The following is a 70,688-nucleotide window of genomic DNA, read 5'->3' as shown; positions in this document are numbered from 1 at the left end:
CGCCTTTGTCTCCCGGGAGGCTTTGTTTTACGCACCGCACCAGGTACTCATCCGAGGATGAGATGACCGAGGAGGAGGAGGAGGGGGGGGGGAAGTCCATAACCGGTTCGGACATTCGCCACCGTTATTGTTCATGAACGGGAATCGAACTCGTCTCGTCGGGTTTTCCTAGCCGCACGCAACACACAGCACGCGCGCGCACGCGGGGGGGGAGGGTTGGAGCCGCATGCCCCCTCCCCTCCCCGTGCGTTTTTGGGGGCTCGCGCAGCTGATTTCGCATGCGCGCATCCCCTCTGATGGTGGAGGCTCTCACACGTGTGTCGCCCGCGACCAATGGGAGCGCGCGGCGCCTTCAAAACACGCGGCCCGGTGTTGGCGGGGAGGAGCGCCGCCGCCGCCGATGCAGTCGCGCCCGGCCGCTATTGGGTCGCGCGCGCGCCCGCAACAGTAGCAGCAACAGCAGCCGCACGAGCAGCAGCAGCGGCGGTAGCAGCAAGAGGAGCAGCCGCAGCAGCAGCCGCGCCGCGCTGGGCAGCTCGGCTGTCATGATGTCCGCGTCAAAGGGGAGCCAGGGCCGCTACTTCGTGGACTCCCTGGTGAGGCACGACGGCGACGAGCTGATGGCGCCGCTTCACGACGCCCCCTTCCAGCTGCCCAAGCCCGCGGCGGGGCTCAGCGCGGAGTACCCCGCGTGCAGCTTCCAGCCCAAGCCCCCCGCCATGTACCAGGCGTCGTGGCCGCACCATCACGTGCACACGCAGCTCAACGTGTACGCGTCGCCGACGGCGGTAGCGCCCGAGAGCGCGTACGCGCGCTCGTGGCTCGAGTCGCTCGCCGGCGTCGGGGTCGGGGTGGGTGGCTCGCACGCGGCCTTCCCCCTGGCGGGCAGGCAGTGCGACGTGGCCCCGATGGGCGCCGAGGGGCCCGGCCTGGGCAGGTTTGACGCGGAGCCCATCCTGTACCGCGGCTTCGCTCCCGAGGCGCCGCTCGACGGAAGGGGCGTCGGAGGCGACCCGTGCACCGACACGAAGCTGGGACCCCTCGACTCGAGTGCGGAAGAGAAACGTCAATTGGAAGCAAGTGAGTTGTGGCGCATCGCTACCTTTTGTTCGCTTCGGTGTGCGCTCTTTGTCTCGCGTCGCCGTGATTGTGTTTGGGGGGGGGGTGGTGGTGGGTGTTTTTTTTTGGTGTTTGCGCCCGAACGGAGTTGCGGAGAGGACGGAGCTCCGCGCGCGGCCCTTTCCCTCGCTTTTGCCGCAATACCCCCCCACCACCACCACCCCGTCGCCTTGAATTTTATGGCTCCGTTCGCATTTTTCGCGTTCACCCACCAAGCGGCGGCTCTTTAAAACGCCAAATTCGCGCTCGCCGCCGCACTGCCACGACCATCAAGCAGCAGCGGTAGCAGCAGCAGCGCGCGTCTCGTGTGCCACTTGGGAGTGCTGATGATGATGCTGCTGCCGATGCCGCTGCTGCTGCGTCTGACGAGTGCAGGAGGCCCGTAGCTTTGATCCCCGTCGCGGCGTGTCCGGGCAGGGGGGGGGCAGCCTTGTGTAGAATCCCACCATCACCCCCCCCCCCCCCCCATTAATTTTATGCTAATCGCCTTCTTGGGCATAAACCTTTGAGCCAATTTCTGCGTGCTCTTGCCCTGTGGGTGTAATGTAATCACTAATTAGTTTAAGCAGCGGCTGCAGGGCACATGTTCCGGAAAGAGAGTGGGGAGAGGGATGGGGAGAGAGAGAGAGAGGTAGAAGGAGACGAACACAACTGTGGGCTGTAGACGTAGAAATGGAAATGTATCGAGGGGTCATTGGCCGGGTGAGAGAATCACACACGGGGGGATACCGGGACGAGGATACAAACGGGAATAACTGACACAGAAATAAACAACGACGGGAGAGAGAGAGAGAGATCGAGGGAAGGGCCTTTCTCTTCAAATTGTGAGACGGAGAAAGGGAAGCGGAGTGACGGTGAGACGTCAGAGACGGCGAGGGAGGGGGGGCGGGGTAGAATACAGAGAGCGAGGACACACCGGGAGAGAGATTAGAGGGCGGCTCACGGCCCGAGTCGTGAAGGGACGCCCGTGTGTGCGCGCGCGCGTGTGCCGGACCCGCCCTTGGCTCATCGCGCCGCTCGTCGTCTTCCCCGCTGCGCTCTCCCCGTGGGCCCGCTCAATATGAGAGGCGAAGCTCTCCGATAAGGGCGGTGGGGGGGGTAAGGGGTGGAGGGGGGGGCGGGGGGGGACCCACGAATCGCGAGCTCTGACCCGGCGCCGCGTGAACGCGCTCCGCGTGTCGCGTGCGCGCGTGGTTGCACATTCTACATGCGTGCGGTGTATCCCTCTCCCGACTGTCTACCCCGCCCCCTCTTTACCATATTCAACCCTGTCCCCCCCCCCGCCCGCCCGCCCGGGCCCGCCGGCCTACTCGACTGCCCGCCCGCCCTCCCTCCTGCTCGTCCGCGCCTTGCCGGCCTTCCCCTTCCGTTCCCGACCTCGGCCGGCACGCGGTATCCGCCGTCGCGCACTCGACCCTGCGAGGGACATCATCCCCACCACCACCCCCCCCCCCACTCGCACCCCCCCCCCCCCCACGGCAGGCGACCCCTCGGTGAACTGGCTGCACGCGCGCGCGGGCCGCAAGAAGCGCTGCCCCTACTCCAAGCAGCAGACGCTGGAGCTGGAGAAGGAGTTCCTCTTCAACATGTACCTGACGCGGGACCGCCGCTACGAGGTGGCACGCGGTCTCAACCTCACCGAGAGGCAAGTCAAAATCTGGTTCCAGAACCGGCGCATGAAGCTGAAAAAGATGAAGAAAGAGAAGAGCGCGGATCAGGGCTGACGTCTCGTTCTCTGACCCCCCCACCACCACCCCAGCTCTCTTAACCCCCCCCCCCACAACTCTCCTCCCTCCACCGCTGGCCCTGCTACCGCACTCTCGCATTACGAGGGGGGCTGGGTTGGGGGTAACCCCGGCACAAGACCACAAAAATGACAATATCCACCCCCAACAAGCACACCCCTCCCTCCCTCCCCCCGGTATTGTTCTCGCCGCTGACTGCAGCGAGGAAGTGCGGGGGGGGGGGTGTCTTGCGGGGGCGCCGAGCGCACGGAACAACGCGGTTCCTTGTTTGGTCGGGGCAGGAAGAGGCACCATCGCCTCGCTCTGTGTTAAAAAACTGAAATATGAGAGAAAAAAAAACCGGCAACAACAACAAATCCGCTACAAATTGGCTGCGAGCACAGCAATTTATTTCGTGACGTTTTCGTAGAGTTGGCTGCGGACTTGGCTACGTGTGTGTGTGTGTGCGCGCTCGGGTCTGTACGTGTGTACGTATAGTCAGCAATATTGCATGTAGAATTATATACACACACACGCGCATCCTAGACGTCCGGCGAATCGCGACTACTACTATTGTTATTAATTTCTGTGTAAAACTTGAAACGCGAGCACATTTTCCATTTGGACAGGTATTTTATTAACAGGAGGGGGGGGGGGGGTAGGGGGGTTGGGGTGACCACCTCTCCGTTGTTACACGGGGAGCGAGGGTCCGTGACGACCTGGCCGGGCCGAGTGATTGCCACCACCGCCACCACCGCCATCACCACCACCGCCAGCGCGCTTTTAGACAATTCCGCAATAATTTCCATCTGCAAATTTTCGTTGTTGTAGTTGTCTAAAAAGCAACAATTGCCGCATCAGGGATTTCGGAAACGGCGCTCCTCGTGCTCCTTAATCACATTGCAACAACAACAACAACAACCACTACCACCACAATCGGCACAACAACAACAAAGAGCTGCGTCTCCGCGTTGTTAACGGCGCTGGCGGCAGAGGGGTGCGGGCGGGGGGTCCGGCTTCGTGCAATCGGCCATCGGTCCCGTCGCTCGCGGGCGCGCCCGACGATGTCGTCGTCGTCTCGCTACACCTGTGCGTGATGGCAAGTAACTACCTAAACAACGACGACGTCGACGACGTTACCCTACCTACTACTCGAACCTTGCGTAGGACGCTCAGAGAGCGCGGTGTATCGGCGCAAGTGTTAGTAGGTGATGCTTACTCGGGGGAGGAGGGAAGGTGTGATGGTGGTGGGGGGTGGGGGAGGTTGAAATGGTGGCAAGCAACGTGTGATTGTCTGTTGCACCGCCGTTGTACCTAACCCCGTGCTGCCACGCACGCGCGCGCGTGTACACAGCGAGGTGTGGGTTTAATGTATTTGTCGGTGTTTATTGCGAGCCGCTTGGCTTCGCTCGCTCTCTCTCTCTGGCCGTCTCGAGGAGGTGAGAGAGAAGGTGAGTGGGGGGGGGGAGTGCGCGACACATCATGACGCGACCCTGGTGGAGTGGTGGGAGGTTGGGAGGCGGTGGGGGGAAACCACGACGGTGATTCTGTGCCGTCGCGAGCACGGAAGCCCGAGACGGCGGCAGCAGCAGCAGCAGCAGCCCCGTACATTGCGACCCGATCCGAGCGGGCGGTCGCGTTCTCCATGTGCGTGCGTGCGCCATGCCGTGCGTGCGTGCGCAGCGTGCAAGGCTTTTTGCATGCTGGATTGGTTCCAGATAAAACAACGTTTTTTTTCCTCTCTCTCTCGCTCAAGACCCACGCCAATTTCATTATATCATAGGAGCGAGGACAGACTATAAATATGTACAGACCGTAAATCCTCAAGAGATATTCGCTCCAGTTAAAAGTCGGCAAATTCGTAATCGAGCGCATATGTAGGCGGTGTACAAAAAGGTGCATAGCTGAGACGGTGGGAGTGCGTACGCGCGCGGGTGGTAGGTGCACGTGTACGTGTGTGGTACGTGGGTGGTAGGTGTGCACTGGTACGTGTGTGGTACACGCATGCAAACCCGCGAGCAACTCCAATCCGGGTCCTGGCTACGGCGCGGGCAGCCCTGGGACTGCCAACGTGAGTTCACGTTTGATGTAAAAAAAGAATTATATTATCTTTGATTCCCCCTTTTAAAGAAAAGCCACGTAAATCTTGAGTAGTCGGCAGTCCAAGTATGTAGCGCAACAGAGTGTCTAATTTATATATTTTATGATATTAGAATTCTCATAAATATAGTATTTTGTTTTGTTTAAACACGAAAAATATTCCGAAAGTGCTGTCTGTGCACGAGAACGACTCGAATTTCAAAGTCAACAAGTTTTTGAACCTGAACGGAGAATCGTTTTCATTATTCGTACGCCGGCTAAATGGGGTGAGGTGGCGGCGTTTGATTCGCTTATTCTTGATCGAGTTTTTGTTTTTATTTTTCCACGGCGCGAGTCGCCGTCTCTCCTGTGTGTGTGCCCCCTTTGCCCAGCCTTTGGGGTCGCCCCCCTCTCTCTCCGCTCCACTTTACATGCACCTGTGGGCACTCCGTCGCTCGTTTAATTAATAAGTTCATCAACGCAGTCTCTCGCAGAGGCCCCCGAACGCTCGACACGAGCGCGCGCCAATGCAACTCGAGTTCAACAACAACAACATTTTTTTTAATAACCTCAAACGCAAACAACATTTTGGAGAAAAAAAATGTAAACATTCCCTCCCCGTGAAGGGACATCTCATTACATTGCATAGTGTTCGTTATATACAAATATAGTTTGTCGTTTGTTTTCACCTGTCGTTGGTATTCGGCTTCGTGTCGTGCGAACGTATTTTCTTCTTTTTCATCATCATTATTATTGTTTTGTTGTTTCAAGTCCTTTTGCGTGGACGCGATTCCTTGCAAAGGGTTTATGTTTGCTGTTTGAACATCGTAACACCTCTTTTTATTGCCAGAAAGGGTAAAACCTATTCTTATACTTAAAATCTGGCAAGAAAGGACCCATGTTGTCTTTTCTCTCGCAAGCTCTTTAACTTTTGTGTGTGTGTTGTAAATAGACGAAAACTATCCTCCGTATCTTCTGCACAACCTCGTACGGCTGCATCACCTCCGCGTTAATTTATTGCCGAGCATAAACTTTTTTAATTACGTCTAAACCCCCCCCCCAACCCCCCCCCCATAATTATTAATAATAATTGATCGATGCTATTTGATGTAATTGTCGTGCAAGCGTTTTAGTGCTGTTTATTGGTGACGTCATTTCGTGTGTTTTTTTTTTTGAAGATCGATACTAGGAACATACTTGAAGTGTAGTTGGCCGTCGCGACTGAGGTTTTCACGCCGAGGGTTAGATTCACGCTTTTGCACAATTGTTAAGTGTGGCTGTGACACTCAGGTTGAAAGCTTGCGTGTGCGTGTGTGTGTGCGTGTATTGACAAAGATAAAGACCCCCCCACACATATAACCTTCACACACTCTAGGGGCAAGTGCTGCTGTTAGTCAGCACCTAATGAAGGCCGGAACGGCACACGACGGGGTGGGTGGCCAGAACCACGCGCGGCCTCCTGTGTCTCCCTCGTGGCATTGTTTACACGCCGCGCCGAGTACTCGGTTAAGGCTGAGTCGACCTAGGGGGGGGGCAGTGTGGGGATCGGTGGCGCAGCGATTATCGCGCTGCGCCGTGAACCCGGCAACCCGAGCTGAATTCCCACTCATGACGGACAACACTGGCTAATGTTTGAACCGATCCTGCGCCTCCCCTAGATTGTCTCGGCCTGAAATGAGTGCCTGGTGTGTGGTGTGTAAACATCGCCACTGGGGGAGACAAAGGAGGCCGCGCGTGGTTGTGGCCACCCACCCCCTCGTGTCCCGTTCCGGCCTTCATAGGCTCTCGCTCACAACACTTGCCCCAACAGTCTGTTAAAGGCTATATGGGAGGTCTTTGTATGTTGTGGGTAGCGGTGGCGCGCTGCGCTAAGAACCTGGCGACCCGAGTTCGATTCCCGCTCACGGCAACCAACACCCAGCGACGATTATCTGCTGAACCGGTCCTGGGCTTCCCCTAAGTTGACTCGGCCCCAAATTAGTAGCTGGTGCGGTGTGTAAACGTCGCCACGAGGGAGACAAAGGCGGTCGGGCGTGGTTTTGGCCACACTGACCCCCGCTCGTGTGCCGTGCCGGCCTTCATAGGTGCTGCTCGCTCACAGCACTTTCCGCAACAAGTCTGTTAAGGCTATGCGAGGAGGGAGGGATCTTTGTGTGTGTGTGTGGGACAGTGAGGTTTGATGTAATGAAGTTAACAAGAGGTGTGTAATTTAAAGGAAAACTTTTTGCTGGGATTAAAGGCAGTAACATCATTTTTTTTGTAATTTGTAGACAGAATATTAACAACGCGTTGTAAGTAAAAAAAAAACAAAAAAAGTATATAAATCGTTTAAATCGAGGTTACAATGCGCATGTATTGGCGGTAGTTTGTATGTTTTTTTTTGTAAGTGTAATGATATCGTCCGCTCAAATAAAATCCCCATGTGTAGCTGCCACGAGGTGGAATTCTCGATTCCTCATTATTATGTATTGTTTTATATACATATATGTCTTTTTTTTCAATAACCACAACGAAAGGTTGCGGAGCTGCAAATACATTCACGGTGTTTGTTTGTTTGGTTTGTTGCCGTTGTGTTTTTCCTTCCGTACAACGAACGCTGTGAACGAGAGGGACGTGGTGTTAGAACGACGTTAGTGCACAAAGTCGTCAACGTGCACAGCGACGGTGAACCGCTGCTGTTGCTTGCTGCGACAGGGGGTTTGGTCACTCGCGCGCGCGAACAGCAACACACACACACACACCGACTAAATGTCCCCCCGCGTAGCCTTTAACAGACTGTTGGGGGTGTCAGTGCTGTTAAGCGAACACATTTACAAAGCCAGCACGATGGGGGGGGGGGTTGCCAGCAGCACGCCCGGCAGCCTTTGTCTCCCCGGTGCTGATGTTTTTGACACCCTCACGCCACACTCGCAAAACGCACGCCCACCCCCGAGCGCACGTAATTCATAAATACGCCGAGGACACATCATGCAAGCACATGCACGTGGCTTTTCATCATGTCGCGGCGCGGTAGACGTTGTTATGAGTGTATTATGACGCGCGCGCTCACACACACGCTGACACACACACACACTGTCACACACGCTGACACACGCTGACACACGCACGCATCTGCAGACGTCTGCAGTGCATTATGTCCCTCCGTCAATCAAACTGGAGGCCGATTCCCTGCACGAGTTGCACGTGTGCAGCGCGCATTCACGTCGTATGTGTTTCCCATCGCTATTAATTACTGGTAACGACGTTATATAAACGCATTTGTCAATAACACCGATTTAAAAATGTATATAATAATAATAATAGGCGACGTTTCGCGTAACGCCCCTGCTTAGTAGTATTGCGATTACATTATCAATAAACAATGTATGGTAAATAAAAACGACTGCTACGACCAACAGCACATGGTGGTGGTGGTGGTCGGGGGGGGGGCCTTGATCCAGCAGTGGATTGGCAGAGGGTTGCTTGGAGCAGCAATGTCATTGCTCAGTAGTTGAGCCGAGACTCTTTTAAGTCATCCGGCCCCCCTCTCTGCACAGGGGGGGCGGGGGGGGTGATGAAGTCGAGGTGTGAGGCCGGGTGGCGCCGTCGTAGGGGATGCGAAGCGCGCTCCGAGGTCACCCGGGTGGGGGTCTCGGACATGAGCGGCAGCGCGTGTACACAGCGCGTGTACACAGCGCGTGTACACAGCGCGTGTACACAGCGCGTGTACACAGCGCGTGTACACAGCGCGTGTACACAGCGCGTGTACACAGCGCGTGTACACAGCGCGTGTACACAGCGCGTGTACAAAGCGCGTGTACACAGCGCGTGTATACCAACGCGTGTACACAGCACAACACCGCGTGTACACAACGCGTGTATACCAACGCGTGTACACAGCGCGTGTACACAGCGCGTGTACACAGCGCGTGTACAAAGCGCGTGTACACAGCGCGTGTACACAACGCGTGTATACCAACGCGTGTACACAGCGCGTGTACACAGCGCGTGTACAAAGCGCGTGTACACAGCGCGTGTACACAACGCGTGTATACCAACGCGTGTACACAGCGCGCGTACACAACACAACAGCGCGTGTACACAACGCAACAGTGCAGTACACAACGCATGCGTGCATCACACGTGTTCGCACAACGCGCGTTCGGCGCACGCGCGCGCCCACCAGCGCGTGCACATCACGTGTACACACAACACACACACAACACAACACGCGTTTACATTACGTGTACACAATACACCACGCGTTTACATCACGTGTACACACAACACACACCACGCGTGCACATCACGTGTACACACAACACGCCTTAACATCACGTGTACACAACACACACAACACGCCTTAACATCACGTGTACACAACACACAACACGCCTTAACATCACGTGTACACAACACACACACAACACACCACGCGTTTACATCACGTGTACACACAACACACAACACGCGTTTACATCACGTGTACACAACACACACACACCACGCGTTTACATCACGTGTACACACACACACCACGCGTTTACATCACGTGTACACAACACACACACACCACGCGTTTACATCACGTGTACACACACACACCACGCGTTTACATCACGTGTACACAACACACACACACCACGCGTTTACATCACGTGTACACACACACACCACGCGTTTACATCACGTGTACACAACGCGAGAATTTAATACACGCACAAGAATGCATATAAAGCGCGCTTAGAAAACGCGCGTACACAACACACACAAAGCGTGTACACAGCACAGGCAAAACGCGTACACAACAACACTAGTAATGAACACGTGTGCAGAGCACGCTCGTATACACGGCACACTATGCAACGCACGCTCGCGTACAACATGTACACATAACCGACCCGCATACACAAGCACACGGACACAACGCACCTGCACGACATTCCGTGCACATCTCCCAAGTACCGCAACACGCTTGTGTACACCAGGCGTCCAAGCCACCCGCACACTTGGTGTACACGACGCGCACGCGTAACACAATCGCGTACACGGCACACGCATGGAGCGCACACGCGTACACAAAACGCACACGCTTACACAGCTCGCTCGTACACAACACGCGTTCAAAGCGCACACGCATACACAGCACACGTACACAAGCACACCAGTGTACACGCGACACACGGAGTTGGCCAAATACACGGCAATGCAAAAAAAAATTATCCTGAAAAAAGCAGTCGTGTTTCAAAGTGGTTATTAATTATATCTATATAAATTTACTAAAGGGCATTATGAATAACAATTAGAACGCACTCACGTACATGGCACAACACTGGTACACAGCATACGTTTTAACACAACACACTCGTACGCGAAGGGCGTATACAGAACACGCTTTGTGAAACTGCGCGCACACACACTCATCATAGTGGGTACACACAATACACAACACTGCATATTCGTACAATGTACACACCCATTTATCCGACACGTTGCGTACACAATATTGTACACACTACACAGCACGTGTTACAGGGGGTACGCGACACGACCGCGTAGTACACAGCGCATGTGTGCACAGCACATGTGTACACAGCACGCCGCCGTCTTACAGAGCCAACACCCTCGTACACAACACACGTACGTACAGAACACGTGCGCACACGGCATAGAGCCGCCTTGCACGGCGACACGCACCACACGCGCGTCTTGCACCCCAAGTAACACGTGGACACGCTTCACGAAGCGTGCTGCGGACACGGGCGCACAAAGCGCGCACGAAACGTACACGGCCGAGTACGCATCGTGTACACAGCATATACAACACACAATAAACCCACGCACACAACACACACACTGCGCATCACGCACCCAGCACGTGTACAACACAATCAGTACGCACAAGAAAAAAATCAAGCAGCCGATCAATACACGCGTACACAACGCGCCCACGTACGTAAACACCTATGCGCACACCGGTACACAATTCAGCCCATGAACACAGCACACATGAACGCAACACGCACATACAAAGTGTGTGTGTGTATACAGAATACATGTACTCAACACGCCTACGTATACGTCGCACGTACAACACGCGCGCGTACACAACACGCGCACAACACGTGCACACACAAGAAACGTTCACAGCGCATGCGCACACCGCGCACAGCACACGTACACAAGATACACATGTACACACCCACGTGCACAGCACACGGATACAGCACTCGTGCACACACAAGACACGCGTACAGAGCACACGTGCACAGCAAGCGCACAGACACGCGCACACAACACGTCCTCGGGATATACACAATGCAGCACACAACACTCACGCCACAACATACAAAAACACACGTGATCAACAGTCAACGCACACGTGAACGATACACACGCGTACACAACGCGTACACGACACACAAAGTACGCATCACACGCACTGAACCACGCGTGAACACACGGCGTGTGTACACCACACAGGTACATCGCGCGCACCAAACAACGCGTGCACACACAGCACGTAGGCACACAACACACACAAAAGACAAAGATCCCCTTGGTAGTCTTACCGAGGCTGTAGGGGCAAGTGCTGTTAGCTTGCACCTAGGGAGGGCGGTAACGCGCGCGACGAGTGTGTTTGGGCAGCACTACCGCCAGGCCGCCTTTGTCTCCCTAGATACTCATTTGACGCTGAGTCGACCTAGGGGGAGGCCCAGGACCGGTTCAGATGTTCACAGATATACACACACACACACAAGCTCGCCTACGTACTCAACACGGCCCACAGTCGGAGTTGGTGATCGGAACGGTGACCTCACCGGGGCAGATTGGGAACCCCTCGCAAGTTAGTACTACCAACACCACCACCATCATCATCATAATCAACAATCATCGCCACCACTGTCATAATCACTATCACCACCATCGTCACCAACACCACCATCAACACCACCACCAAGAATCACCATCATCATCAACAACCATCGTCACCACCACCATCATCAATAATCATCACCACCATCACCATCATCATCAACAACCATCAATCACCATCGTCACCATCATCAACAACCATCATAATCACCATCACCACCATCACCACCATCGTTACCACCATCATAATCACCACCACCAACCATCGTCACCACCATCGTCACCACCATCATAATCACCACCACCATCATCACCACCACCATCGTCACCACCGTTACCACCACCATCATAATCACCACCATAATAACGACCATCATCATCCTCGTGGTGGTGGTGGAGGGGTGACCCTCACGACCGTGTCACGCATTGCGTGCTGTGCTTACCCGTGTTGTGTCATGCACGTGACCGAGTGACCTATCGGAATTGCCGCATTGATACAGAGCTCGGGGGCACGCATTGCATCGGAGGCGAACGCACACTTTTATTTGTGCACGCGTGTGAATTCTCAAAGGTTCGCGTGCTTGAAGATTTTCAAAGTACACGGGCATTTCGAATTCCCAAAAGTGCACACGTACATGTGGATTCTCAAAAGTGCACACGTACATGTGAATTCTCAAAAGTACACGTGCATGCAATGCACAATCTTGCCAAAACGTGTACACAAACACACACGAGACGTAAGCATCACATGTACATCACGCACAAACACACACACACATACTGTATATTGTGTGTGTAATTGTATATCAACTCGGGCACACATGTGCACTTTAACATGCACACGTACATCTAAACAAATGCATTTATACGTGCGACGTCGCGCACAGTTGCACGCACGATACGCGTTCACACATACCAGTGCACGCGTAGATTTTAGCGTTACGTTCACGTTATATATATACACACGTACCGTACATTATACATCGATATGTGTACGATGATTAAAAAAACACACATTGACATACGCAGATATTTACATGAACATTTATACAAACACCGCGTACACATGCATTAATACCCACGTGCATTCATACACGCGCGTTCGTACGTGCACACATATAAAGACGTGTAGACATTCACACAAATGCAAAGATCTCCCGCATAGCCTTACAGACTGTTGGGGCAAGTTCTGCTAGCGATATATATATACGCGCGCACGCGTACATTCAAACGTGTGCATGTCTGAATTTACGCACACACGTCCAGTATACAAGTGCATGTACACACACGTCGACGTGTATACATTTCGAAAACATATGCAAGCATTTACAAAAAAAAAAAGTCTTAACTAGAGTTAGCCAGCGTGGTGAAGTATGGTCAAACAGCGGTGGCGATCGACATGGCGTGGACAGCCCTTCATCCAGCAGTGTAAATTATTATTTATTTAAATACACAAACCTATATATTCACGTAAACTCATGTGTGCGTGCACAATTACCCCGTGTATAGTTTCACACGTGCACGCCGAGTACATTCCCACGTGATATATTCACACAAATAAAGTATACGTACATGTGTACACAATATGCATGTATTAAAGTACATCCACGTGTACACACAACTACGTAGATTTACACAATACAGTACATATGCATTTACACGTACACACACACGCACATAAATGTAATAATACACACAAGGCAAAGATCCCCCCTATACAGCCGTAAGTGTTGTTAGCGAGCACCTATGAAGGCCGCTTCCATACGCATATACGAAGTTACAGGCACACACAATATCTATTCACACGTACGGCGTACGCGTTTACACACATTTCATAGACTCCCGTTTCGCCTGGGCAGAGACAATTGAGGCAAGTGCTGTCAGCGAGCACCTATGAAGGCCGGCACAGCACACGATGAGGTGGGCTGGGTGGGTGTGCCAACACCACGCCCGGCCGCATTTGTCCACTTAGTAGCAACGTTAACACATCGCAACAGGTACTCATCACGTGAGGCTGAGTCGACCTAGGGGAGGCCCAGGCACTGTTTCAGACAACCGTGAGCGGGGAATCGAACTCGGTTGGGCCCGACTTCACAGCACAGCGCCGTAACAACGACCCCCCCCCACCCCGTGTAGCCTTAGCAGACTGTTGGGGCACGTGCTGTTAGCGAGTAGCACCTATGAAGGCCACTTACGCACGCACACGCACGCACACACACGTGTACACAGTGGACGCTTTTGGGTGATATTGGCGGACACGGCTGATGCGTCCACACCGCGGCGCCTCGATGCGCGGCTGTTCGGCGCCTAATGGGGGGCGGGCGGGCGGCTTAATTGTTAACGGAGCATGCGGGGATTTTAAACGGCGCGATTCGATTCGTGTGATTACTTGGCCGGCCGTGCGAGCTCCTTATCCCTCTCGCCCTCTCCCCCGAGCACCCACCGGTGTTGAAACCGCAAGAATCAACGGAGGCGGTGAGTCGGCCGCGACGGACGACTTTTAAAACTGAGAAGTCGGCCGCACGAAATGTGGGGGGGGGGGGGGGGTTCTGCAAACGAGAATCGAGGTCCGCACAAAGAGGTTGGGAAAGCGGGGGAGGTCGAGACCCCCCCCCCCCCCGCCCTGGTCGGTGCGCGCGATGGACGAGCCGTGATGCTGATGTCTTCGTCGTCGTCGTCTTCGTCTTCACCGCCGCCGTCTCACGGGGAACTGCAGGCACCCCGCGCTGCTGCTGCTGCCGCCCCGTGATGCTCCACGCAGAGCCCCCCCCACCACCACCACCCCTACCATCACCACCATCACCACCACCACGGCCACCGCTCCCTTCCGTCGCGGTGGAAGATTCGGGAGAAACAAAAAAATATCTCGCGACAGCGCAGAAACGCGGCCACCACTCCACCACTACCACCGGGGGGTGGGGGGGTGCGTTTTCCCCGTAGCGCAGGCTGATCCTGATATAGAGCGTGGCCCCGTGGGGGCAGCCGTGCGGATCTGCGTGCACTCGGCAGCTTCCACGGGGGGCGGGGGGGGTGAGACGCGATGTTTGCGTCGTTACCGCTGCTAGGACGCGACCAGAGTAGCGCGCCCGGAGCGGCGGGGGGGGGGGTTGTTGAATTGTTCCGAGATGGAGGCTAAACAAGAAATGTTCCCACATTGCTTTAATGAACTCGCAGCGCCGTCCCGTAATTTACCTTCCCATTGATTGTGCAGCAGCAGTGCAATCCAATATGATATGGCCCCACATCACATGCTCTAGGGTAGTAGTGTGGTTGGTGAATATGATGATGATGATGATAACGTCACCTATACGTAAGTATTGAACAAAGCTTACAGCTGTGTTTTTTTAATAAATACAGTACACATGTATGTAACGCGCGTTGTATGCAATTGTAAAATAAACGTTAGCACTGTAGTTCCTGACAATGCCGCCTAACAAACGCAACATTTGCCCGGTCGCGTAGCCGCGTCGCGGTGTGGACAGAAGATAGCCCCCCCCACTCCCCACCCACTCACGGGCCCCCCATTTTCAGAGAAACATAAAACCAAGAAGCTCGAGGCATGTCGCCCAACACTTCGCCCAAACGACGCTCTCACGCATCTCCCGTCTCCTACGAGCGTCCACAAAGACACATGTTTGTGTGTGTATACATATACACACACATAGATATATAATCGTTAAAAAACCGCACCGTACACAATCGGTGTTAACGCACGGTGAAGGCCCTCGGCTCCGTCCGTGCCCCCCCCCCGCACGAGTGTTCGGCTCCCCGGAGTCGACAACGAACGGGGCTCGCCTCACCCATTGCAGCAGCAGCAGCAGCAATCTCTTTACTCTGTCGGCCCGCGGTTCTACAACAACAACAAATAAAAAAAATCAGCGGTAACGCCTGGATGCGTCCCCGCTTAACGCCGCAACTACGAACTACCGCCGCCGCTGCTGCTCCCCGCTACGGGACAAGCTCCCGTCTCTCTCTCTCTCGCTGCTTCTTCTTCTGTGTTTTTCTACACCGCTCTCGGTATTTTGACTGCGACGAGACGCGCCTTTTGATTGATCGCCCCATGCACGTTGAGCGCACGCGCGCGCGCTTGCATCCATCCATCATCGCGCCGGAATCGCCCGTAATATTTTACATAATAATATTTTTTATTTTGTTTCTAGATTTACGTGCGGTTGCCAACGCGCTGTAAGTCAACAGGCGGAGGGAGAGAGAGAGAGAAAGAGAGAGAGGCGGGGGAGGAGGAGGAGCGAGGGATCACACGGACAGATCTTGTTGTCGATGCTGTTTACCCGGTTGGAGCGGGGTGTGCTTGTGGGGGGGGGGGGTCGCGGGAGTGGTGGTGGCGGGGGCGGTGGTGGTGTTGTTGGTGGTGGTGGGGGTGGTGGTGGTGGGGGTGATGGGTGCTCTGCTGGCCTCGGCTAGACGTCTGCGGGTTAATGAGTTTATGACGCGGCCGTTTCGAAGGCCCGCGCAGAGGCCAGACAAAAAGTCAGTAAAAGCCCAGAGCTCGGCGCTCTGCTTGGCACGCCGGGGAAGTGAGGCAATAGGGTTTTATGGCCGGCAATGCCAGGGCCTGCAATCTCGCGCTTTGTTTGAGGGATCTGATGCGAGACCGTCCTTCCTCTGTCCCTGCAGGCCACTCACCGCGGTGGAGTGGGGGGGGGGTGCCATGGGGATGGGATTGGGAGGAGGTGGAGGCGTGAGGGGTGGGGGGGGGTAATTGTGGGGTGGCTGGATAGGGGCGGGGGGCTTGGGGGGGGTGGGACGCGCCAGGAGGGAGTGAGGGAGCGAGCGAGGGAGGGAGGGAGGGATGGGGAGGAGTGAGCGCGCTGCCCGTTGAGAGCTCAGCCGGGAGTTGCGGTCCGCGGCCGCCAGGTGGCGCCATCGCATCGCGCAAGCGGCCTCTTCCCTCGGACGGGCGCACCGCCAATTGGCAGCACAGCCAAAGAAGAGCTCCATTTTGATTCCCCGAAATGGGCGACAGCTCACGGGGGGGAAGGCGGGGGAGCCATAGCGTCCCCCCCCCCAAAACCCTCTTGAACTTTTGCAGCCTCCCCGCGCTGAGCGCACGCAACTTTGTGACCTCTTTCGTCCCCCCCCCCGACCCCAGACGGCCACCGCAGGCCATAGTTGAGGAGGTGGGTCACTGTGTGCGGGCAGCAGGCACAGGTAGGCGGAGAGGGGTGGTGGTCCCTCCCCGATGCTGCTGCGGGAAAGTTTCGTGCATCCGCGGGGCCCGAGAAGGCAGAGGTCGAGAGGCATCGAGAGGCGGTCCAAGCGCGAGGGGCCGAGAGAGTCCTGGCTGCCCCCCCCCCCCCTTTAGGCAGGGGCGGCCTCTCCCCCCCCCCCCTGATCCACACGGCCCCCCCCCTCACCCCCCCTCCCCACCGCCCACAGTCGCTGCTGCTCACGTGGTGCACCACTCGCACGAACCGTGCAGAGTTCATCTTTCCCGATCTGCGCAAGTACGACACGTGACTGCGGTGTCAACTTGCACGTGGCACTCGAACAGTTTGCAAGATGTCGCGGGCGCGCGCACGAACTCCGCCTGGTTCCAGTGAAAGGCGTTCGCGCTGTTCGAGTCGCTGCAAAAGCTTCCCCCCTCCCTCCCTCCCCCCTCCCCATACGTGCGGTGCAGGTAAAGGTGAAGGCAGTGGCCAGGTGACAGGTGCGTGTTGTCGTGTTGTAGCCCGGCTGCAGGTGAGGTCACGCGCCGCGGAGGATGCGGCTCGGGGCCTCGACTGCGTGCGGGTAGAGAGGCTGGAGGGGGGGATACTCCACGAGCCCGTACACGTGAACCTGTACAGGCCCTGTGAACCTGTACATGCCCTGTGAACCTGTACACGATCTGTGAACCACTACATGATCTGTGAATCACTACATGATTTGTGACCCTGTGTGCCCTATGAACACGTACTTGCTGTATTAATCTGTACGCGACCTATGAACGCGATGCACGAGCGATCGAGAGCTGTCGCGACTCCCCGAATTTTTTTTTATTTAAACAAATAAAAGACCGCCCAGCAGTATTCATTTTCGAACTCCTGACATTGTAGAACCGGTGGAAGTTTTTATTACGACTTTGTAACAACAACAACAACAACAGCAACAAACAAAATGCCCATCGCGGTTTAAATTACATTTTTTACACGCGGCGAGAGAGAGGGGATATTTGGTGCCTGCGGCGATGAGAAACACGAAGAGGAGGTGGGGGCGGCTACCTCCCTTCTACTCCCCCCACACCACGCAACACTCACAACATCGGGGCGGATAAAGCTCCTGCGTTCATTTCACCGCGGATTAAACGAATCGACGCACGTAAGGCAACAGGCCACAGGAACGAGGAGCTGTGGGGGGGGGGGGTGCACGGACACAGCTCACGGGAGGAAAGATGATTCTGTTAAAACGCAAGAGCCGCATCGATGTTTTGAGCACTACCGGTTATTTAGCGACTAATTATGGGATTGATATTCGTTCGTGGAGGGCCCGGTGGCTTTTAAGTACGGAACGGAAGTGAGTTTTGTTGTTGGTGTCACGACACCGTTCGTGATGTTGTTAAATTCGTTTTTTGGACCGCCGTTCATTCGGTTTTTATCGCGGCTTCTGTGCGAATTTACTAAACATCGCGAATGCCGTGGCCACACAGGTAAAGCGATTGGAGAGTTCACGAGTACGCTTTGTATCAGACAGTACGCTGTGTACATTCTCATACACATATATATATACACACACATTGAATAACAATAACCTTAGCGCCCCATAGTCTGATTTAAAAAAAAAGTTAGGTGTTTTAAAATAAATACTTTTATAAGCACGATTGCTGAAATGTGTTTTATATGTAACATAAAAAAATACTGCACCTTGAATTGGAACTAAATAGTTAAAGTCACAAATATTGAACGGAATTCGATGTAGTATTTTTAGTTTTTTTACGTGTTCAGCATCGTTCCTCGTCATATATTTAAAATGTAATTGACGGGTAAATACACTGATTTAGTCTTTATATATTGATTTATATATATAAACAAATAGTTCATGTTCAACAACATACCTGTTCGTGGAGTTCACGCGCAGGTCGCGAATATTAATCTGTACAATCTCGACTCGCTCCACCGCCATCAGCAGCAGCAGCATCAGCTAAGAGCGCGTCAGTGCCAACTCACGGGTAATCAAATCACCGCAGGGGCGTACACGTGGCTAGGTATTGTGGAGTGTAACACGCGCCCGTTTCACACAAGCTACACAAAATAAAGCAAACACTGTATCAAGACGACCGCTTGTGTTGCGATCGAAACGTCGATATTTGTAATTTTTGTCTGGCTTTACCGAAAGACCCAAAGAATACTGTATGCAGTATTACATACATATATGTTTATAAACAAACTGCTAACGTCGTGTTGTTCTGTTCTTGTTGTTCTGTTGTTGTTGTTGTTGTCTTGGAGCCGCGCGCGTCCCGCACGCGCTCTCTGGCTGTGCGCGGTGCCTCTCGACTCGGCTGCCCCTACCCTGGGCACTCGGCACACGCGACGCGAGAGGGTGGAGTGAGTGGGGACTGAGACGCTGAGTGGTGGTGGTGGTGGTGGTGTGGTGGTGGGGGGGTGAGGGGCACGAGACCGAGTTGCCCGTACAGAGTGGACAAACGGATTGTGAAGAGGGGAGGGGACTTCGTGTTGACCACAACAACAACAGCAACAACAACAAACAAAACCGGCTCTCGGCAAAGCGCGGCGCGCCAGCGTGTCCCATTGCTAGGCTCTCACTGTGACCTACTCTAACCTTACTATTATTACAGGCATTTTCAATTACTAAATTTGTTTTATTTTATTTTTGCAATCCCAAGATGTGTTTGGTAGCTCTGGACCTGTTGGCAGTGGGGTTATTGTTATCGCTTACAGAGCGGCCCAACTCTGCAAAGCGCTCGCAGGGAAGGTGGATAGTTTTCCGTCGTGGCCGCCTTCAACGACAACAACAACAGCAGCAACAACAACAACAACGCCGCGTGTCTAATCGCATAGTTTCGCGTGAACAAATCTCACAGTAAAAAAAAATATAAAATGAAGAAAATCACTTTCACATCGATTTGCTGAAATTTTAACTGCCATTAATAGAAGCCATCAAAATGCGACAGCCACCAACCGATTAATTTGATTTCCGCGTGCTTGCTTGCAATGATTGCGTGGCGAGGACTTCGCGGCGGAGACCTCTCTGTGCCCGCGGACACCACGGCATGCCACGGGCAACTTGTGACTCACCGCACGGACCACGAGGCGCGAGTGGCCGGAGTTGTCGTCACTTTTTACGCGTTCCGGGGACGACGAGATCCGCGGGCGTAGGACACAAAAAAGCTGACCCCCCCCTAATGTGTTGTCTTTGCACGCCGAGATTTGCGGAGTACCGTGTAGATCCCGAGGACTCCCCGAGCTCGAAGACTCCCCCCCGCCCGCCGCCTCCTTATTCCCTAGACCTGGTTACAAATTAATCCGGCGAGGGGCCCGGGGAACATTTGTGCACGGAAATGATGGGAAATGCATTCACGGCCATGATTTCCATTAGTGTGCGCCGCCGCAAGCCGACATTTTTGCATGACTGCGTTCGAAAATTTACGCCAGCTTATGATTTTTTTTTCTTCATAACGTGAAACAGAAAACAGAGAGGGAGGAAAATAAAAGGAAGAAGGAAAAAAACTCCGCAAAAAATTTCGACAGATTTGGTTCGCGACTTGCATTGCGCGTGCGTTTCCGCCATGTCGGTAATTCTAACGACAACAAAGACAAAGACCCCCCCCCCAGCATAGCCTGTAGGGGCAAGTGCTGTTAGCGAGCACCTATGAAGACCGGCACCGGGACACGAGCGGGGGTTTGGCTGGCGAGCACCACGCGCGACCGTCTTTTTGTCTCCACAGTGGCGATGTTTGCACGCGGCACCGGCTACTCATTGAGTCGACATCGGGGAGGCCCAGGACCGGTTCGGACAAATCGTCACAGCACGCTTTATTTGGGTGGCCGTGAGCGTGAATCGAACTCGGGTGGCGCGAAGCACCCCCGCTGCCGCTCACCACGTTCATCGAGATGAACACAGGACACGACGCACACGAGCACACACAACACACACGTTGGTACGCGGAGCGTCTCGAAGTTTGGGCGATTGGGAGAATGTGCAAAGTGCGCTCAACTGGTTCTGCTCGCGTTCGCTTCGTCATCCTCGCACCGTGATAGCGAGGCCCCGACTCTCACTCACAGATGATAGCTTCAAAATCGATTGTTGTTGTTGCCGTCGTTACAAAAGAAAAACACGACACACACACAGTTGCGCAAAAAAAATGCACGCTCAAATATGCATACGAACATACGAACACAGGCATGTATACTGCAAGTCAGTATAGACATATATTAAACACGTGCACACACATTTGTGCGAAGGTGAATGAACAACGTACTTGTAATGGCATACGTACGTGCGTTCTACGTACGTACGTACATACAAGCATACCTACGAATGTATACGGACGTGCATGGACGCATTCATACATTCTTACATTCTTCTTCGTCCAACACCAAACTGTGGGCGTGCCACGGCAGTTGTCAAAAGCGGACAAAGTTGACGAATATTTTCGCTGAACCAGGGGAAGGAAGAGGAAGTAGAAGCAGCAGCAGAACAACAACAACAACAACAAAAGTCATCGACTGGACCTGACATCACTTTCGAGCTACGTCCGCACTTGTGCGCGCTCGGACGCGTACGTCAAGTGACTTCAACGTGCTTTATATTTTAATCCATAATTTTAAATCATCATCTGTTTGGTAAACCGCCCATTTTTGGAGGAAAATTCGTCATACAAGGGGAAGGCGTGGAGGGTCGTTTCAGAAACCGCCATCGATTCCTGTTATTCACGGACACACACAACAAAATAATAATTTAGGAAATGAAGGGAAAACAACAACAACAACAATCTGCTCTTCGTAGTCCAAAAATCGCCACGCGAACGACGCACACGAACACACAAGTGAGAGAGAAAAAAAATCGTTCGAAAAATATTGTTTCGGGGTGAGCCAAATCATCAACTCAATTGCGAGGCATGTGGCAGCCGGGGAGTTGTCGTGAACCCGAGCCGGTGGCGCTTTAATAACGAGAGAGTCGCAACTCTTAATTAGCCATTCCACGGGTCCCGGCCCGACCTTGACATTTGGCTAAGTTCTCTCGACCCGCTCGTGATCACCCTTCAGCGGCATCCTCCTCCTCCTCCCTATTTCCTTCAGCTTTCCCGACAAGGCGCATGGATTCCGATTGTAGTGACGCGGTTCCTTGCGCTTTACAGCCCCACCCGGTGTATCAATGCGCGGCAGCACCCCCCCCACCTCCTCCTCCCATCCTCCATGCCCTTTCTGCCTGTGCTCTATTCCACAAAAACCCATACACAGGACCGCAAGTCAATTGGCTACCGTTACACCGCGATAAATACAAACTGTCGTAAAAAAATTTTCTCCGTGAGAGACGCGTCGCGAGCGAACGAGCGAGCGGTTTGAATGTGTCGCCAAACTGAGCTGCGTGGCTGCTCCTGCCGCTGCTGCCGCTGCTGCCGCTACTGCCGCTGCTGCCGCTACTGCCGCTACTGCTGCTGCTGCTGAGATCGGGGAGTTGGGATTCGCCAGCTCCCGGCGAGAGTGACGAGTGCGAGCAGCTCCCCTCAGCCCTCGCCTCTCTCTCTCTGCCTCCCTCTCGGCCGAGGAGCGCCTCTCTTTCAAGTAGACGTTACAGAGAGATTATCCTACTCCTCCTCCTGCTCGAACACAAAACAGCCATAAAGCGGTGGGACGGGCTGCCAGCCCAGCCCCTGACGGCGGCCCTCAGCGCCCCACGCTTCCCGCGTCCTCGCTCCCTCGCCATGAGCTCCTATTTTGTCAACTCGCTCTTCTCCAAGTACAAGCCCGGCGATGCCCTCCGTCCCAACTATTACGACTGCCGCTTCGGGCAGGACGTGAGCGGACGCGCCGCCGTCGTCTACGGCGCCGGCGCGGCTCCGGGTTTCCAGCACCTGAACCAAGTACAGGACTTCTACCACGCTGGGGGCGGCGGGGTCGGAGGAGGAGGAGGCGGAGGCGGCGGTGGCGGCGCGGTCGGGGGAGGAGGAGGAGGAGGCGGCGGGGCGCCGGGAGGGCCCCCGTCGGCACTCGCCGGAGCGCCCTTCCAGCAGGGCCCTTGCGCCGTGAGCGCGTGCCACGGAGAGGCGCCCAAATTTTACGGCTACGACTCCTTGCAGAGGGCGGCTGTCTTTACGGCGCAGCAAGAGGGCGGCCTGGTGCAATACCCCGACTACAAATCGTCCGTCGGGAGCGTTGGCGAGGAGACGGAAGCGTCCCATCTGAGCTACACGGCGGCGCAGATGTTCCCTTGGATGAGACCGCAAGGTGAGAACTTGGTGGTGGTGGTTTTGGCTCGCGGAAGCGACCCCGCGAGGCGCGCTCCGCTTATTGACAATGGGCCATTTGTTAGCGCGGGATGAGGAGGAATTGAGTTGCCCGTGCCAACCGTCGTTGGGGGTAATGGTTTTTGGAAATGCCAAATGACGCTATTACTCGACTTCGCGCGGTAATATTAGCACAGCGCTCGCGCGTTCTTCCGTGAGAAGAAGAGGGGGGGGGCGAGCTTGGGCACGCGAGGCTGCCCCCATGGCATTGCCCCGCGTGTCACTTCCCGTGTGATGTGCTGAGAAGGGCGGGCGGGCGAGCGTGCGGGCGAGGGGGGGGGGTCATCTGAAGCGCAGATATTTACACGCGGCGCGGCGACGCTAAAGCGCGACCTAAACCCCTCGTTAAACCCCCATAATCTGCGCGGGTGAGTAAAGCGTGGCTCTCTCGCAAATCATCACTCGCCGCTGCGCCGAGGCTTACCCCGCCGCCGCTGGCGGCCACAGTGTCTCGCCCCCGGGGCTCCTGTGTATCGCCCCCGGGGCCCAGGGCTCAGTACCTCGTGCCCAGGGAGCCTCAGTGCAGCTGCGCAGCCCCCCCCCCGCCGCCTCCCCGCATCGCTCCGTGCGCGGCACCGAAGCGACCTCGTCACCACCACCGAGGGATCGTTCCCCTCCCCGAGGTTGGGTCGCGAACGCATTCGCACGGCGGTACCGGCATGCCCCCCACCCCCACCCCCCGCTTGTGCGTCTGAACGTCCCCTGACCCTCGTGCGCCGGGCAGGGGGGGGGGGGGAGCCATGGCCTGGCGCGGTCAGCTGACCCTTTGGCGGCTTTGCCGAGAGCAGCGCCGCGCCTGGCCCGGCGCACTCTTAAAACTGCGCTCGTTAAGAGCCCGCTAATTTCCTGCCCTCTCCTGTTCAACTCGTAACGTTTGATCCGACGTGGCCACCTGACAAAGCCCGTGCGTGTGACCCCCCCCCCACTCCTCCTCCCTCCTCTTTCTCCCACCCCCACGCCGCCGCTCTCCCCACTCCCCCCGCCTCCTCCTACAACCACCTTCCTCCTCCTCCCCGCACCGCGCTCGCCCCTAGGCCCTGGCCGTCGCAGGGGTCGCCAGACCTACTCGCGCTTCCAGACGCTGGAGCTGGAGAAGGAGTTCCTCTTCAACCCGTACCTGACGCGCAAGCGGCGCATCGAGGTGTCGCACGCGCTGGGCCTCACCGAGCGCCAGGTCAAGATCTGGTTCCAGAACCGGCGCATGAAGTGGAAGAAGGAGAACAACAAAGACTCGTTCCCGGCGCCCAAGGAGGCCGGCGAGGAAGGAAGCACAAAGCAGCAGCAGCAGCAGCCGGAGGAGGCAACGGAGCCAGTTGAAAAGGCGGAGGTGGTGGCAGAATGATTCGGGGGGGGGGTCCCCCGGATTCCCCCCCCCCTCCCCGACCCTTCTCACCTCACCTCCCCCCCCCCCCACTCTGGGTGTCCACTAGGGGTCAGACCCGCTCCCCCCCCCCCCGATTCGCCCCTCTTATTTGCACCTGAATGAAGACTGATGCTATACAGTGTGTAGCGAGTTTCTGCGGGAATGGCTCTTGAAACGTAGCCCTAAAAACACACACACACACGCAACCCGTGTATAAATGATATATTATGGTGTAACGATGGTTCCTCAGTCGCCCGGTTTGTTTGTATGTTTGTTTGTTTTTGTCTTTCTGTTATCATGAATATCGTTGTGGAAGAGAAAAAAAAAATATCGGGAAAACAATTTGTCGATTAAAATCCAATGTTAGTTACGAGTTCGTGTGTGCGCGTGTTGTCGCTGGCATGGCTCCTCGTTATTATGCCCGGAATGTGTTTCTGTGGTGCTGCTGCTGCTGCTGCTCATATCAGTGCGCGTTGACTTTGTTTGAGCGCGGACCGAATATCTTGCTCGCGATGGCCGCGTTCGAAGCAACTTCACTGCGTGCGTAGCAATTCGTCTGTCCGCCAGTATCTCTGCTCGGCCGTGTTGACATCCTGAGCGCCGATGTTAATAAGCCCTCGGGGGCTGTGTCGATGGCGACTTTGCTTCGTTGCCACAGGGCGGCTTGGTCGTACCGCTTCGGCTGTATTGATCAACGGACTCTGGTGCTTGGATAGCGACTTGGATGGGTCGCTATCAACTCCGGCCCCTTGTTGATAGCGGCTCAGCCGTGTCCGTATCTTCTCCGTTCTGTTTGGTAGCGACTTTGCTCTGTTGATGTGGGCCGGGCTGTTGTTGCTTGGCTGTGTCGAGAACGACTCGGCTACGTTGATATCTGCTCGGTGTATGCGCGTGTGTTGATGATATCTTCTCGGTTGTGCTGATAAGCCACTCTGCTGGGTTGATAAGCCATTTCGGCTGCGTTGATAAGCCACTCGGCCGCGTTGATAGCGACTCCCGCTGTGGTGCTGATGCCACTGCCCCTCGTTCGACCTCCACGTGTCGCGTCCCGGGGACTCGGTGTCCGGGTCGGCGTGTGAACGACAGTGAATCGTTCCCACGCGTCCCCCCCCCCCCCCCCCATCATCTCATTCCTGCGCCTCCGAGTTTTCTTTGTTGGTCGCGAACAACGAGGGTGACGTCGCGCCTCCTTGATATATTTATTTGAAACGAAATGTGTGTTTCTTTTTTCTTCTGTTTAAAGAAAACACGCCCGCGTACGCGCAAACCCCACGACAACATGACCTGCCTGTAAATGTCCAGTGGTGATATCGTAGTTATTATTGGGTGGTACATAATCGTGACCGAGGGTCGCAAGTGATTTTTCGTTGTACTCTGCTCTTCGTGCGTTATTCTGGAAGGAACAAAAAAAAAACATTATAACTGTCGTGTGTTAGTTTGGTTAAAACTTTGTAGAAATACTCGGCCGAAGGGTTTTTAACGAATTATTGTTGTATATGAGAGATGTGGGGTTTATTGTGAGTCGCATTAACTGATGTTTAGAACATGTTACAATAAAAAACAAGAAACACTATCAACGCAACTCGTGTCGCTCCTGAATTTATTCTTCCTCGACTCGCCAAAACAAAAGTGGGGGGGGGGGGGGGGCATAGGGGGAGGAAAGGGGGGGGGGGATTTCGAACGCTCGAACCCTTCACTCGAGTGCCCAAGATGCCTATGTTTCGCGAAAGATAACATTATGTAGCTGTATCTTAAAAAAAAATGGAATTATAAAATAGTGCATCCGGTCTCTATACAGCAACAATCTCAGCGGTCGCGGCTTGCGGCGCGTTTCACGGAAGAGCACAAATCACGGAGCGCGTCACGGCGGCGCGAGCCACGGATAGAGAGATAATCGGGAGAGAGAAGAGAGAGATAAGAGAGAGAAGAGAGAGAAGCAGAGAGAGAGAGAGAGAGGTGAGAGAGGGGCTCGCGGCGGTGACGTCACAGCGGCCGTCACCGGTCAAAACGCCAAGACAAGTGGCGACCTCTCCCGCGGCCAAGTTTCTAAACCCCTCGCCCCCCCCCCCCCTCTGGATAGGGGGGGGGGGGCTTCCATGGCCCGTGTTAAACCCCTGTCTGGGGGCACGCACGGGGGGGGGGGGGGAGAGAAGGGCAGTTGGAAACATTTCGGAAGGCGACGCTTTAATTTCGAAATCGTTGACAAAATACGCACGCGGTTTGTGATGATGATCGCGACGATGACGACGGATAATTACGACGCCAATAAATACACATTCTCGTCACGAGCCAATTAATGAGCGGTCATTTTCTCAACGTCGCGTGAGTGTTTTTTTCTTTTTTGCAACGCAGCAGCAGCGGCGGCAACGGCAGCCGTCTCTGACCAGGGCATTCAGATTAAACGAATGCATCATAGGGCCCTCTCATCTCCCATTGGCTATGAAACGTCACATGCGCAAACATGCGGCCCAAGAGTTTAGCTGGGAGGAGGATGGGCGTTCATTGTAAATCTGGCCTCTGCTTTAACCATATATCAAAGGGTCCTCGTAAAACCGACACGGAAGAGTCTCCGTCGACAAATCATCAGGCCGCATTATGAGTTCGTCGTATTATGTGAACTCTCTTTTCCCCAAATATACCGCGGGAGCTTCGGTCTTCCAGCCCGGCGCGGGACTGGTGGAGCCTCGGCCCGCGTGCGAATTCTCCACCGACTCGTTCAGCTCGGGCGCCGCCGCCGCCGCCGCAGCAGCGGCAGCGGCCGCGGCCGCGTTCCCGGGCTCCGTGTCGGGGCTCTACGGACTCTACCAGCAGGGCGGCGGTGGCGGCCCGCCGGGCTCCGTCTACGGCGCGGGCTACGCGCTCGGCGGCTCGGCGCCGCTCGGGCTCGCGTGCACCGCCTACGAGCAGCCGTTCGGGCACAGCCCCTACGGGAAGGAGGCGGCGGCCGCGGCTGCGGCGGCGGCCGAGGCGGACGGGGAGAGGGCGCTGGCGGCCAGGAGCGACGCTGGGCTGCGCATTTACCCGTGGATGCGCTCCACGGCAGGTAGTCTCCCCACACCGCCATCACCTCACCCCCCCTCCCTCCCCCTTGTTCTTCTTCGCCAGCCCTCCCGCTCCACCCACCACCACCCCAGCCGCAAACTCGCGACGCGCTCGCGCGGGGCACCGCGGTCGTGTGCACGGCGGTGCGCGTACAGGACGCGCGCGGGGTTTAGGTTCGCGCTGGGCGCGTCGCGAGCTGCGTGGAGCGAGGCCGGGGTGGGGGGGGTGGGTGGGTGGTGGTGGTGGTCCGCGCGCGCTTCGCGGAGCGGAGGGAAGTCGCGGAGACGAAGCACGACTCGCGCGCGGCGGCTCCTCGCGACTCGCGCGCTTCGTGTCCGCGCTCGCGGGCGCACGGCCGACGCGCATCTCATTAAGGGGGGCGATCAACAACGGCGCCGAGATGACTCCACGGTGAAATGTCCCGCGACGCGTTCACAGTGGCCGCTTGCCTCGAACAAAAGAATGCAAACCCCGCGTGATGTTACACAACGTTGCCGCCGATGATGATGATGATGGTGGTAATGATGATGATGATGGTGAAATGTGGTGGTGGTGTTACATAATGATACATGTTGTACGTCCATATTGTGCAACATCGCTGTTCACGGGGGTGTGGGGGGGGGGGGACGAATTTCGAGCGTTTTGCGGCGACAACAAAAGACGGCGGCGGCGCTGTGGGCGCTGTGGGGTCGGGGTCGAGGAGAGTTCGCCGCCGTGAAGAGGAGGAGGAGACGAGGGAGGAGGCGCGCCTGGGCCGCACAGGTGACCGCGCAGGGTTACTCGCCGCGGTCACGTCTAAACGCGTGGTCTGCGTGGTCTGCGTGCCAACGGGTTGGATGCGTGTTTGTCTGCAGTTTGTTTGTTGTATCGCGCACGCGGCGAGCGAGCGTGCGTGTCCCCCTGGCTCTTCTTGTCTCGGCGAGCGGCCTCCGTTGTGGACAACGGAGACTCGACGGGGTCGACAGGAGACGGCCACCGGCTCGGGACCCCGCGGTGACGACGCGCGCGAGACGGGGACGTCAACAAAAAAGTTTCTTGAGAACGAGCGACCGAAAATGTTCTGTTTGAAGGTTTTCTCGCAGCTTTTATTTTCCAACGATGCATTACAAAACATTTATATTATTCTTTGTTTTCACAGAAACGTGCGCACTATAACGAGGAGCGGCTCGTTTTATATTTTTTTGCATGAAGATAAAAACAATTTGCAATACCAGAAATTGTAATGTTTTTTTTTATTCCATTATGAACGCCTTTCGACGTTAATTGTACATCGCGTTAATTGTACATCGCGGTTGTCAGTGGGCGACCGCCGGTGTTTGTACAAACGATCTGTGTGGATACGTGCAGGTGTTACTGCGCGCGCGTGCGTGAACACTGCATATATACGTGAAAAAAAGTGTATCAAAGAATATATCGTGCAATTGCCTAGAGCGATACATGCAGCAGATATTTATTTACAAATATAGACGGAATATGTAAATATAAATTGAGCACACCTGCACGCTTTTACGCGTACCAAGTGTTCAGATATTCATTGTGCTTGTACAGGATGCGTATGGTAAATAATTCCAGCGTCCGTGTAAATATGTGTACACGCACACATGTCCATCGATATGTTATATGCGCGTCAATGACTACATATATATTATTTTAATTCTAATTAGACATTTACCTGCGCGCATTATTGCGCTTGCATAATACAGTACATGCAAATATAGCAGGCCAACATGTACACGTGACATCATCACACACGTGATCAGCCGTGGTCAGTCCGCTGCTGGATGGATGGATGCCACCCCAAGCCGCCGCTTTCGTCTCACGATCCTGGAATATAAATATTGACACGGTGTTAACAGTTGTAGCACATATTAATAAATAACATACTACCAGTTTGCATATACAGGTGCGTGTTGACGACTTACATGGAGTTGTACATGCACGCCACTCTGTATATAAAACACACGGCGCATGTAAGGTTTGTATACACGCATTCTTGTGTGTGTAATCTGTGCATGTATCCATAGTGTAGGCCCGTATGCGTGCGTGTGCGTGCGTGCGTGTCCACTCAGCCTCAAATGAGAACCTGGTGCGGTGTGTAAACATCGCCACTAGGGGAGACAAAAGCGGTCGGGCGTGGTGCTGGCCACCCACGCCCTCGTGTACCGTTCCGACCTTCATAGGTGCTCGCCAACAGCACTTGCCCCAACAGTCTGTTAAGGCTATACGGGGGATCTTTTTACGTGCGTGTACCACGTGTACATTTAAACAGCGCACGCGTGTGTGTGCCATTTTTGTATTGCAGAACCGATGCATGTGTACACAGACTGCACACATATATATTAGCAGCGTGTGTATACACATGGCACGCGTGCAGTAGGCCCAGTTGCGTCCGAACAAAATAAACCTTTCAGTACAAAGCATCGTGCGAGATTGCGTACACGCAGGAGGCGCGTGCACAAAATATTTACGGCGCCTTTCGTCAATTCCACTGGTGGATGGATGAACGCCTTCGTGCGTTGTTTGGCCATACTTCTACGCGCTGGTCAAGTGCGGGCTGTTGAAGGAGGAAATGGGCTCCAGGTATCACTCGCCAGCCGCCGACATCACGCGCGGCCGGCAATGGAGCTCAGGTGACCGGGGTTCATTTAACTCAGGCGCGCTAACCACCGCGCCACCGCTCCACCACCTCCCGCATGAACACGACGCATACGCATAGTGCACGTGCGCACACGCGTGCACACGGAAGACCCGCACGTGCTTGTATACGACTGTCCACATCGTCTGCGCATTTTGTGGATCATAGTCGGCCTAATGCACAACTGTATGTGTTGTTGTTGTAATGTTATATTATAGACGTGCACGGGCCTGCTATGCGGGCACTGCATGTGCACGTGACCTACTACTACACGAGCAGTGGGTATATGCACGAACAGCAAAGGGACGAACGAGTGTGTGCGGACACTTGTTTTGTGAGTACATAATGTGTGGATATGCGTTTGTATACAGTGGACGCGTGCACGTTTATATAGAAAAAACACAATTTAGGCATCCATTTGCCTACTATGTGTGTGTGCATACGCACGTGTACACAAATTTTGTTTGTACATGACTTTGTATAACATAATGCGCACACAGAAAGCACACGAGTGCGTGAGTCCGTCAGCGTGTGTGTCTGTGTGTCCGTGTCTTGTGCGCGTGTGTCTGTGTGTCCGTGTCTTGTGCGTGTGTGTCTGTGTGTCCGTGTCTTGTGCGTGTGTGTCTGTGAATCCGTGTCTTGTTGGACAAACGCAGGGACAGTGGTTCGCGCACTGCGCCACAAACCCCCAATGTCCAGAGTTCGATTCCCGCTCACAGCCAACATCACTGACGATTTTCTTAACCGGTCCGGAGCCTCCCCAAGTTCGACCCAACCTTAGCCTAGTACCTGGTGCGCTCTGTGTGTGTGTAATCATCAGCACCTGCGAGACAAAGGCTACCCTCAACCCAACCCTCTCGCGTGCCATATCGGCCTTCATAGGTGCTCGCTAACAACATTTGCCCCAACAGTCTGTTCAGTCTACACGGTGGAAAAAGTTGAAAGCGGGGGGGGGGGAGGGGAATTAATTATTTGTCTTCGTTGTGGTGGTGGGCACTGTGTGGGGTGTCGCTGCTGTTCTCTGGGGGTGACCGCTGCTGCTGCTGCTGCTCTTGTACTCGTGCCAAGGTCCGGACCGGCGGCGCGGCCGTCAGACCTACTCGCGCTACCAGACGCTGGAGCTGGAGAAGGAGTTCCACTTCAACCGCTACCTCACCCGCCGGCGCCGCATCGAGATCGCGCACGCGCTCTGCCTCACCGAGCGCCAGATCAAGATCTGGTTCCAGAACCGGCGCATGAAGTGGAAGAAGGAGCACCAGAATCCGGCCGCGGAAGCGTCCGCTTCTGAGGAAAAGAAAGATTAGAAAAGGGAGATTATTTTTTTTGAGGGGGGGAGGAAGGGGGGGGGGGCAATTGGGGTTCTTAGTTTGGGGGGCAGCAAAGACAGCCGCCGAGCGCGAACCAGCGATACAAACGGGGACGGAGTAGTTAGGGGGGGGGGGTGGGGGGTATTGGGATGGGGGGGCTGCGGAAAAATTGGTTCAAGTAGAAATCAGCCTTCGGTTGTTTCGTGTGTGTGTGTGCGTAAAAAGTGCGCATGAGTGTGTCGTGTAAGTTATTTGCTCCGTCACATTGAGTAGCTCACGACGAGTATAGCCGGGGCGGACCGCGCGTCCTTCGTGTTCTGCTCTCGTCACCAGGTGTGGAATAGCTGTGGAGCCGCGCGCGCGCGCGCGTGTGCGTGTGCGCGTGCGTCCGAGCGAACGAGCGAGGTGTTAGCGGTGGCCGTAATGAAACATTTACACGCATTTTTACCTCGATGTGGGTGTGTGTGCGCGCGTGTGCGTGTGTGTGTTGCTGCTGTTGTCATTAGTATTATTGTTTTTTTGGCTGTTGTCAACCTAGAAAGTAAGAGAGAAGCGGGCGGGCAGCGGGGGCGCGGGGAGAGTCGAGAAAACGCACCGCTTCCTATCGGCTGACCTCACGATAAATAAAGAGACAAAGATCCCCCCCGTATAGCCCTGAACAGACTGTTGGGGAAAGTGTTTGTTAGCGAGCACCTATGAAGGCCGGCACGGCGCACGAGCGGGCTTGGGTGGCCAACAGCACCACGCCCGGCCGCCTTTGTCTCCCGAGTGGCGATGATTTTACGCACCGCGCCGTGTACTCATTTGAGGCCGAGTCGATCTAAGGGGAGGCCCAGGACCTGTTCAGATAATCGTCACTGGTGTTGGCCGTGAGCGGGAATCGAACTCGGGTGGCCCGGTTCGTAGCGTAGCGCTAACCGCTACACCGCCGCTCCCCCACTCACAAGAAACCACGTCTCGTTACACGCACACACGTCTCGTAAAAAAAAAAACACAAAAGCGTCTCTTTTCATGTACATAACTTTTGCCTTCATTTTCTTTTTTATATTTTCAATAACAAAGTAAATGTAACACTAAACATACGTGATCGTTCTCTGTGTGTGTGTGGTCGCCGTTTAGCCGTGTGTGTCTGGTAGGTAAATAAATCGTCGTCTCTTAAGGCGGGGATATTTTACAAGCAATCCCCACGTCCATCCTGTGTAACTTGAATGTATCATTATCGTGGAGCATTTCGTGTCGGTTAGTGGTGGTGATGGTGTGTGATTTAACGTGACACTCAAATAAAACCGTACACTGAAAATGTTTTTTTTTTACATATTTGTCGTCATTTTCATTTCTTTGTTTGTGAAAGTTCGTGAAAGTCGATCATCTTTCTCAATAAACTGTTGCGCGTTCGTTCGACTTTGTTATTCAATAAACGATTCAAAATATCAACGATTATTATCCACCCCCCCCCCCCCCCAAAAAAAAAACGTGTGGAATAAATGTAGCATACATATACAAACATGTATTCATACACGGGGGTATGCACCTGGGCACATACATACACACGCGCGCGCGATCGCTTGACGCATTTTCCAAAACAAATGCCAATAAATGTCTTGCACTCCATACAGATCGCGCGTTCCGTAACAAATAAAACGCGAAACGCCAAAGCGCGTAACCGCGTCGGGTTTCCAAAGCTGCCGACGGAAAATTCCCAACGAATAATTACTGCGACTCGCAACAGAACCCGAAATACTGAACAACAACAACAACAACACAACCCCGCCGACTGTAGTAGCTGTTTGCCGGGTTAATCCTCTGCGCGAAATCGCCGACGAGTGGCCACGGGCGTCGTTCCGCGGCCTTCTCTAGGCCAGGTCGCCGTGCGGATGTCGCATTCGGTTCCGAGTCCTATAGGGGTCACGTCTGCCTCGGTGAGCAGTCCTCCTCGTCCGTGAGCAGTACACGAGACTCGGGCGTCCACCTGGACGTGCCCTCCACCCCCCCCCCCCAAATTTTGCTTTAAGTGAGAATCAAAATATTGAATTTTATACCGGAGGAATCCGATGAGCAGTGGAGCTCTTTATCCCTTCACGGGTGTCCAGTCGCAGGGGCTCGTGACGCACAACGGGCAGCATTTACGGCGATCTGCGTCATCGTTTGAGTCCCAAATATTCGCTCGCACACCGCGCGTACCACCGTGGGCGCGAAATCTATATTATTTAAAGAAAAATATATAACAAGACTCGTAACCGTCGCGTGCGGAGACCGCGTATTAAATGTGTCAGATCTGTATATAAATACGTCACATCTCACGTAACATCCCTGACTGCATGGAAATAAAATACACGGTAAGTGCCCCCAAAACCCGCGGCCCCCACCTCCGTTTCGAGTTAAAATCCGTGCGTGGTAGCCCCCCCGCACTCTTTTCCGGTGGAAGATTACCCCCCCCCCGCCGCCACCACAACCACCCACCTTCACCGCCTCTACCTAAAAAACCATGGGGCCAATATTGTTCCGAGCAGCGCTAGGAGCAGCGATAATACCTCGCGTCGCAATTATATATATTTTTTTATATGTCTTGTTGTTCGTACTCACGGTGCACGAGGGGCGACAATGCAAACGCGCACGAGAGCGATTTCGCGCTCCCCCCCCCCGCCCGCTGCTGCCGCTTCTGCCTACCCATCGTGAGAGCCCGCGCTCAGAATCCCAGCACAGTAAAAGTAGTTCCTCTCTCTCTCGCGGTGCGCACCGCCAGGCGCAGGTGATGAGCATCTCGGATTACACCCAGGGCAGCACAAACGCGCTGCTCAACAACAACAACAGCAGCAGCAGCAAGCAAGCAACAGACCCCCCCAAAAAAACAAAAGACAAAAGCGCCTTCCTAAAAGAACATGGCGGACTGGAGGCGAGGATACCTACTGCGGGGGGGAGACACAATAAATTCCTTGTTGTTTTATTAAAATTTACAACTTTGTGATAAAACTTTACGAGTCGTTCCGCCTCGTCATTGGCTGGCGGCGGTCATGTGGCCAGTAACCATGAACATGAACTTTTTATGATTTCCCTAGTGAGTGTCCCCCCGTGCAGTCTTCTCTACCCGGCTCTTGTGTCGCAGCTGTGGCTCTTACGTCGCCCAAATTACGCTCCCCCCAAAAAAAAAACCCCGGGCATTTTGTCATTGCCCCTCGCGCCGTCGGCTCGCGCAGTCGGCGCGGCTCGGCGCGAGGAGGCGCGGCCGCGGGCCGGGCGAAGGGCAGGGCTGGGAGGCGGCCTGTCCGACCGCCCGCCCGCCCGCCCGCTCTCTCGACCGCCCGCCCGCCCGTCTGCCTGCCCGCCCGTCTGCCTGCCTACCTACCCCCAGCAACCGCCTTGCCCGGTCGCATCGTGAAGGTGTCGCGAGCACCGCTACTCCCTGCGCCGCCACCCCCCACCCACCCCCCAGCCACAGCTCGCCGCTTCTCCTGCCGCCGCCAGACGCCCTGGATATAATGCCCCGGACACGGAACGAGTGCGCGTTACGCGACACCACCAGGAAGAGGAGGAAGAGGAGGCGGGAGCACGACCTGCGTCTCGACCACCTCCTCACGGAACCTGTTGGTAAGCGGCGGGCTCTGCCTGCCTCTCGGTCTCGCTCGACTCCCCCCCCCCCCTAAGGCGGCGGTGCCCCCCGGACGCTGTGGCGGCACCGGGAACGGCGGCCGCCACCTCGGGCGCTCTGGGAGGCTCCGTGGCGCAGGCGCGCGCGCGCACGCGGTCCCGACGGGCACTGTCAGCGGTTGAGCTTACGCCTTGGGCAAATGTGCGCGTCGGTGTTCATGTGTCCGTGGGCTGCTCATGTGACAAGTGCGCGCTCCCGCTGGAGCGACTCGAGCCAAAGTGTGAATTTTTGTTGTGGCCTTGCCCCGGGCCCCCCGAGCGCGCGCGCGCTCTCTGCCCGGCCCCGTGTGCGGCCACCCGCACGCGGAGGGGCCCCGGGAAAGGTCCGGGCTGAGCGGCTCGCGTCTACCCCCCCCCACCCCCGCTTATTGAGGTTTCTGTCACTGCCGCAGCTACCGAGACTCTGTGTTTGATCAACCTTCGCTGGCAATTCGTCGCATTGTTTGCGCTTGGTATAATTTTTTTTTCTTTTTTTTCCTGTGTGTTCGTTCAAATGTAGAACAAATAAAACCACCGTTTGCTTGGTTGGATTGAGGATTATTAATTACTCCGTCCGTCGTGGGTAATTGTGTGGGTGTGGTTAGCGGCTGTGATCGGAATAATCACCCCCGCTCGCTCGGGGCTGCGGCGCGGCCGCGAGCCGACCGACCGCGGCCGCTTGCTCAGCGCACCACCTCGCGCACGCCAATGTTGTTGTTGTTGTTGTTTTTAATTTGTTATAAGAGCAACGGCGTTTGTTTACGTGTTTTGATTTTTGAAAAAAACAACGCTTCCGCTGGGGTGCATCTCGTGCGCGGGGGTGGGCTCTGGCTCTGGTGGTGGTGGTGGTGGGGGTGTTGTGTGTGTGTGTGCGCGCGTGACACAAGCGGGTGCGTGGCTCGCTGCGACACGGGCGCTCTCCCGTCCTAGCAGCCGGGCGCTCTCCGCGTCAATCGGCGAGCGCGCAGCCTCTGTCCTCTGAGCGCCTCCGCGACACCCCCGCGCTCCCCGTGCGCTCGCTCGCTACACCTCGCTCCCTCCCGTGTCCCTTTTTCATTCATTCTCGACGCCGCTCCGCGCGCGGCTGAGTCGCGTTATGTGCTATGCCTGCTGTGGTTGTTGTTGTTGTTCTGTCGGCTGGCTACGGATGTTGGCGGTGGCTGCTGCTGTTTTTTTGGGGGTATTTTTTTTTATTCACAAAAAAAATGGTGCCTCGGCTTATGCACCAGCGGTCCCGTAATTTACAACTTTGCGGCAAAGAGCCGTGGCAGCGGCGCGTCGCGGTGCGCGCGCCGCGCCGCGCCCCCTTCTGCTGTGCGCCCCCTTGCGGCGCGGAGCCGCCACTTGAAGCGCGAGCCGCTCTCGTCTAAGCAGCGGAGAGCCGCGCGCCTCCTGGAGACCCGAGGCCGCCGGGGGGGTTCAGGCCTGCGGCAAAGCAGCGCCCCTTTACTGCGCGTGATGATGGCCAGGCCTAAAGGGGGAGGGAGGCGGCGGTGGTGGTGGTGGTTGCGGGGTGTGCAGGCAGCCAGCCTCCCCATCGCATCGCCCAACATCGGTGCTTGACTTCCCACGCGATGGTATTGTCCGGTCCGGCAAGATGCTCGCCCGGCTCGGCCCAGAGTGGGGAATTATCGGTGGAAAATGCACTGCCGTAAGAGTCTCTCTATATATGGTACACCTATCGATTATAATAGTAATTATCATCATCATCATAATCCCGAAAGTGTTGTTACCTGCTTCATGCGCGCGCGCGTTCATGGGAATTGTGGCGTTGGCCAAAACAATTCCCGGCGAGGCGTTCCGGACTGTTCCGGCTGCAATTCGGTGGCTGCCCATCACGCGACATTGGCCACACCCGGCACGGCACAACAAGAGCGCCCGCACACACAAACACGCAGCTTGGACCGTGGACCACGACTGCCATACGACGACTAACCCTGTACTCATGCCCCGGTGAAACACATGCGCGAGTATCAAGACTCTTTGTTATCAAGTAGGCAGGGGTGGCTGCAGCTGCTGCTGCTGCTGCTTGCTACACGCGGAAGTGTGTTTAGTTTTGTTGTCCTTACCCGCACCTCCGATGAACACGGTTGGCTACGTACGGTGCGAAAGAAGTGGTTCGGGGCAAACGAAGCGTATCGGGAGAAAGCCCACAGGTCCGAGGGGGACAACACGAGAGTAGAGACACGGGGACTCGTGACACTGCGTACGTTACGACACGCGTACACGCGTCACGTGTGTACACACCTTTGTTTACATTGTTAATACACGGAAATATTTTACCGTTTGTACGTTTGATATTCACTAAATGGCGAATTATTGCAAGCTCGTTTGTGCTTATTCAGTCTGCGCAACAAAGAACAATGATAATTTAATCGTCGTCAAATATGAAAGCAGAAATATTGTAGGTTGCAAAATTGTACGTTTAATCAATTTCGGGAACGATGACAAATATTATAATTTATTTAATTCCCGCCACGTGGGATCCTCTCGTTGTGTGCCGTAAATCATCACACTTAGCGTCGACGTTTCAGACTTCGGCCCTCTAAAAGGGTTTAGGAGGTGTCACTTTTGTTTCGGAGTTTTGTCTCTTTCGTGCACGTTTTTTTCCTCTCTCTTAAGTATTACATCGTAATATTATTATTGTTCTTCTGAAATATTATATATTGGCGCTCTGAGATCCATTGACTTTACCGAAAAAACCTAAGAGTATGTTTATGGACACTTTATACATCCAAATTAGCATTACTGTTCATGCTTATCTTATTTTAGTTATGTTTCACCCGCTCGGGAGGATTTAAAATTACACTGGCATCAACTGCACATGGGGATCTGTCACGGCTCATTTAAAAATGAAACGCGTTCGCGTGTTTTGATACGCGTTTGCACACACCTGTGCTGTGTTATCGCGATATAGCGTTGCGAGAGAGAATTTTTCCAAAGTAAGAGTTTCTTCCACCTGGCGTCAGTCGTAGCGTACATACCTGTTTAAGGAGGTATCTCGTTTTATATATATACACACACACATATATAAGCATGCACTTAATGTCAAAAACCGATCTAGAGTCTTGATTGTATCGAACCAATTTTTGCTGATAATCCTCACTCCCAAAAAAGGCATTGACGGCTGATGGGATGTGTACACTTTTTTGTTATATACATTTTTTTTTTCATGATTTTTTTTGATACGTGGAGGGACAGCGTCATTCACCTCCCTTACATTCTCCAAAGGGACGCTACCCCCCATCCCCCCCGCCAGCCCATCGCAATTCTCGGGCCGCGTGGAGGTGTCTCAAGTGCGGATAGCCTCGGCGCCGTCTGAACGCCGCCACCAGCGAGTCGCCGCTGTTCCCACTGAGCGCGGGATTGTATATCTATCGGTGTTCGAAATTCGCCGACTAAAAAAAAAAATTTCGCAATTATTTTAAAAATATTTACATTAATATAGTGCGATAGTGTTAATTAGCACGGGACAATTTCGCGTGCAATCAGCGACGATACAAAAGCTGTTGTTATTGTTGGGGTGAGATTGGGGGGATTGGTGGGGGGGGACTTCCACTAATACGAGGCCACGGATACCAGGACTCAGGATGCGATTTGTGGAATTGAAGTGAAATTATGAATTGGGGGGTCGGGGGGGGGTATACGGCAGATATTGCCCGCACCCCCCTCGTGAATGTATACACGGTACACCTTTCAACGTGTACGTATATGTGTATCCGCATACACGTTGCATATGCGGTGCTGTAGTACAGAGGCCTAGCCGCCTGACTGTGTTTGAGATGCACTCTCGCCGCTAAGCATCGCCGCGTTAACTTCAAGCAACTGGCGTGTCAAAATACGGGGGGTACACAAACAACAACGATCTATAACATTGATGTCGATTATTGAAAAAAAAAATGTTTGACAAATAAAGATTTGCCGAGAAGACTCCTACCCCCCCCCCCCAAAGCACGCCGACGCGACGGCCAGCAACAAGCGGCACTTTGTAAAGATCTAGTAGATATGAGTGCGAAGTCAAACATCTGAATTGTACGCGTGCGTGTCAATTATACGACTTGGCATTGTAGTTGTTGTTTGTTGTTGTTGAAACTTTCAGTGCTCGACTCGGGGGCTATTAATTACGTGCACACTTTGTTTCTTGTTGTTAAATACATTGTTTACATTTACGGTATTGGGCATGTTTTAGTGCGCAATAATTTTTAATCATAATAATCTGCATGCATTGAGAACGCGGAGGTTCGTGCGTGGATTATTGTTGTTGTTGTCTTTCGAGTGAGTAAAGTCTGAAGGGAGGACCTTGTATTTTTTTTTAAAGCGGACGCACACATGTAAATTATTATTATTATAAACGTATTATTAACCATTATTATTAACTGTTATTATAAACTCAGCGACATCGCGGACGCCGCATTGTTTGTGGGCTGAATGTTTACTCACATTTCGTCGCGAGTTGCGATGTGGGAGGGGGGTTAAATAATTATACGGTGATTATTAAATATAATACGATAGTTGCACGTCCAGTATTTGTCTGGTATACAATAAAAAAAAACATTAGTGTTATTTAAATAACAATTGTTGCTAATATCTGTACCTACTGTCGTGTATTTTTTTTCGCCGGCAGCTTATTTTCGCCTTTAGCATCGTGTCAACGAAACGGCTGCAGGAGTAACCGTTACGTTGCGGTACATGGCTGCCAACACCATACGCACACGCGTATTTTAAATATGCACATTGCGGCTTCTCCAATACAACGCGCTCTCATATCAAATGACAGCGCACGGATTGTGTCGCACATCTCCGAATTCTCCCACACTTTGCGAGCCAACCGCGCCAGCTCCGTTGACTCGAACGCGGACAAGTCGCTGTTGTTGTGAGTTACCTTTTTGGTGATAAATACAAGGGCTGCAATTGAGTATTTGGGAGTAACGGCGTGGAAGGTGGGGGTGGGGGGGGAGTGTGACTTTTAGTATCGAGTTCCCTTTACGTGAGCCGAGTCGTTTCATGTCGACTCGTGCAACCGAGCCACGAGTCCCGAGTCAACTCAGCCACCGCGAGAGAGACATCGCGTTGCTTGGAGAGAGATTCGCGCGAACGTCAGAGCGCTTGCAGCGAGTCGAACAAGAGGGGGGTGTGCATTTGACCGCAAAATTATGTAACGTACGCACTTTAAAGTAAATGTAAACCCACCCCACCACCACCACTACGACGAAAATGAAAGCAAATCCGTGCCTTTTTCGCACCGCTCTCGCTTAGCAAACGCGTTCGCTGAGACGAAACGAAACGAGGAACAGATAATCGCCAACGAACGCAATCGCAGTAACCCCTCGGCGAAACTAAGTAAGTCAAAAAAAAGAGAGAGAGAACGGAACGCGCTCGCCCCGGGTATCTTCCGAGGAGGCGCGGTCGCAGAGGTTCGCGACAACGCATCGGTGCTCGCCGGCGGCGGCGGCGAGTCGCGAGAGTCGAGGCCGGCAAAACCTCCTCGGTGCGGCGGAGGAGGAGGAGGAGGCAGCGCGGCAGGAGATGGCGCCTCGCACCGCGACGCGGGTCAACGACGCCAGCGCCGTTTTACCTGCTCCTAATATCTGTTCCCCTTCTCGAAACTTTTCCCACCCCCGATCGCGCACGCCGCGTTCGGGGGCGGCGGTCGTTAACGCGCGCGTCTACGCAGACACACAAAACGCACGCGTACGGGCGCGCGCGCACACACACCACACACACACACAAACGCATAAACACACACGCACAAATGCATACATATAAAAAATAAATTCATCCCGTATCGCCTTGACAAGTGCCTTTGTTAGCGAACACGTTATGAAGGCAGGCACGGCGCACGGGTTTTGGGGGAAGAGTGGCGGTGGGTGGCCAGCACCACGCGCGACCGCCTTTGTCTCCCTCGTGGCGATGTTTTAACACGTAAACACACGGACGCGAACAGGCGCGCGCGCGCGAGCGAGCGTTGCACCGCGGAATCCGTCTTCGCCAAAAAAAAACAAGAAAATAAAGAAAGAACCGGTGGCGTCTTCACCACGGCCAGCACCGAGAGGGTGGACACAGCGCAGGGCAGGGCAAGGAGGAGGAGGAGGAGGGGGGGCTCCGGCTGGCGGCTCGGAGCCGCGGGACACGCGAGGGGGTCGCGGGGCTTGCGGGCCGGCTCCGTCGGGTGCTGACAGCGGAATTCGCGCTATTTATTGCCGAAGCCTTTAATTTTACAACGCCTGTTTACTGCGGCAATAAAAAAAAACACCACCCCTGCCCGGGAAGTCGAGAGACTCACTCGAGGAAATGTTCACACCGAATGCGTTGGAATTGCGACCGTCTTCGGCGCGGCTTTGCGTGCGCGTGGAATTACGCGCGGTTCAACTCACGGACGAGGTTGCCGGGGTCGTTATAACCCCCCCCCCCTCTCCCGCCGCCGCCGTCGCCGCGGCCCCAAGCCACCCCCTAATTCAACCTCTCGTTTGTTTCAACGAACATGTGTCCGCGCAGAGAGAGAGAGAGTCTGCCGGTCTCATTCTGTGATACTGCTGATGATGCTGCTGCTGATGGTGTCGTTGTTGATGCTGCTGCTGCTGCTGATAGTGAAAGTCTGAGATTAAACACGGACACACACAGAGACACAAAAAAGCTCTCGCCGCATCTCGCTCCTCCGTGCGGCGGGTGTCGCGGGGTCGCTGTTTGGGCGCCGCAAATGTGGGGGGGTAAATTATTCCGCCGGAGGGCTCGATGGCTGGTTGGGGGGGGGGGGTTCCGTCTTAGGCGGCAGACTTATGGGCAGTTGTTTGCGAGATAAAAAAAAAACCCAATGCGCGCCTCCCCATACAAATCCAATACTAATACCATCAAAATGTGAGCGCATTTACCATAAATCGGTTCACATACAAACCGAAATAGCTATTGATCCACGTGTACCGCCAGCACAATGCGCCTTGCGGATTGCAGCAGAAGAGGGGGGGGTCACGGGGGGGGGGGGGGGGGGGGGGGGTGGGGAGAGAGGACGCTGTGGGGACACCGCGAACCAATTAACACGAATTATTTAAGCGCCGAATAACGACGCGAATTCATTATCAGCGATCGCCGCGCAAAGAACTCGCGCGTGCGTCGATTGCAGGCGACAGCCGCAAACTTTTAAAATAGGGAAACATTTCCCGATAGTATATTTATCGTGGACTTTTCATTCGTTTTAATAGTTTAGAGATTTTTTTTGTCAACTGATATTATAATATATAAATGAACCTGTCCACGCGCGCGTGCGTGTGCTTCTATAACGTGTGTGTGTGTGTGTATATATGTGTACGTTGATGCGAGAGTTGGTAACGTTGTCGTGACGTTCGGCTCAGACCGGCTGAGTACGCGCCGTATTCTGGCGACTTTACGTAGCCGCGAGACCGTCGACTGCCACCACCCCCCCCACTCCCCCAGGTGTCGTCCGTCCGTGTCTCGCGGAACCCCCCTAAGCCCCCCACGAGCCCCCCACGGCGGTGTCCCCTCGACGTGGGCAGCCGAGCGAGCCCGGTTCGCGCCTCGTCAAAGGCGACCCCCACCCCCCTCTCTCTCTCTCTCTCTTCCTCGTACCCCGGCGAAGCTCGCTCGCAAATCGATGCCCACTGCCCTGCCCTGGGCGACCTCGCCTCTCTGTCCCTCCTTGAATGAGGCGCGGTGACACGCGAGACACTCCGCGTGGTACACGGAGCGAACGCCCGTGCGTCGCGACACACACACGGGGCATCACACGCCCGATCTATGTTCTCGACGTGTCGATGGATATGTGTGTGTGTGCATGTTGTCTTTGGTTTTTTTGTACACGCGGGTTTTGTCTTCGTGTTTGCGCACACATACAGATACAGACACACACACACGTGCATAGACGCATACGGAAGGCGCAGAAAACGCTGATAATTACGAGTCGTGCGTGAGTCACCGCTACGCAGGTCGCCTCACCACTGCGTGCGATATAGAGAGAGACACACACACGCGCGTACCGCACGGAGTCGGGAGAGACGAGAGAGGGATTGTCACGGGGTGACCATGCGTCCTCGCGTTCCCGCGGTGGATGAAACTTACCCACCCCCCTCCCGCCCCCACCCCCTCGCGAGCCCCCCCTCTGCTTGACCGGGGACCAGGGCGAGCGTGGCCCGCACGGTGGGAGGGGATCGGGATATCCCTCGCAACTGCGGATATCGCTGCTACCCCCCCACCCCCCCCCACTGCTTCCACCCCCACCCACTTCCTCACCGAGCGAGCGAGATCGGCGCGGATGCTTTGTCGCGCACGGTCGCTGTTGGTTGTTGTCGCCTGACTTTGTGTACACCTCGCCAATTGTGTGCAACAAGAAGAAACAAAGCCGACGGGAGGGGCGGACGGTGGGGGGGGGAGGCGAGGTTAGAAATCTCGGGACCGAAACAACTCGCCGAGTGAGAAAGTGCGCGCACCGCGTGCTCGTTCGCGCTGCGTATCGAGCGCTCGCGCGCGCGCAGTAATTAAAGCGCCGTTAAGTGGTCGCGCGCACCTTGACTCGGCCCAGGCAGCCAGCTGATACCCACCCCTCTCGCTGGAGCGCCTTCGTCACCATCCTTGCCATATACAATTTTCTGCGCGTTCGTGTCGCCGGGCAAAGCGTGCGGCGTGTTGGGGGGGAGGGGGGCGGTGGGGGTGGAGAGGTGTCGAGGAGAAATACCGAATTCGCGCTTTCGGTTTTCAGTCGATTTTTTCGGTTATTTTTTTTATGCGTTCAGTGGCAGCAGCAGCAGCGGCGGCGGTAACAATCAAACAAACAAAAAAAATTCCCCCGGCAAAAAAACCCAACCTCACCACCACCACCACGAAACAGAAGAAGGGGCAGAAGAATAAGAAGAAAAATAAATCAAACGATTAAAAAAAACGGATGAGAGAGAGAGAGAGAAGCGCGCAGGGCTTGAAAAGAGGGAATCGGCTGCATCACGAGCAGCAGTTGCATCAGCAGCAGCAGTAGCATCATCATCATCAGCAGCAGCAGCAGAAGAGGCGGGTTTGCTGCCATCCGCACTGAGCCGTCGCTGCCGCGCTCTGAGCTGTCTGTTCGTGGCATGTAAAAAAAAATTCCTCTCCCACCCTCTTCACCTCCCCTCTCATTGGCTCGCCGCCGGTCAGCTGACCGCTCCCCGCTCTCGATTTTCTGGCGCAGGGCCATGCCGAGACACTTCATTTTGCGAAGAAGTGGAAAAAAAACTATAACTTAAACCCCAGACTTGTGGGGAAAGCTTGCAAATATTTAAGCACCCGCCCGCCAGCCCGCGGGAGCCGAGCGACATGAGCTCCTATTTCGTGAACTCGGCCTTTTCCGAAAGTTTAGCGGGGTCCGCCTCGCAAGAGCTCTACCCCGAACAAGCGCCCGCCCTCTACCCGCTCGGATACGAGCATCTTCGGCACTTCCCAGCTCCGTACGGCCCGGCGACGCTTCCCAACAGGACCTACCCCGCGTCCCATCACGCCTACTACCCGTCCCAAGCCAACTGCTCGTTCGGCGCGAGCCGGGCAGCCTACGACTACAGCTACGCGGGCTACTACCGCGACAAGGAGGCAGTGGGGGGGCTTGCGGCGCTCGCCGGAGAGCCCTCGCTGCCACTCGCGCTGCCCGGCCACGAAGGCAAAGAGGAGGGGGCCTCCTCGCAGGCCCGCGTCGGTGCGCAGTCGCTCTCGTCGCCGTCGCCCTACGAGCACAAACAGACGGTGCCCATCTACCCATGGATGCAGCGCATGAACTCGCACAATGGTACGTGGCGATGATCTCGCTCGCTCTCTCGCTTGCTCTCTCTCGCTTGCTCTCTCTCGCTTGCTCTCTCGCTCGCTCGCCCCCTTTGCACGCACGGGAGTGCACGGCTGTAGCGTAGCCACCTTTTTGTGTTCTTGCCTGCGCAGAGTTCACCACCAACCACCCACCCCACCGCTCCGGTAGGCGGCTGTGCGCGTTGCGGCGCCGTCGCTTTAAAAGCCGCACATCGCGAATGTAAACAATGGGTTGCTTGTTGAGAGTCGCGTTTCTCGCGGGCGGATTTAAGCGGCGATAGAAACGGCGGTGGAGGTGTGGGGGCAGAATGTTATGGGGGGGGGGGGGGTAACTCGCAGGTACAGCGACTGAGTTGTTTTGTGCAAAGCGCGTGTAGCGGTGACCGACCCAGACGAGCGACTTGTGCCGATAGCTACGCCGAGTGCGGTGGCTTGCACGCTACAGTTTGCTCGCTCGATGGCTCGCAAATAAACGCTCCGTTGCATAATAACAACAGCAGATACGGGAGGCCGGTGCTTGCTGCCGCTCGGTTTAAAAATAGCAGCACAGTAGCGGCAGCCTCGCCCAAAACGCGGCCGCGTGATCCCCTATCTGACAATCCTATCTTGTAAATTAAACGTTCGCTGTATGTGTGCGCTTTTAAGTGCCATTCTTGATGTGTAGGTGGGTGTTGACTGAGGCGGTACGGGGTGGTGGTGGTCGTGGTGGTGGTGGTTGCCGATTATCTACAGTGTGTATCTGACGATGCCAGCGTTCGGTGTCGATCTGGCCTGTCTCTTTGTAACGCGCTTGTCTGTGCTGCTGGCTGTTGGGCCGTGAAGGTCTGGGGCTTGGCACAGACCGGCGGCGCGGCCGTCAGACCTACTCGCGCTACCAGACGCTGGAGCTGGAGAAGGAGTTCCACTTCAACCGCTACCTCACCCGCCGGCGCCGCATCGAGATCGCGCACGCGCTCTGCCTCACCGAGCGCCAGATCAAGATCTGGTTCCAGAACCGGCGCATGAAGTGGAAGAAGGAGCACAATATCCCGAGCCTCTCAAAGGAGGAGTGCGAGGCGGCTGCGGCGGTGGCGGCGGCCGCGTCGGAGGGAACGCCGAGTGCGTGACGTGCACCGGGCTGGGACTTTAGGACTTTGCATTTTTACAACGATACAAACAAAAATATATGAAAGGAAAAAAAAACACACACTCGCACACGCACGCACACGCGCACAAAACAACACATCTTCCGCGCAGTTAAGTGTGTCATCTAAAAAACGTAAACTATGTTGTGCACTATAATTACAACCATGGTAAAATATTTTCTTGTTTGATATTATTATTTTAATTATTGTACACGTAAATATTTTTTTTTACAATTGTGTCCACTTTGCTGTCCTTATATGAATGTGTACAAAAGATGTCGCATATTTTGTTTGAAATAGTGGCCGTATGTCCATATACACGATCGCCTATGTATAATTGGAAGTAGTTAAATGGAACGTGTTCACATATTCTTGAAATCGATGTCTGTAAAAAAAAGAGAGCATTTGTAAATGTATTGTAAAATCGTCGTGTGATTTACGTATCTTTAGTGTTACAATGCTATCACTTAGTGGTATTAATGTATCTGAAATAAAATTATTACATGTGAACCGCAGAAACGACTCTGACCTCTCCGCGCGTTCAAAGGCGACGTCGCTCAATATTTGAGAACGGATTAAAGCTCGTCGCGGCTCGCTTCAAACACCAAACGTTATCACGACCGATCCGCGATCAAACAACAGAAGCAACACGAGCCTCTCCGCGCCACCCAATGACGATTTTACGTCGCCAAATCGTGTGGAACTCACGTCGCGTGGAACTAAGGTCGCGTGGAACTAAGGTCGCGTGGAACTAAGTTCGCGTGGAACTAAGTTCGCGTTAATCAACTCCATCCCCCCCCCGCCCGCGTTTCTTCTTCCTCTCCTGTACTCCTGGAGTCGCACGCGGACTCTGGCTGGCATCATTGAGACGTTGGCACTACTGAAAAAAAGCGTGACCCCATGCACGCGTATCTACCTACCTTGACGTCTGTCTGTCGATTCGACGGCAGCCCTGGATAGATGGCACGGGCGCGCGTGTACGTGTGTATCTCTCTGTTGTGGGGAGCGGTGGTGTAGCGGTTAGCGCTACGCTGCGCTACGAACCCGTCGACCCGGGTTCGATTCCCGCTCACGGCCAACACCGGTGGCGATTATCTGAACCGGTCCTGGGCCTTTACTAGGTCGACTCAGCCTTAAATGAGTACTTGATGCGATGTGTAAACATCGCCACTAGGGAGACAAAGGCGCCCGGGCGTGGTGTTGGCCACACACCCCCTCGTGTGTTGTGCCGGCCTTTATAGGTGCTCGCTAACAACACTTGCACCTACAGTCTGTTAAGGCTATACGGGGGATCTTGGCCATTGTGTCTCTCTGTGAGGGCTATACGGAGGGGGGTGGTAGGAGCTTTGTCTTTATACCTGCTGGGCATATTGCGACGTACGCACATAACCTGGGGAAGTGCAGAAAGTTTGCCGGGACGACGGAGAGAAGGGTGCAGCAGCAGCAACAAGAACAAGACTGTCACCATCTCTCCGAGTGTTTTCACGAAAAAAAAACCCCCAAGGAAACTCATTAAATCAGAATCTCCGAACCGACAGATGATCAAAAATAAACATGTGAACTGACGGCAAAGATGCTTACTTTAAAAATGTTTATCTTCAAACTATGCATTTCATCGTTCTGAAAACATATACGGAATACACGCATGTACATATATATGTGTATATATGTGTACATATATGTGTGTGTATGTGTGTACGTCAAAGATGGCTTGTTTTTTTTGCCATTGTATGGTGGAATATATTTTTGTTAATTCCTGGAATATCTTCTGGGGAGGGTGTTTTTTATTGTTGTTGTCCCCCTCAAACAAAAATTAAAGATCTTGTCGTTTTATCGCTGGGTTAGAAAAAAAACATTCAAAAGTGTCAGATAAAGACCTGTCTGGTAAATACCCTCGTATTGGATACCGAGCGATCGCGGAGTAAAATATAAAATCTAAATTTTTTTAATCGACGTCAAATTTATCCGATGAGCGTCTACCACTGCCTCAACGACTCCGCTCTGGATTAATTTTTAATCACCGCACCTCGAATAGGAAGCAGACGATGCACGAGCGAGTTCTTGGAGATGGTGAATGTAATTTATCATTTTTATTTATTTAAACTTTTTACTCAGCGAGTTGTGATCGCAATAATAATAATGATCATCATCACTACAACAATAATAAGAACCATCGGTGGTAACGTGTACATTGTGAGAGTATCGCGTCAATATAGCCCCGCGTGTTTAAACGCGTGTCTTGTCGTTGTTAGGTGCTCGCTAACAGCACTTGCCCCAACATTCTGTGAAAAGGGCTCTAGGAGAGATCTCTTGTCTTTGCCGTTGTTGTTTACACGTGTATCCACATCGGCACTACTACAACAACAACAACAACCACGGGTTGAGCTCTGGGCGGTGTGAGTCATTGCTAGGTCCCTGGGTACTCGACTGAGTCGCCTGCTATTTTCTTGCACACAAGGACGGGCGAGGTGCCGGCAAAATGTATCTCAAGACATTTTTTCTTATAATATATATACACGCGCGCGCGCCACGTGTGTGTGTATGTATACGTGCGTGTGTACATACGAGTGAGTGTGTGCGTGTCCATAAACGTGTGCGACGCACCTATAGACACACACACACGCGCTCACACACACACACACAGACACGTGTTTGTGCGTGCGTGTGTGAGCTTGTCACAATAAAGAGAGGCGCGCTCACATAAATATTAGTAATAATAATACCGCGGTTACATTTATTGTACGGAGCGCGCATTTAAACGCAACTAAGGGGACTCGTATATGCGGCGTCCCGGCGCGCGCGGGGCGGTGAATATATATTCCTCGTGTAAATCAACAGCCACGGTCTCACGCCGAGTGCGGCAACACAACACGGAGCGTGTTGTTGGGGAGATGCTCGTGGTGTGATCGCCCTGTCCGCTGTCTCTCTCGCTCGCTCGCTCGTTCTCTGTGTGTCCGCGCGGGGCTAACGCCACCACCACGACCACTACGACCACCACCACCACGACCACCATCACACCATCACCACCGCCAGGCGCCAGCCGCCTGCGTTTGGCTGACATCTCGCACCCCGTGCTCCCCTTCCGCGTCTCACCCCCCCCGCCCGCCCGCCCGCCTTCCACCGATTGTTTCCGCGAGTGCGGGAAAGACATTTATCGGGAGGATTCTCATCCTCGTCGGTCCCCTTCTTCCTCTCGCCGTGCGTCAGACACAATTAAAATATTACAGGGCTTGCCGACGCCTTGTTTGGAACAACACTTTGTTTCAATCTACGCTCCTTTATGGGCCGCTCCAAGTGGCTCAAATGCACGCTTGGGAACCATTCAGATTTATGCCCCCCACACCTTTTCTCTCTCCCTCTCTCTTTCTCTTTGAGCTCGCCCGCCCGCCCGCGCGAGCGCACGCGCACGCAACGAATATGACAACTTCACGCGCGGGCATTTTATCTATTTTTATCTGAGCCCGCATCATAAATTCGAACGAGCATCTGTAACGTTTGGCCCGGCGATTACGCGCGTTTAGCGCCGCCGCAAACGCCGAGGCGCCTTTATCAAGAGGGGAGTTTTCTATTTTTTTTGTCGGAAGGCAAAAAAAAAACACTCGCGGCCATTGTGCGCTCGGGTGATCTATTGTCCGCATCCGGCACTTTAATGTCCACCATAAAATGTTCAATACCGCCGCGTTATCATCTCGCGCAATAATTTTAATGTTATTGTCCCTTCCCTCTACGGCGAGGGAGGGTGGCGGGCGGGCGGACGGGGCGGGCAGGAGTGGTGATGGTGGCGGTGGGTGGGGGGGCAACCTGCTTATGCTTTGACACCGGCGTGCGTGCCCGAGCTCCGCCAGTAGATGCCGCCACAGATCGGCGCTGGAACCGTGGCCGGGCCCCTCCCCAACCCCCCCCCCCCGCGCGACGAGAGCCGAGCGCGGGGCCCTCTGTGCCGCGTGGTTCGTAGCGCCACGCCGTGGATTCACCCCCAGAGGTCACCGCTGCGAGATTTACGACTGGGCAACAAAGAACACGTGACTCGACGCGGCACCCATATTTGGCAGAGCCCGTCCAAACTAGCAACCAGCATGGTCCTCGATATTCCCATAATTCATACACCGTTCGGGGTGCAGTGCGAAACTGGCTTCAGGAGGCACCGATAGCCACAAATCAAGCCCGAACGCAAAAAAAAACAACAAACAAAACAAATGAGCTCGTACTTTGTGAACTCTTTCGCGGCGCGCTATCAGAATGGCCCCGACTACCAGGTGCCCGGCTACGGGAATGCGGGCGCAGTGAGCGACTCGTACAGGGAGTCGGCCGCGATGCATTCGCCCAGGTACGCGTACGGTTACAGTGGGGTCGATCTCAGCTTGAGACGCTCCTCCGTCGAGCACTGCGGCGGCGGCGGCGGTGGCGGCGGCCCGGAGACCTCTCGCAGCTTCCCGCAAGCCAACAGCTCGCGCCTGGAGCATTCCTTGGGCGTGTCGCACGCTGCCGAGCCGCCCGCCTGCTCCGCTCTTTGCCCGTCTCCCAGCGCGCCCGGCACCAACGCCACTAAGCGCAACGGCCTATCAGCAGCAGCAGCAGCGACGGGGCCAAGGCGGAGGCGGGATTGGCCAGCCCGCAGTACGCGACAAGCCAAGGCGCCGAGCAGGAGGGCTCTTCGCCGGCAATGCATGCCGAGGAAGAGGGCCAGGCGGGCGGAACGGCCGGCGCTCAGGCCGGTCAGCAGCAGCAACAGCAGCAGCAGCCGCAGCAGCAGCAGCAGCAGCCTCCGCCGCCGCCGTCGTCGCAAGCAAGCGGGAAGCAGTCTCAAGCGACGCAGTCTCAGAACTCGCAGGCGCAGCAGCAGCAGCCGCAGATCTACCCGTGGATGAGGAAACTCCACCTCAACCACGGTAACGGCGCTCGCTCGCTCGCTCGCACGCGCACGCACGGCACCACGCGCGACTCCGAGGGCTCGGGGAGCGCTCAAATCGCGAGCCGAGGGGGGAACGGCCGCGCGGCGTCCGCGGGACACTGACGGCAAAAACACCGCGTCGCGCGCGGGGGGGGGGGGGGGTGACAGGCCAATTTGAAACGCGCACGGCGAATGAAAGCGACATAGACGGCTATAGGAAAATAGCCACGGATCGATAGGTTTGTAGATTTGTTGTTTGCGTTAGGGACAGTTGACGGGCATGTTTCACGCTCGTCCGGCCGCCGATATTTTTTTCCCTTATTTTACAACAACGCGCCGAAACGTCCCCGTTCTCACGTCGAATAAATCTCACGGATTGCGCGTGCGTTTGCCGTGATGCGCGCTTCCCCCCCCCTCTTCTCGTAGACGGCATGAGCGGACCGGAGGGCAAGCGCTCGCGCACCGCCTACACGCGCTACCAGACGCTGGAGCTGGAGAAGGAGTTCCACTTCAACCGCTACCTCACCCGCCGGCGCCGCATCGAGATCGCGCACGCGCTCTGCCTCACCGAGCGCCAGATCAAGATCTGGTTCCAGAACCGGCGCATGAAGTGGAAGAAGGACAACAAACTCAAGAGCCTGAGCATGGCTAACCAAGCCGGCGCCTACCACGGCTAAAGTCACATCTCCAGAACCCCCCCACCCACCCACCCCGTGTGTGTTTGTTTGTGTGTGTGCCGAGCGACAGCCTCAGCAAAAAAAAAATTGCTGATAATTATTAATATGAGGGTAAACAAACAAAACAAACGTAATCCAGTCTCGTGTCATTTACATTATCTTTCGTTTTTTTTATGATTTTTTGTAATAGCGGGCAGTATTAACGATACCTGTGCATTGACATTTGTATAAATAATGTGACGTGTAGGTGTTGTGCTGTATTATGGTGCAATTGTGAACCGTAGTTTTTTGTTGTTGTTGCGGGGACTCGTGTCCATGATCTCGCTTCGCGTACTTTTAAAGAATGTGTCCGGGGGGCATGTTCAGGCTTGGTAGCTGTGAGCCGCGCATTTCGTCGTCTTCTCTGTGTCTATACTGTGGCTTTTGCTCGAGAGACAATTGGAAGTCCCGCAACCGCTTTGTATAGTGTAAAGTAATTTTATTAAGAGCAATACGTTTTTGTCTGTTCCTAAATTAGACTTAGTTGCTTTGCTTAGCAAACAAAACGCAAGGAACCACTCACACACGCTCGCTCGCACGCACGCACGCGCGCTTTTACGTCGGTACAATTGTAGTTTGTGAGGTTGATTTTTGTAAGACTTATCTTGAAAAGAGAAGAGAGAGATAGTAGGACATTCCGTGAGGATCTGCCTGGGCACCCTGCCCACTCACTTACTCGTGCTGTCTGATGATGTATATCGTATTGTTTAACGCGCATGAACTCGCAATCGATCTGCTCACTTTTTTTTGGCCGTCGGGCTAAAAAAAAAATAATTCGTGTCAAAGGTGTGCTGTCATTTTGCCAATTTATCTGTATATCAGAACAAAGAGGAAAAAAAAATAAAAGTCAGATCTTGAGTCATCAAACCGCTCGCCCTGTCCTACGTTTCCATCGCGGTCGCTGCGTTTAGGGTTGTCCGTCACTCGTGCCCGCGCGCACCGGCATATCCAATGCTCGTCGTTGCCATGACGAGGCTGCTCGCGTGAACGTTGCTCCGTTAACTTTCCCGAACTATCGAAAATTGTTGTTACAAGGCGTCCCGTCGTTATTACAGCAAACGGCTGCCATCACCGATAAAGCCGCGCGCCTGGTGGTCGAAGAGTCGGCGATGGTGGTGGTGATGGTGGTGGTGGTGATGGTGGTGATAGTTGTGGAGGGGGGGCGGTGTGAATAGGTTAGAAGTTTATATTTGACACTGTTCAGCAGCGGCAGCAGCAGCAGCAGGAGAAGCGTCGTGTTTTCGGGACTTTGGGAAAATAACTTACCCCCCCCCCCGCTCTTTGATGGTGGGCCATGAAAGGGGCTCTGTCGGAGGCCGCGCATATCAAAAGGGCCCGATTTCCGATTGCGCAATAAAACTCGAATCGCCAGCTCGCGGGCTTTAGGGGAAGCGATCATAAACCGCTTTGTGTCGCCGGTGAGCCATTAAACTTTACAGCGCAATCTATCCTCTTTGTTTCAAAGTAACGCTCAAGCGCATCCGAAATCTGTCACTTGTGGTTTCCTATTTTAATTCAAATGTTTATCCTTCACCCCCCGCCTCCCACCCCCCCCCCCCCAAACAAAAAAATCTCCGAGCGGTCAAAAAATACGCGGCGGCGAAGATCTGCCGAGGGAAACGGCGGTGACCCGCTAACAAATCCCCCGCGCCCAGGAAGCTCCTCTAAGCGGGACAGTCTCCCCGGAGTTCGACCCCCCTCGAGTCGAGATCGCCGAGACCACGCGAGCGAGTTACAACGCGAGTCCCCGTCGGGGGGGGGGGGGGGCCGCCCCCCAATCCGTACCCCGAGACACACCACCGCTGGCTGCCCCCCCCCCCCGCCCCCCCACTAGGGCCACCAAAACCGCGCCGAGGCCTCTCTTAGCCCCCCACCCACTCCCACTCTTCCCTCCTCTGCTCTTACAATTCACGTCGCGCCGCCGTAGTAGAGATAGACATATATGTATCCACTCATATGTATATATGTAGTTGCACGTGCTCTCGCTCTCTCTCTCTCTCACTACGAGCGTGGCTTTCCTCTGGAGGGCGGAGCAACAATATTCCAGCGCACAGCTAACTTGTGACTGCAAGCTCCGCACGGGAAGGCCCGACAGAGTCGTCGTTTATTGTATTACATTATACATCTTTACACACATATATATATAAATAACGCGACTTAATGAACTGCTTAACACGAGGCCTACAAAGCGCGTATCTTGCCGTCGCAGAGGCCCTCGGGCGAGATTCTGACTTGGCGGAGGCACTTACCTCAACTCACAGGAGTCGCCCCCCCCCCCCACCCACCCACCCGACATCACAGTGAGAGGACCAGCGTGTCCCTGTAACGCACACGGAGGAGTCCCGCGTGTCCCTGTAACGCACACGGAGAAGTCCCGGCCACTGCACACGCTCTCTCTCTCTCTCTCCCACCGAGTTGCATAAACTTGGTGTGTCATTCTTTCAAGGTTCGTGCTGGCCTTTTTGTGCGCCTCAAAAGCAATCAGGTAGCCAAGAGAGAGAGAGAGGAGGAGGAGGAGGGGTGCTATAAATTAATTTACACTTTGTTTCTGGTGAGTTTTACTGCTTCTTTGCGGGCCATATAGCAACTGAGCTCACTGGCTGAAGGCGGAGCACGTGACGCGTTTAAAGTTTTATGACAGTGGCCGGTTTGACAGCTTTTTTCGCCCAGCGCTGGCCCATGCTCTGCAGTCACACGCAACCGCGGACTCCGCGTTATTGCCCTCCACACCCCCCCCCTTCTCTCTTTATGCGGCAACAGAAGGCAGGCGGAAAAACAAAGCAAGCAACAACACACAAAAAAACCTCCAGGACACAAATGAATCGACGGGGGAGCGGCCTCATATTCCCCCAATTCCATGCCAGCCGCTGCGAGCTAAGTTTTTTTTTTGTTAACAGAAGAGAAAAAAAAACATAACTAATGAAATAATTTTAAAGTGCGTTGCCGCTCGTGCCAGTGTGGGGTTCCCCCCGCGCGCGCCCGCCCGCCCGCCCGCCTGCCCGCCCTGCTTCGGCCTCGCGTTTCGGGACCCAGGTGGGGCCCATCGACCACGGCGGCTCAGCCGCCGTGGTCACCGCCGCCGCCGCTTCTGCCGCTGCCGACCCGACCGAGGTGCTGCTGCTGCTGCGGCTGTTGGATGGCCCGCGCCTGAGCCCCAGTGACTTTTAGTCCGGGAGGCCTAATCAAGTATTGTGTTTCCTCGATCTGCACTAACACTCGGTGTGTATCGTGTGTGTGGGGGGGGGGGTTGTTACTGTGATGGTGGTGTTGGGGTTGCCGTGGCAGGAGCGTCTGTGGCAGGCCTCGGCCCGTGCGCCAAGCCTCCCAAGCCACGAGAAACTTTTTTTTTGCGATTCCCGTACCCACGTTTATGCTCGGTGGCAAGTTCGAAACTTTTAGCAACTGGAACGATCGGGCCGCGGGTGACAAATGTGCGTCGCAATTAGTTTTCTTGATGCGCTCGCTTGCGGTGGCTGTAAGGTCGCGATTATCCTCATCCTCCAGGCAGTGTGTTTAACCCGTCGGAAAATGAGTTATTAGCCGAGAGGGGTGCGGTGTACGTATCTCTGCGTGTGTACGTGTGCGTATATGTGCCGGCGTGTGCGTAACGCACATCGCGGGCACACGAATATCGAGGTAGAGGGACACCGGTTGTGACCACGCACGCTCGGTAACCGCGGAAACCTGGAGCCGGGATGAGCACACGGGACGGAGCACTTTGCGTAACTCGTCGCTGGTGTCAAACAGCCATCGCGCGAAGATGTCACGCGCGTCGCCGCTGTTTATTATTTTTTCTTTAGGGTTTTTTTTTGCGTGAGCGCCGAGGCCTCCCTTACTTCGGAGACGAAGCAAAGAAAAAAAACTTTTTTTTGCTCGGTCGCGGTTCGACGCGTCTCGTGGCTCACTCCATCTTTATTCATTGCATTATGCGCGTCGCGTTCATTATTTTTTAATTGTTTGAAGAAGAAGAAACTCCCAACCCCCCCCCTCCTCTACACCCCCCCTCCTTTCCAAAAAAAAGTTTCCCAGCTACTTTCGCCAGAATTGATCACTTTTTGCTTGGGTTTAGTTGCCAACGTTCCGTCATCTTCATCGCTTTTTTTTCGAACAGGAAGAAACATGTTGGCCGAACGTTCTTTCGGGTAACGGTGCAGTGACGGCAGCAGATAAATTGACTCACCGTAACTAGAGAGCACATTTGACTCTCTGTGATACGAGCTCGTAGAGTTCGTTATAAGCATCGTTCGTTCTATGTGGTTACGTGCTGTCTAATTTTTTTTTGGCGTAGACGTAAAACATCAATAGGTCCACTTTTGTGAACCGTCTCATTGCACGGCAGCCAGGAGTTAGTAGCGTGGAGCTACAAACTCGATAAGCATGTAATGAGCACCACACTATAACTTTGCGAGGCCATCCCCACCACCGGAACTACCCCTTTACTCACGACTGCGATATCACAGAGAGAGCATGGCACCACAGTACTCGCAATTGTTTTAATTTGCATCTCTCTCGCGCTCTCTACGTGACTTGCTGTAACTGCTCTCTCTCTCTCTAGCTACGCGAACATCTACCCTCTCGCCTGGCGCGTCTCTCCGGTTTTGTGGGCCCGATCTAACAACTGTTTTTTTTATTTCATGGAGGGGGGAGAGCCCGGGGGTGGAAATATTTCGTTACAATTGATTTGTTTTTGGGTAAAATGTGCTTGCTTAAGCGTCGCGCTTTCGTTACTCATTAAACCCGGGTGGGCACCGGCCCATCGTTTGCCGTGACTTGGTTTGTCATTGGCCATCGCTCGCTCAGCACGGAGGAACGACGCGAGCCGAGAGCCGAGCTTCGTTCGTTCGTTCGTAATCAGCGAATTTGAAATTAAATCGCGATCGTAAAGTCCCCCCCCCCCAACCTTCCCCCGAGTCACCGTGCGGAGATTGAGTTCAGATCGGAAGTGCAGTAAAAGCGCACCGCCGGTTTGATCGGGTCCGCGCCTCGTGAAAGAGGAGCGTGGCGATTGGTATATATATTATTTTGACCGTTTTTTGTTTGCTTTGTTTTGTGCCCCTTATTTAATTTCCGCGCCGCGCAGTGTTCACGACTTTGATTTAGAAAATATTGATCTTCAAAAAAAAAACGGAGGACGCGGCGAGCAAAAATTGAAATTTGTACCGGGATCGATTCCCTCGCGTTTATTCAGATTTGAAGCCGAGTGCCGCGAGTTTTCGTGGTTTCTACTGCCGCCCAGGCCACGTGGACAGGAGTTGACCAGGTCACGTGGGGTGGGTTGACCAGGCCACGTGGACAGGAGTTGACCAGGCCACGTGGACGTGGGTTGACCAGGCCACGTGGACAGGAGTTGACCAGGTCACGTGGGGTGGGTTGACGAGGCCACGTGGACAGGAGTTGACCAGGCCACGTGGACGTGGGTTGACCAGGCCACGTGGACAGGAGTTGACCAGGTCACGTGGGGTGGGTTGACCAGGCCACGTGGACAGGAGTTGACCAGGCCACGTGGGGTGGGTTGACCAGGCCACGTGGACGTGGGTTGACCAGGCCACGTGGGGTGGGTTGACCACGCCACGTGGACGTGGGATGACCACGCCACGTGGGTTGACCAGGCCACGTGGACGTGGGTTGACCAGGTCACGTGGGTCGACCAGGCCAAGTGAGGTGGGTTGACCAGGCCACGTGGACAGGAGTTGACCAGGTCACGTGGACGTGGGTTGACCAGGTCACGTGGGGTGGGTTGACCAGGCCACGTGGACAGGAGTTAACCAGGTCACGTGGACGTGGGTTGACCAGGTCACGTGGGGTGGGTTGACCAGGCCACGTGGACAGGAGTTAACCAGGTCACGTGGACGTGGGTTGACCAGGTCACGTGGGGTGGGTTGACCAGGCCACGTGGACAGGAGTTGACCAGGTCACGTGGACGTGGGTTGACCAGGTCACGTGGGGTGGGTTGACCAGGCCACGTGGACAGGAGTTGACCAGGCCACGTGTGGTGGGTTGACCACGCCACGTGGACGTGGGTTGACCACGCCACGTGGGTTGACCAGGCCACGTGGACGTGGGTTGACCAGGTCACGTGGGTTGACCAGGCCAAGTGAGGTGGGTTGATCAGGCCACGTGGGGGTGGGTTGACCAGGCCAAGTGGGGTGGGTTGACCAAGTCACATGGTGTGGTTGACCAGGCTACGTGGATTTGGCTTGACCAGGCCACGTGGACGTGGTTTGACCAGAGAGCGTGGAGCTGGGTTTAACCCCACGCGCGACAGATCGAGGTAGGCGGTGGTGCGTTGCTGTTTCCAGGTGCGGCCTACAGCGTTGTGGTCGCAGGTGCGAGTGCGCTGTGGGAAGGCAGTGGCCGGTAAGCGGAGGCTCTGCTCGGGTGTTTTGTTCCATTCGTTTATATAACGGAGATGGGTTTTTATCTTATTTTATTGTGGTTGCGCATCTCGTGCTTTGACCGCGTTTGCAAAGCGCCATCGATTAGTTGTGCACTCGTATTTTGTTATTGAGCGATAAGCCATGCTGCTCGTGCAAGCGGCGACGCGGTCGGGCCTGGGATCTTTTTTGTGGTTTTGCGAGGGGGGGGGGGCCCTCGGTCACTTCATGTGCGGCCGACGCGGCGTGGTTTTGGCGCCGCACGTAAAATCTGGCAGCCCCCCCCCCCCGTCCCAAAAACTAATGCGGCTTTATTTCTCACTCAGCAGCGGCAGCATTCGATGACATTCACATATCTTCACATATCTCGGTGAATCGGCGCGCATGTTTCGTGCTTATTCACCTCCCATTTCCACGGTTAGCTACGTACAGTGCCGAAGAAGTTCAACATTCATACGTACATCTCAGTCTCTCTCTCACACACATGTTGCATTGACAACAAACAGAGAGATTCCCCGTATAGCCTGGCCAGACTTTCGGGGCAAGTGCTGTTTGCGAGCACCTATGAAGGCCGGCACGGCATACGAATGGGGTGCTTAGCTAGCAGCACGCCCGACCGCCTTTGTCTTCCTCTTGGCGATGTTTACAACACCGCACCAGGTACTCATTTGATGCTGAGTCGGCCTTGCACCGGTTCAAGATAATCGTCACCGGTGCTGGCCGTGAGCAGGAATCGAACTCGGGTGGCCGGGTTATTATCGGGCAGTGTGTGTGCATTGACACAGTGGGGAGCGGTAGTGTAGTGGTTAGCGCACCGCACTACGAACCCGACGGCCCGAGTTCCGAGTCTCGCTCACGGCCAACATCAGTGACGATTATCGGAACCGGTCCTGGGCCTCTCCAAGGTCGACTCAGCCTAAAATGAGTACATGGTGCGGTGCGTAAAAACATCACCACGAGGGAGACAAAGGCTGTCGGGCGCGCTGCTGGCCACCCACCCCCTCGTGTGCCGTGCCGGCCTTCATAGGTGGTGCTCGCTAACAGCACTTGCCCCAACAGTCTGCGTCGGCTATACGGGGCATCTTTGTCTTGACACACGCACACAGGATTGTAATAATAATAGTACTACTGCACATGTGCGAAGCCGTGCGTGGTTCTCTCATCAGGATGGCGTAGTCGCTGGTGCCGCTTCCACGCGGAGTGAGAGGCGCGCGCATCCATCGCAGCCGCGCTCCTTCTCGAACAAAAAACGAGCGCGAACAAACAACAAACAAGCAACAACAACAACAGACACCTTCAGCCAATTGCTCTCCCTACGCGGGAGTCGTCAAACTTAGGCTGCCGCGAGTCGGGGCGAGGCGCGCGGTGTCTCTGCTGCCCACACCCGGGTAGGCTCCAGAGGCGACAACGTCCTCACCCCCACTCCCTACTTTGCGTGTGTGCATTCGGGGCTGCTGCTGTTGCTGCTGCTAGAGCTGCTGATGCTACTTCAGCTGCTGCACACCGCTCGCTCGCATTGCCACGTGGGGTAACTCGGTGCCTGGTAGACGACGCCGCTCCTTGCGGAGGGCCCAGGACGACCCTTTGCAGCGCCGGCCTCTGCGTGGCGGACAGAGATGCCCTGTCGCGTTAACCGCTTTCTCTTTGCAGCCGCTCGGCTCCGGTGCCCCAGTGCGAGAGGGCGGCTCGCCGCTCCTCTGCTTCGCGGTGTGGCAGCTTCACGCAGCCGGTAGGGGAATGGGGGAGCACAACGGCCGCGCGCCGCGCCTTGTTCACGCGCTCGGCTGGGGCTGTTGGTTGCGGGCAAACGCGACGCAGGAGGCCTCGTCAGCCAAACTCCGTCTCAGTCCGGGACGGCACCGTTGGGTCTCTGTTTGTCTCCGGCCGCACGCGGTACAGAGCGGGCCCTGCGCCTCGGACCATCGGAGAACGACGTGAATCACGGGGGGGGGCCGTTACGGAGCTGACCAGGGCGTTTCGCTCGGGGGTGCTGGAGATGGAGGTGGCGCTTTACTCGCACCCGTCTAACGAGTCACGGGCCTAGATGTGTTAATTCTGCTGCTGTCACGGTGAACGTGTTTTGCGTGTTTTGCGTGCGCGCGAACGTTCACGGGCTTCGGGCGGTTCGAGGAGTCTCGGTGATGGCGAGGTTCGACGAGAAGAGGCCCCGCGTCTCCGGCGCGGGGTGCGGGCAGGACTCGCGTCCGGGAAAGTGATCGGCGCTCAGCACGAAATTCCCAACTTTCGGGGGTGAGAGTGCGGTGAGTGAGGGGGGTAGAGTGCAGGGAAGAGGAGTGCAGGGAGAGCGAGTGGAGCTTCGCTCGCTCCCGTTATACCCGGGGTCTCTTCCCCCCCCCCTCACCCCGCCAGCCTCGTGCCGCTTCCCCTACGGACGCGAGCGTTTGTCGAACGAGGGTACATAGCGATCACGAGATGACTACCGTGACTATGGTGTCTATATACTGTCGGAGGCCCGCGGCGTAATGCAAGGAAGCTAAGTAGATAACAGCCACCCGCAGCAAATAGGTGAAGGTAATTACATCGTTGTTCGGTGTGGCGACGGGATTTGTACATTGGGTTGTATCCCCCCCCCCGCTCCCGCCCTCGTCCTGCGTAACGACCTCGCGACGAAGGTAGCCAGCGCCCCGGGCCCCGAGGGGTGGGGGGCCTCTGTGAAGGCAGTGACAGCAGCAGCGGCAGCGGCAGTGTGGAGTGAGAGCATCTGCAGACACACGCGCGAGATAGCGAGTCTGAGTGTGTGTGACGGTGAGAGACAAAGGCGGCCGGGTGTGGTACTGGTCACCCCCCCGTGTGCCGTTCCGGCCTTTATAGTGCTCGCTGACAGCACCTGCCCCCCTCCGCCCAACAGTGTATTGAGGCTATACGGGGGATCTTTGTATTTGTATGAGGAAATGTGTGTGCGTGCGTGACGACTATCTAAACCGGTCCTAGGACTCCCCTAGGTCGACTCAGCCTCAAATGAGTAGCCGGTGCGGTGTGCAAACATCGCCACTGGGGAGACAAAGGCGGTCGGGCATGACGCTGGCCAACCACCTACTCGCGTGTGTGTGCCGGCCTTCATAGGTGCTCGCTAACAGCACTTGCTCCTACGTTGAGGCTATAGGGGGGATCTTTGTCTGTATGCTTGTGTGAGAGTGGGAGTGTGTGCAGTAGGGAGCGGTAGTGCAGCGGTTAGCGCGCTGCGTAAAAACATTTCAACAAACGCGGCGATCCGAGTTCGATTCCATCTAGCGGCCGACAACACCGGTTACGATTGTGTGAACCGGTCCTGGACCTCCCCTATGTCGACTCAGCCTCAGATGAGTACCTGGTGCGGTGTGTAAACGTCGCTTCTCGGGAGACAAAGGCGGTCGGGCGTGATGCCGGCCACCAAACCGCCTTGTGTACCGTGCCGGTCTCCTCTAACAGCACTTGCCCCAAACATCTCTTAAGGCTTTACGGGGGATCTTTCTCTTTCAGTAAGCGTGTGTGTGCGTGAGCACATGTTCGCGCGAGAGTGTGTGTATGAGTAGTCGTTGCGAGTGTTGTGTGCATGTCTTTGTGAGTGTTGTGGGCCCGAGTGCGAGTACATTTGTGCGAGTGTATTAAGTGGGGAGCGGTGGTGCAGGGGTTAGCGCACTGCTCTACTAACCCCGCGACCCAATATCGATTTCCGCTTACGATCAATAACAGTGTTGAATATTTGAACCGGTCCTGGGCTTCCCCCCTATGTCAACCCGGCCTCAAATGAGTTTCTCGTTGCGATTTGTAAACATCGCCACTGGGGAGACAAAGGCGGCCGGGCGTGGCGCTGTCCACCCACCCCCTCGTGTGCCGTGCCGGCCTTCATAGGTGCTCGCTAGCAACACTTGCCCCTACAGTTTGTTAAGGCTACAATGTGCGTTGTTGAATGTGAAGAGTATGAATGTTGAGTGTGAATTAGTGCGTGTGTGAGAGTGAGTGATTGAACGTGTGTGGTGTGTGTGGTGTGTGTGTGTGGTGTGTGAGTGTGGTGTGTGTGGGTGTGAGTGTGGTGTGTGGGTGTGAGTGTGGTGTGTGTGTGTGTGAGTGTTGTGTGTGTGGTGTGAGTGGGTGTGTGTGGTGTGAGTGGGTGTGTGTGGGTGTGTGGGTGTGAGTGAGGTGTGTGAGTGTGGTGTGAGTGTAGTGTGTGTGGTGTGTGTGGTGTGTGAGGTGTGTGAGTGTGTGTGCGTGAGGGTACGACTATGTCGGTGCGGGTATGGTTGGTGCCTGTTTGCGGTGAGTGAACTGGTGAGACAAAGGTGGTCGGGCATGTGTCTCAACCATTACCACCCGCACCCGCCTTAATAGGCGCGTGCTAATAACACAGCACGCACCCCCATCAGTCCGTATGGGCTAAGTGGAGGATCCTTCCTAGTCGCATGTATATACAGTACGTGAATGTGTGCGCGGGCGTGTCCCTCTGAGTGTGTTGAACTTCTTTCGCACCGTACGTATCCACAACCGTGCTCATCGGTGAAGCGAGTATCTGCTTGAGCGGGGAGACAAAGGCGGCAGGGCGTGCGTCGGCCTTTACGGGTGCTCGCTATCCGCACTTGCCCCAAAAGGTCTGTCAAGGCTACGAGGGGGATCTTTGTCTGTGCGTATGTTTTCCTTTTTAACTACACCGCGTAATGTGTTTGTGTATCTCTGCGTTTGATATGTCTTTGTGTGCTATAACGTGTACGCTCACATCCCGCGTGCGTTTGGCTCGACGTATCTTCGTGTCTCAAGCGGCACGTGTGTGTCTGTTATTATAATGTGTAAAACATGCGTATATTATATGTGTGTGCGCGTGTGTAGGTGCTCGCTAACAGCACTTGGCCCCAAGAGTCTGTTAAGGCTATACGGGGGATCTTTGCCTTGTATCCACGTGTTGTATATTCACACGGCGATGTTTGTTTGTGTACAGTAAATACCACGTGACCTTGTCGATCCACTGCTGGAGCCAAGCCCCTAGACGCGATTATGGGTGGTGTTAACAAATGTGTGTGTTGGGGGAGCGGTGACGCAGTGGTTAGCGCACTGCGCTGCGAACACGCCGACCCCCGAGTTCGATTCCCACACGAGGCCAATATCGGCGGTGAATATCAGAACCGGTACTGGGCCTCCCCTAGGTCGACTCAGCCTTACAACGAGTACCTGGTGCGGTGCGTAAACAGTCGGCACTAGGGAGACAAAGGCGGCCGTGTGCCGTGTCGCCCAGGTGCTCGCTAACAACATTTGGCCTCACAGTCTGTTAAGAATATACAGGGCATCTTAGTTTTTGTTTTGCATATATGTATGTACTTCCGTGCATACATATGCATGTATATATGTGTGTGTGTGTGTCTGTCAATATTTACGTGTATCTGTTATAACTACGGATATACATGCGGTTAAATATATGCGCGTACAGTACGTGTGTCTGAATATGCATGTGCGTATTCATGTGTGTGGGAGCGGTGGTGCAGTGATTAGCGCGCTGCGCTATGAACCCCTATTAACCGAGTTCAATTTCCCTCCGCGGACAACGTCGGTGACGAGTATATCTGAACCGGTCCTGGGCACTCCACCTAGGTCGGCTCAGCCTAAAAACGCGAGGACGTATCTGATGCGGTGGGTGTGTGCAACATCAGCATCGGGGAGACAAAGGCGGCCATGCGTGGTTGCTGGCCAGACACTACCTCGTGTTCCCTGCTGCTCGCTTACATCACTTGCCCCAGCAGCCCGTTAAAGGCTAGCAAGTGATCTTCGTCTGCGTATTAATGTGTGCATACATTTACACAAGGGTATGTCTGGACGTGTCTGGATACAATGTTCGTATGGTTAATATATCTATAGGGAAAATGTTAATATATGCGTGTCTGTTGTAGATTCATGTGCTTATATAGGTATGTATGGATGCGATACTGTACGTGTAGATGCGTTCAATTATCTTACGTTATTATGATTGGGTGCATGGTTTAAATGCGTGTATCAAAACATGTGTCCTGACCAGCGTGGTGAAGTATGGTCAAACAATGTAACACGTAGGCTTTCAACCCCCTATGACTGGCACGGCGTGGGGAGGCCTCCATCCAGCAGTGGATTGATGAAGGGCTGTACATGGATACGTGTACTCCGTATGTCTAAACATCGTCATGTGCTTGTATGTGTGCACGTGTACGCTGTGGGAGCGGTAGTGCAGCGGTTAGCGCGCTGCGCTACGAACCCGGCGACCCGAGTTTTATTCCCGCTCACGGCAAACGCCAGTGACGATTATCTAAGCCGGTCCCTGGGCCTCCCCTAGGTAGACTCAGCCTCAAATGAGTACCTGGTGCGGTGTGTAAACATCGCCACTGGGGAGACAAAGGCGGCCGGGCGTGGTGTTGGCCCCCCCCACTCCCTCGTGTGCCGTGCCGGCCTTTATAGGTGCTCGCTAACAGCCCTTGCCTCTACAATCTGTTAAGGCTACGGTGTCGTTGTGTAGTTATATGTGTGCGTGCGTGTGTGAGATTGTCTGTATGTCTTTGCATGTGAGTGTGGGTATGAGTATGTGAGTATGCATATGAGTTGGAGTGTGTGGGTATGTGAGAGTATGTGTATATCAGGGTCTGTGAGTGTTTGTAATTGTTTGTTTCTGAGTGAATGTTTTTGAGAAATTGTATATGAGTGTGCATATGAATGTATGATCATCTGAATCGTCCCTGGGCCTTCCCTAGCTGACTCACTGGGGAGACAAAGGCGGCCGGGAGTGGTGCTGGCCTATGAAGGCCGCAGTGACGCTAACAGCACAGTCTGTCAAGAATATACGGGGGATCTTTATCTTTGTATACGAGTGTAGTGGGGAGTGGTAGTGTAGCGGTTCCTATGAACCCGGCGACCCGATTCCCGCTCACGGCCAACACCAGTGGCGATTATCTGAACCCCCTAGGTCGACTCAGCCTGAAATTAGTACCTGGTGTGTAAACATCGGCGTGGTTCTGGCCACCCACATACTTCATAGGTGCTCGCTAACAGCACTTGCCCCTACAGTCTGTCCAGGCTATACGGGGGAACTTTGTCATTTGTGTGTGCGCCGGCTTTTATTAGGTGCTTGCTCACTGAAAGAACTTGCCCCTACAGTCTGTTAAGGCTATACGGGGGATCTTTGTACGAGTGTGTGTGTACGAGTGTGTATACGAGTGTGTGAATGTGTTTGTGTGGCGAGTGTTTGAATATCTTTGTGGTGTATACGAGTGTGTGTGTTTATGATTTTGTGTGTAGTGCGTACGAGTGTGTGAATGTGTGTGGAGTGCGTACCAGCGTGTGTAGTGTGTTCGAGTGTGTGTATGAGTGTGTGTAGTGTGTTCGAGTGTGTGTATGAGTGTGTGTATGAGTGTGTGTATGAGTGTGTGTATGAGTGTGTGTAGTGTGTACGAGTGTGTGTTCGAGTGTGCGTATGAGTGTGTGTAGTGTGTTCGAGTGTGTGTATGAGTGTGTGTAGTGTGTACGAGTGTGTGTATGAGTGTGTGTAGTGTGTACGAGTGTGCGTATGAGAGTGTGTAGTGTATTTGATTGTGTGTATGAGTGTGTAGTGTATAGGATTGTGTGTATGAGAGTGTGTAGTGTATAGGATTGTGTGTATGAGTGTGTGTAAAATATACGAGTGTGTGTAGTGTATAGGATTGTGTGTATGAGTGTGTAGTGTATAGGATTGTGTGTATGATTGTGTGTAGTGTATAGGATTGTGTGTATGAGTGTGTGTAGTGTATAGGATTGTGTGTATGAGTGTGTGTAGTGTGTATGAGTGTGTAGTGTATAGGATTGTGTGTATGAGTGCGTGTAGTGTGTACGAGTGTGTAGTGTATAGGATTGTGTGTATGAGTGTGTGTAAAATATACGAGTGTGTGTAGTGTATAGGATTGTGTGTATGAGTGTGTGTAGTGTGTATGAGTGTGTAGTGTATAGGATTGTGTGTATGAGTGCGTGTAGTGTGTACGAGTGTGTGTATGGGAGTGTGTAGTGTATTTGATTGTGTGTATGAGTGTGTAGTGTATAGGATTGTGTGTATGAGTGTGTGTTGTGTGTATGAGTGTGTAGTGTATATGATTGTGTGTATGAGTGTGTGTAGTGTATAGGATTGTGTGTATGAGCGTGTAGTGTATAGGATCGTGTGTATCAGTGTGTGTAGTGTATAGGATTGTGTGTATGAGTGTGTGTAGTGTATAGGATTGTGTGTATGAGTGCGTGTAGTGTATAGGATTGTGTGTATGAGAGTGTGTAGTGTATAGGATTGTGTGTATGAGTATGTGTAGTGTATATGATTGTGTGTTTGAGTGTGTGTAGTGTATGAGTGTGTAGTGTATAGGATTGTGTGTATGAGTGTGTGTAGTGTATAGGATTGTGTGTATGATTGTGTGTAGTGTATAGGATTGTGTGTATGAGTGTGTGTAAAATATACGAGTGTGTGTAGTGTATAGGATTGTGTGTATGAGTGTGTGTAGTGTATAGGATTGTGTGTATGAGTGTGTACGCGTGCGTGCATGCTGGCTGTCTCGGGAGCCCCTTTGAATGTCCTGCACCCGCACTGTAAAATGAGAGAGAGAAAATAATGCAAGCGATGTCTTCCATTGTGGGCACGTAGTTTTTTTTTGTTGTTAAATAAAAAAAAATCCAAGCTCACGGTCAGATTAATACGTTTGCCTCGCCCCATCACAATGGGGCCGGGGGGGGTGGGGAGGGGAGGGGGGGGGTCACGGAGTTCAGGGTCAAAAGTTGAAGCGGGGTTCAGGAAGCGTGCGCTGCGAATTTGGGTACGTGTGTGGACTCGATAACCGAAGGGAACGGGGCGGACGGATCGCGCTTCGGGGGGGGTGGTGGTGGTGGTGGGTTGGGGGGAGTCGCCTCGCCTCTCACCGTAGGTGGCTCAGGGTGGGGGGGGGAGGCGAGCGGGCTCGGTTGAGATCCACCCCCCCCCCCCCCCGAGGCTCCATCCGTGCCGAACACGAAGGGAGGAAGAGATCGGATCCCGTGCAGCCTCGGCAGAGAGTTCGGGGCGGCGAGCGCCGTCAGCGAGCAGCGCACGTGGCCGGTACCGGTACCGCCACGACGCTCGGCCGCCTTTGTCTCCCTCGTGCTGATGATGTGGTTTATATATGCACGCGCGCGCACACACACGCCGCACCAATTTGAGGCTGAGTCTACCTAGGGGAGGTCCAGAACCGCTTCAGATTTTAGTTTTTTTTATCGTCACGGGTTGTTGGGAATAGCACTCGGGTTCTGCAGCGCGCTGACCACTACGCCACCGTCCCCTCACTACATACACACGTGCGTGTGTGTGTGTGGTGTGTATGCATATATGCACGTACGTGTGTGTCTTTGTATTGAGGTAGACTCAGCCTTATATGAGTACCTAGTGCCGTGTTTGTGTGTGTGTGTATAAACAACATAACTGGGGGATACAACGGCTTCCGGGCGTGCGTGTGTGCTGGCCACCCAACCCCTCGTGCGCCGTCCCGGCCTTCATAGGTGCTACTCGCCAACAGCACTTGTCCCATCAGTCCGTTCAAAGGCTATACGGGGGATCTTTGTCTTTTGCGCGCAGCGTTTTGTTTTTTTGGGGGGGGGGGCTTTTTGTACTGGAACGAGCGTCGTTCATTTCCGTTGGCGGCCCTGAGAAAACGAGTGGAGAGTGAGATTCCACGTTGATGTGCCAGGGTCAGAAGCCTCCCATCAGCCAGCCACTCTTGTTGCACATGCGCCCAATTGGCACACGGTGTGTGCTCGCCATGCACAGCACGCATCAGCCGTGGCATGTCTCTATGTCGCCTGTGCGTGGTCAGTACGCGCGGCATTTGCCCTACGTATGCGGGCATGCGCGCCCCTGTGTTTGTACGCAGGGGCGTGTGTGGTTGTGTATGCGTCTGCGTGCGTGTGCGCATTGTAGGGAGCGGTGGCGCGGCGGTTAGCGCACTGCGCTGCAAATCCCGACCAGACGGGTTCGATTCCAGCTCGCTGCCAAAGTCAGTGACCATTAACTCAGCACCGTCCCTGGCCTCCACTCAAATGAGTACAGTAGCTGGTGCGGTGTGTAGGGATCGCCACTAGGGAGACAAAGGCGGCCGGGCGCGGTGCTGGCCACCCACCCCCGCGTGTACCGTGCCGCGAACAGCATGTGTACCACAAGCCTGTTAAGGCCATAGAGGGTATACGTTGTATTTGTGTCATGAAGCCTATGCAGTGCGTGTGTTCATGTGGAGTAAGATATATGTATACATTATATTGCGTGTGTTAGTTAAGCGGTGTATGCATCGCGTGCAGTATTCTATATGTGGTGTGTCCGCGTATACTTTGCTCGTGTAGGGAGCACCGTTAAGTATTTCTTCATGTAGCATTCGTGTGCGTGTGTACGTGTTGTATGCACTGGGGTATGTGTGAGCCTAACAGCACTTGTCCCGACGGTTTGATAAAGGCTATACGGGGAATCTTTGCCTTCGCCTGTGTTTATGCGAGTGTGTGTATGGCTATATGGGGTATCTTTATGTTTGCGTGTGTGCATGTATTTGCGTATGCATCTGGTGCGGTGTTTAAAAACACATTGCGGAGAAGACAAAGGCGGTCAGGCGTGGTATGCAGATATGTTGAACTTCTTTCGCACCGTACGTAGCCAACCGAGATACTCGTGCTGATGGAGACATCACGCATCTTGCACCAAGCTGGCCTGAATAGGTTCTCGCTAACAGCACTTCCCCCAACCGCCTGTGTAGGCTATACAGGGCATCTTTGCTTTTGTGTATGTATGTGTGTCTACGCTTGTGTGTATACGCGCCAGTGCGTGTAATTTAATGTGCACGTGGCTGGGTGCAACTGAATATGTATATAATGTAAAGGTGTGTACTTGCATACAACTTGAGAAGGCCGTAATCCAGCAGTGGATTGATGGTGTGCATACGATATGTGCCCGCGTGGACGCACGCGTATTTGTATGTGTGCGATTATATACGCAAGCTTATGTGTGTGCATGTAAAGTGTGTCCTTGTATGCGAATGTTTGTGTTTGTGTATGTCTCAACAGCCCGTTAAGGCTCGGGGAGGGGGGGGGTCTTTGTCTTTGTGCGTGTGTGGGGAGCGGTCGTGTAGCGGTCAGCGCTCTAAACCCGGTGGACCGAGTTCGATTCGCGCTCGCGGCCACCAACGACAGCGACAATTATCTGAACCGGTTATGGGCCTCCCCCGGCTCTACTCAGCCTCAAATGAGTACCGAGCGCGGTGTGCCAACGTCGCCCATACAGGATGGGGGGATTTGTTTTCAATTCAGGAGGCGACGAATTGTTTTAGTTCACTCAACTCGACGGGGAAACTCGTATTAATACGCAAGGTAGAACTTGCAACCGCTATGAGAGGCACGTTCCACACTTATTGCATGTGCCGTGTTATCAGTGTCGCATAGAATATGAGGCGTTGGAGCTATGCACTTTTGCAACTAAATTGAAAAAAAAAATTCTTTAGAACTGCCTTTTTGTGTTTGCTTTGTCGTCGCCCTCCGATTAACACGGTTGCCCACGTACGGCGAGAAAGAAGTTCGGCATACATACAGTACGTACATATCGGTAGCATTACAACTTTGTAAATGGTTTCAGTGAGTGCCACGGCTCGCTGATGAGACGGAGTCGAGGCGAGTCCGAGACTGGGCCCCGTTTGAAATGACCGCCACTTGGGGAGCATTCATTCTGGGAGAAGGCCCGAAGGCTGATGGATTAAATGTTATTTCCTCTCGGCGATTTAGACAAACTCCCCGTAACCTAATGTATTAATCTGTATCCAGTCCCGCCCGCGTGTGCCGGTGATGGTTGTGGGGGTGGGGGACACACGTGGTGGTGGTGGTGGTGGCGATGATGAGGCTGCTATGAACGACGGTTGCACGACGAGAAGTAAGTTACCGTGCGTGTGTTGAACTTCTTTCGCACCGCACGTGGGCCAAGCCGCGCTGTTCGCACGACGTTAAAGAGTTCCCCGTCGCAGTGTGGTCGTGACATCAACGCGTGCTCGCCTCGTGGGAGACGGCGCGTTCAGCACGCACAGGTGCTCGCCAACAGCACTTGGCCCAACAGTCAGTTGAAGGCTACACGTGTGTGGAGGGGGGACCTTTGTCTTTATACAATAACAATCGTTCTTAAATCACGTGCAACGCGTTTTATGCTGTCGTTTCAAATGCACTTCACTGCCACTCATGAAAGTTTAAATGTATAGACACTGAAGTCATTATTATAATCTACAGCACCTTATACATCAATCTACACGTCGCCGAGAATCAGGCTCGCAGCCGATTTTCATATCGGGCCGTAAATTTACGTGCGCGGCGCGATAGATTGACATCTGAACCGATCCTGACACACTCGTGCTCACCCCACCCGCCCGCCCGCCCGCACACATCGCATCACGTCACGCTTGATCAACCCGCACGGGACATCGTGGTGACGTGTACGACCCCGACAATCGAGCGAACGATATCGCCGTGGTGAGCGGCTCCGCGTAGCAGTGGATTGACAAGGGCGGGGGGGCAAGGGAGGGTTGGGTTGGAGCTGTATAAATCTGAACTATGTTCGTCATTTAATTATTGTCTGTTACTAAGGTGCCTGCA

At 54.4% G+C, this 70,688-nt stretch overlaps 5 protein-coding genes and 1 long non-coding RNA gene across 6 annotated transcripts; 5 read left to right on the top strand and 1 right to left on the bottom strand.

Moving 5' to 3' along the window:
* The first annotated feature begins 254 nt into the window (after positions 1 to 254).
* On the top strand, positions 255 to 3,203 carry LOC144725426 (homeobox protein Hox-C9-like). The gene is given in 3 exon segments (XM_078604633.1): positions 255 to 408; positions 411 to 1,080; positions 2,602 to 3,203. Coding segments are annotated over 3 exon segments (987 nt in total). The 5' UTR covers positions 255 to 333; the 3' UTR covers positions 2,844 to 3,203.
* Positions 3,204 to 22,563: 19,360 nt separating this feature from the next.
* Positions 22,564 to 24,932, top strand: LOC144725474 (homeobox protein Hox-D8-like). The gene is made up of 2 exons (XM_078604637.1): positions 22,564 to 23,182; positions 24,276 to 24,932. The coding sequence occupies exons 1-2, from the start codon at positions 22,660 to 22,662 to the stop codon at positions 24,581 to 24,583; spliced, it is 831 nt and encodes a 276-aa protein (XP_078460763.1). The 5' UTR covers positions 22,564 to 22,659; the 3' UTR covers positions 24,584 to 24,932.
* A 2,175-nt stretch (positions 24,933 to 27,107) lies between these two features.
* Positions 27,108 to 31,604, top strand: LOC144725506 (homeobox protein Hox-A7-like). Its single transcript, XM_078604639.1, has 2 exons — positions 27,108 to 27,647; positions 31,350 to 31,604. Exons 1-2 carry the CDS (start codon positions 27,200 to 27,202, stop codon positions 31,583 to 31,585), a joined length of 684 nt encoding a protein of 227 aa, XP_078460765.1. The 5' UTR covers positions 27,108 to 27,199; the 3' UTR covers positions 31,586 to 31,604.
* Positions 28,864 to 31,565, bottom strand: LOC144725538 (uncharacterized). The gene is made up of 2 exons (XR_013586780.1): positions 31,480 to 31,565; positions 28,864 to 29,470 (listed from the first exon to the last, which is right to left on the bottom strand). It is a non-coding gene; the product is annotated as an uncharacterized LOC144725538 (long non-coding RNA).
* Positions 31,605 to 43,864: 12,260 nt separating the features above from the next.
* On the top strand, positions 43,865 to 46,626 carry LOC144725490 (homeobox protein Hox-C6a-like). Its single transcript, XM_078604638.1, has 2 exons — positions 43,865 to 44,969; positions 45,806 to 46,626. The coding sequence occupies exons 1-2, from the start codon at positions 44,507 to 44,509 to the stop codon at positions 46,087 to 46,089; spliced, it is 747 nt and encodes a 248-aa protein (XP_078460764.1). The 5' UTR covers positions 43,865 to 44,506; the 3' UTR covers positions 46,090 to 46,626.
* A 3,551-nt stretch (positions 46,627 to 50,177) lies between these two features.
* Positions 50,178 to 52,581, top strand: LOC144725458 (homeobox protein Hox-A5-like). The gene is given in 3 exon segments (XM_078604635.1): positions 50,178 to 50,666; positions 50,669 to 50,996; positions 51,425 to 52,581. Coding segments are annotated over 3 exon segments (942 nt in total). The 5' UTR covers positions 50,178 to 50,303; the 3' UTR covers positions 51,676 to 52,581.
* The last annotated feature ends 18,107 nt before the right edge of the window (positions 52,582 to 70,688 follow it).

The sequence above is a fragment of the Lampetra planeri genome, chromosome 2 (assembly GCF_965212315.1).
Source record: "Lampetra planeri chromosome 2, kcLamPlan1.2.h2, whole genome shotgun sequence".
In the NCBI taxonomy this organism is placed as follows: domain Eukaryota; kingdom Metazoa; phylum Chordata; class Hyperoartia; order Petromyzontiformes; family Petromyzontidae; genus Lampetra; species Lampetra planeri.
The sequence above is the reverse complement of the archived record's forward strand: the minus strand, read 5'-3'. Positions and strand labels throughout refer to the sequence as shown.

Coding starts and splice junctions, on each gene's coding strand:
- LOC144725474 (XM_078604637.1), top strand. CDS start 22,660: ATGAGCTCCTATTTTGTCAACTCGCTCTTCTCCAAGTACAAGCCCGGC. Junction 23,183..24,275: donor CCCTTGGATGAGACCGCAAG/GTGAGAACTTGG, acceptor GCTCGCCCCTAG/GCCCTGGCCGTCGCAGGGGT.
- LOC144725506 (XM_078604639.1), top strand. CDS start 27,200: ATGAGTTCGTCGTATTATGTGAACTCTCTTTTCCCCAAATATACCGCG. Junction 27,648..31,349: donor GTGGATGCGCTCCACGGCAG/GTAGTCTCCCCA, acceptor ACTCGTGCCAAG/GTCCGGACCGGCGGCGCGGC.
- LOC144725490 (XM_078604638.1), top strand. CDS start 44,507: ATGAGCTCCTATTTCGTGAACTCGGCCTTTTCCGAAAGTTTAGCGGGG. Junction 44,970..45,805: donor GCGCATGAACTCGCACAATG/GTACGTGGCGAT, acceptor TGGGCCGTGAAG/GTCTGGGGCTTGGCACAGAC.